The sequence below is a fragment of the Heloderma suspectum genome, chromosome 4 (genome assembly GCF_057233095.1).
Source record: "Heloderma suspectum isolate Gila_16-S chromosome 4, 16-S_ref, whole genome shotgun sequence".
Classification (NCBI taxonomy): Eukaryota; Metazoa; Chordata; class Lepidosauria; order Squamata; family Helodermatidae; genus Heloderma; species Heloderma suspectum.
The window spans coordinates 281,362,835-281,434,923 of record NC_139461.1 but is presented as its reverse complement, the minus strand read 5'-3'; the positions used below and the strand labels follow the sequence as shown (position 1 = coordinate 281,434,923).

At 45.9% G+C, this 72,089-nt stretch overlaps 1 protein-coding gene across 2 annotated transcripts; it reads right to left on the bottom strand.

Moving 5' to 3' along the window:
• Positions 1–16,521: 16,521 nt before the first annotated feature.
• KCNS1 (potassium voltage-gated channel modifier subfamily S member 1) lies at positions 16,522–61,138 on the bottom strand. Of its 2 annotated transcripts, none has more exons than XM_084853982.1 (3): positions 60,578–61,138; positions 30,121–31,113; positions 16,522–18,020 (listed from the first exon to the last, which is right to left on the bottom strand). In XM_084853982.1, exons 2-3 carry the CDS (start codon positions 31,084–31,086, stop codon positions 17,586–17,588), a joined length of 1,401 nt encoding a protein of 466 aa, XP_084710108.1. In that variant the 5' UTR covers positions 31,087–31,113; positions 60,578–61,138; the 3' UTR covers positions 16,522–17,585. The 2 variants fall into 2 exon arrangements, with proteins under 2 accessions (XP_084710108.1, XP_084710110.1); XM_084853984.1 differs by lacking the exon at positions 60,578–61,138 and adding an exon at positions 32,245–32,457.
• Positions 61,139–72,089: the final 10,951 nt, after the last annotated feature.

Sequence of the window (72,089 nt, the reverse complement as noted above, 5' to 3'; positions counted from 1 at the left end):
ACACATGTCATCCTTGTCCACTGATTCATGCATTTTCCTGTGTGTGGACTGCAGAAGGGCTGCAGAGGCACCTCAGATAGCTCCTTTAGAGTTCTGACTGGTTCTGACTGAAACCTGGACCAGATTCACTGCCTCACTGACATTGAAGCCACCACCCTCCACCACAGAAGGGTGAGCTACGTATGCTTGTTCATAAGAGTGCCACCTTGGAGCTCAAAGCTCTCACACACAAGGAGAGGTACTGAAACACTTCCCATCATTATAAAGAAGAGGAATGGCTTCAGCTTTCCAAACTCCGGTGCTTGCCCTAATCGGTTCTCACTCACTCTGCTTGGACTGGGATGGCTCTGGGATCATTAGATCAGCCCTTGGCCATCAATATTGCAGCTTAATGCAATTTTTGGCAACCCGGGCAAGGGAGCTTAAATTCCTTTTGACTTTTCTCACCTCCTCCCTCTACTTAGCACTCACAGCTCTCGGAGGCAGATGCATTAGTTGCCTGTACATGATGCCTGCTAATTTAAAGAGGATATTGACTGGAATCCACTAGGATCTCCCACCACCACCCACGCCTGCTAAAATTAAAGGGTAGATAGTGATATCTTAAGACTTTGCATTTGCCTGTCTTGCAGGCATCAAAAGCACAGCTAAAGGCCTGACTAGGGCCTCCTTTGTGCCTGTAACCTGTTGGGTTGGACCGAGAAGTCAGGTAACTGCAGCATAGCAGCCTAAAAGAAGCAGGGGATCTGAGCTTCAGCAAAGCAGCCTGAGCTTGAAGATGAAGGAATATTTAATCCTAAATATCTAATTTTGGAAACCATTCCTAAAGGTAAGAATTGGTGAGCAACAGAACAAGTTACTGATGCAAAGTTTTTTGTTTTAAAACGACTGTGAACTCTAATCTAGAGCAGGGATGACTAGCTTCAGCATTCGCAGGAGCTGCTCTATTCTCCAGGCCAGTTTTCCCCAACCTGGTGCCCTCCAGATGTGTTGGGCTACAACTCCCAACCCCCAGCCAGCTGTGTAAAAGAACCATAGCTCAGTGGAAGAGCACCTGCTTGGCATGCAGAAGGTCCCTGGGTCAATTCCCGGCACCTCCAGGTAGGGCTAGGAAGGAATCCTGCCTGAAACCCTGGAGAGCCGCTGCCAGTCAGTGTCGACAACAGATGGGCCAATGGTGTGGCTTACTATGAGGCAGCTTCCAATGATCCTATGCATTGTAGTCCAACACATCTGGAGAGCACCAGGTTGGGGAAGGTTGCTCCAGGCAGTGATCCATGGGTCAGGAGTGCTCAAGCTCTGAAATAAAGCAAGTGCCATTTAGCGGTAAGGGCCTTACAGTTACAAAGCATCCGTGCTCAGGCAAAGCATTATGTACAAATATGGACATTCCCATATAAAATCTCAAAGAGAAAGACAACATCCTAAGTGTGGAATCTCTCACTGGAAAACAATTTTTAGCAGGGATACCAGCAAAGGCCAAATAAAATCGCTTGGGGGACCATGTCCAGCCTGCAGGCTGCTGGTGGGCCATCCTTGGTCTAGAGCTGGGTTGGGCAACATGTGGCCCTGCCGATGTTGTTGGACTGCAACTCCCATCAGCCCTTGCCAGCATATCTGATGGTGAGGGCTGATGGGAGTTGTAGTCAACAACAACTGCCAGGCCTCAAGTTGCTTGCATCTGGTTTACAGAATCCTGCTTTTGCCAATGGATGAGATAAACTGCATGGTTTCCTTCCACCTTTATAGTTCTAAAAATGTCCACACGACCAAAACTGGACACCAGCCCACTCCCTAACCTAAATTACCTGTAATTGCTTATGTCTTGTACGTGAAACTAGGATATCAGGCATATGGGTTGCCAGACTATAGCCCTGTTCAGTCTTTCTGGTCCTCATGTAGTTAGAACTTCGTGAGGGGAGAGTGAGGACATGCTTGCTGGCCCCACCCCCTTCACCACATCCCTACTGCCATGATCTGTCATCTTCCATGTCTTGAAGGGTGAAGGTCTATAGCAGGGAATCTGATGAATGTGACTGTGCAGGTTCCCCCACATCATTAAGAACCCTGAGCAATGAGAGACATGATGGAATGGGGTGGGCCAGTGAGATGTCCCTGTTCTCTCGGTGTGGGGCGTAAAATGCCTGAACAGGGTTTATGTCTAGGCTCAATCAAGTCTCAATTAACAGGGCTTATATCTAGGCTATATAACAGGGCTTATGTCTAGGCTCAATCAAGGCTCAATCAACAGGGCTTATGTCTAGGCTCAGTCAACAGGGCCTATGTCTAGACTCTATCAAAAGCACTTATGTCTCGTCTCTATCAACAGGGTTGATGTCTAGGCTCAATCATGGCTCAATTAACAGCGCGTATGTCTAGGCTCAATAACAGGGCTTATGTCTAGGCTCAATCACGGCTCAATCACCGAGGCTTATGTCTAGGCTCAATCAAGGAACAACAGTGGAAAGAGGCCAGAAGAGAGGAGGAGCATCATAGCTCCTCTGGTAACTGTCTGCAGGTTCTCAGGGCCATCCACATTAGGACAAAATAAGGAGAGATCCTTGGGATTGTCAGGCCCAAAGGATCCAGCTTCAAGGCCAAACAAGGTGTTTGGTGACAGAATCAGGTCTAGGATCCCAGGTGACCAGCAAACAACCAATAAGTGGCATGGTAGGGAAGGTCCGGTTTGCAGCGGGGTAGAGGTGGGCAGGTTGAATAATCTTCTCCTGCTCCCAGCTGGCATGCTGGATACAGTTCTGCTGCATTGCAAGAAAAGCAGCTGGCAAGATAGCTGCACGGAGAAATTGGCAGATGGGGCGAGGTTAAGCATCCCCCACCCCCTGGCCTGCTGCTTTTCTCCTGCATATTGCTTTGCTTTGCTTTCTGGCAACACAAGTTTCAAGATCCAAATGTGCTACTGACCATGTAAGCTCATCTGCTAGCACCTGGTTTTATGTTAGATGGTCCTTCTATTATAGATCAAGTTCACAACCAGTCATGCTAAGGAGCTGATCTGTCCCCAAGGTGTCTTAGGGAGCAATCCTATGCAGATAGGCGGCTGCCTCCAAACTCTGAGGCGACCGCCTATCCAATGCAGGGCAGGAGAAGCATGGAGGGGATCATTTCCTCCACCCTCCTCCTGCCCTGCATTTTTGGCTAGACAGCTGCTTTTGGCTGTCTAGCTGCGGGATGGCAGACCAGGGGAGGAGGCTGCCGGACGACACATTGGATATGTCGTACCGGCATTTCCACCCTCCCCACCCCGGAACACCCCATTTCAGCCACTCTGTGCTCCTCTTGTAAGTGCAGAGCACAGGGCTTCTCCGCACTGCCTGCAAAGCAGTGTGGAAGTGGGGGAAGGTCAGTTCCCAGAAAACAAGATATCCTATGGCCATCTAGTAGTCACTAAAGGTGCAATCCTATGCATGTTTAGACAGAAAAAAAGTCCTACAAATCCCAGCGTCCATCCATCCATGATGGCTGGACATGCTGGGAATTGTAGGACTTTTTTTCTGTCTAAACACACATAAGATTGCACCCTAAAAGATATTCAGGCTCCTTCTGTGACACGCATAAGCCCCACTTGCTTGGATAAAGTGTTCCAAGGGAAGCCGTTGCCTGTGATTACAAACCCTCTAAATGCTCTAGAGCCTTTGTCCACTTCTGTGTTTTGCTGCCACTTCTTCAAAGAAAATTAGCCATTTACTCTGCCCATTTCCCACTTCGTCACTTTCCCATTTCTAGGTTCTGTCAAAGGTAATGCCAGTGACGCAACATTGCCACTGAATGAGAGATTGCACATAAGAAGAGATCAGATCAGACCAAAGGCTTATGTAGTCCAACATTTTGTTCTTCTCACAGTGGCCAAGCAGGTACATCTGGGAAGCTCATAAGCAGGACCTAAGGGCAATAGCTGTCCTCTGCTGTAGCAGGCCACCAACTGGTATTCAGAGGCATACTTATCATCACCATAAGTAGAAAGTATCACTTGGTGTGCTTGTATGTGTGGAATACTTGGGAAGTATTGGGAGTATAAGGGGGCCAATAACTTAAGGCACTTTTATTAAGGGAACGAAAGCTACCTGTTTTTTCCAGGATTTACTAAAGGTGCAAAACAATGCATACTATCTATACTGTCCACAGATAATCTAGTCAATGACTTTTAAGAATCCACCCCAACATGTTTATACCCATTTGCCCCGATTTAGGGAACTGGGAGTAAAAGCAGGAGGCAGGGTGCCTGCTGTTTTGCCTGGGGGCAACCCTCTTTCCCCTAACCATGCCCTACACTGTTAACATCTTCTGCACACACCCCCACAACACTTTTTTTGAGAAGGCTTTCAAGTATGTTCACAACTTATTATCCCAGAAAAACTACTGCTACCTGGACATGCCTATTTTAGTAATTTCTAGCACATCAACAGCTGGAGAGAGAGAGAGAGAGAATAAACTATTTTCCATTTTATAAAAGCATCTCTGCCCAGTTGCCTAGAGACAATTCTTAATTACTATGGGCAACAAGACAAGTGGCTATTTTATAACCCAGCTTTTGTACAGGTAATGGAGGAGATTGATAAGCGTACCATTCTCCTACCATGGATCTCTGTTGATAAATTGGCGCAAATGGCACAAGATTCTAATTAAAACTCTCTTAGTTATTCAAAGTCACCTCACTGCCATTTACTTTTTGATACTGAAAGGCAATTGACTCTGACTTGCTTGCAAGGAGTTTGTTTACACGATTTTAAACCAATCAGAACCAGGGAGAGCTCTGGTTACACTGAAGGCAAGCAGTATAGATGTGATGCTCTAAGGAGACACTGGTACTAACACAATAAGGACTCAACTGGACATGATGCAGGAGATACGTAATGAGCACCCCCCACTTCTAAAAAAAGCTGCCAGAAGGGTCCCTGAATCAGACTGGGCTGTGGTGTAAAAATCAGCCCTCCCCCTTAGTGATTACGTGCCCCATGAGGGAAGATACACAGGTACCATGAGGTACCCACATTATTAGAGTGAACTGACAGTGGACAAGATTTGTTTTAGTCTCATTAGGGCTATGTTAATTGGGTAATTTAAAAAAGGCATCCACTGTATTGCCTGCTTTGGTATCACTGAGCAAAGGCTTTTATGGCGCCATTGCTCTGCTTCAGTCATGGGCATTTATGGGAGGGAGGCCCAGATGACATCTTCTAGTCATGACCCTCCCATGTGCTTTCATCACTTACTCCATCTTTTTCCTTAATACAGAAAATTCATTAAGGAGAACAAGATAGAACAGCTGCACAATACCTTCCAATTGCTGGCAGGTGATGCCCTCCAACTGGAACCACCCTATGTAACCACTCCAGATCAATCAGTCTTGCCCAGCCTGGCGCCCTCCAGATGTGTTGGACTACAACTCCCAGCATCCCCAGCCAGCCATACTTCCTGGGGGATGCTTGGTGTTGTAGTCCAGTACATCTGGAGGGGCCCAGACTGGGCAAAGCGGATCTAGATACTTTATGGCTATCCCTCATCTTTTTTGTTTTCACTGGGAAAGATGCACATCATGATTACAGCCATTTGCTTCTCTGCAAGAGGACAGCACCATGGAGGGAGAGAGAACGGGAACACACCCTTTACATAATGTCTGTATTGGCAAGGGATGTAGGGTTACTTCCAAAAAGCAGACCAATAGGTTGGCCTTAGAAATGGGCTCTGTAAGCCACTGCGTAGTGATTTCTGTGCCTTTATAAATAAAAGCAGCCCAGGACTCTAGCAAATAAGGATATAGTTCAGCCAGGCTCACACAGGTACTCGAGCCAGATGTAATTAAAAAGAAACCCTTTTTCTCTCTCACGCTAACAAGCTGACTGCTTTCATTCAGAGCCTGAGCAATCAAAGACAGAAGCCCAAGGCAAGCAAAGTCTGTGGACTTCTCAGGTGAAAAGAGGCGTCTCTTCCCCCACCCCACCCGGACGACAAGTTGGCTTGATCTACCAATCCTTCGGTGGAAGATTCTGAGCATTTGTCACAGAGACATCACTTAGGTTGAAACCTGATAAGACTACAATAACATCACAGAATAATAATCAAACTCCTGCTTTGTTTGATAAACGGGAGGCTTTGTTTGATAACAGGTTTAGCCATGAGAAGTCTGCTTAATAGAAAGTGGGATTTTAAAAAAAATCTTGCCCCAAACATATGCTGAAGAGCTGGACAGGTTACATCAGACTTGCAAATAATTTTTAAGAAGCCTGCTATCCACCTCCTACTCGTGTTGCTCGTCTCCCCCTCTTGCTTTTCCATGTTGTTTCCATGGTCAATTGAAAGTGCTGTTTTTCACCTTTAAAGCCCTAAATGGCCTGATACCAGACTACTTTAAGAATCACATCCCCCTGACCTTGAGTGTGCCCAAACAGTACATTCCGCTTCTAAGCTCTTCTTTGAGACACTCCACCATCTGATGTATGGTAAGTGGGGTACAAGCGATAGAGCATTTTTGGTGGTGGCACCCATAATTTGGAACAGCCTCCCAAGAGAGGTCTGCCTGAACCCACCGTTGCTTGGCTTTCAACAGACAGCAAGGACCTTCCCTGGATCTACTGCTTTTAAGTTAGAGATCTATCTGTTTTTGTCATTTAACTTCTCATAGTTTTAGTGATTTTGGTTTTTTATTGCTTGCTTCTTTATTGATCTAGGTTCTTGTTTGCTGCCTAAATTATATTCTTATAGAATGGCAGTAGATAATCATTTCAAAGAAATGATTACTGCTGCTGCAACCATGTTTGGAAGGACGGGGAAAATGAGATCAGAAATGTAGCACTGTACTCAACTTCCACTATCAACAAAGCGTCAATTGATGGGAAAGCGGTAGGGGGCAGGAACATTGCTACGTACTTAAAAGATTCACAGCCCAGGCCCATAGGACACAAATCTGCATATGCTAATTTGTATCTAGATATGCAAATTTAGAAATAATTATTAGGATTTACTTAAATTTTGCAGGAGGCACAGCCAATTTCTCATCCAAATAATCTCAAATAAAATAAATTCTTCAACTGCAGGGGAAGATTTTTTGGGGGTGGGGGAGGGAATATTACAGAATGTGGGAAGGGAAGAGTTAACCCTTCCCTCTCCAACTGCAAGTGCCCTTGAAAATCACCATCTGCATGGCTATTAAGTGGAGAAATGAAACCTTCAATTGGCACCAATGGAAATTCACAGCTCTGTGGAATAGATCTGGGGCCCTGAGAAATAGATTTGAGGCCCAACACTCCTAGGTTGGGGGAAAAAGAGGTTGTTCTCCCAGAGCAGCATGGTGCTTTACTCTGTTGGGGAATTAGTTTCGGGCCATTTCACACATACAGCTAGAAACCTGTGTTTCTCAGCTAAAATGCACTAAACAAGGGCCTGAATCCAATTCTGGCACTTGTGACACATGGACCTGTATGATATGCATGTGTTCGAATACTCTATTGTTATAGCCACACTTAAGAACATAAGAGGAGCCATGCTGGATCAGACCGAGGGTCCAATCTAGTTCAGCATTCTGTTCACAGTGGCCAACCAGCTGCCCACAGGAAACCCACAAGCAAGACCTGAGTGCAACAGCAACCTCCCACCCATGTTCCAGAGCAACTGGTGTACATAGGCATACTGCCTCTGGTACTGGACATAGCATGGAGCCATCAGGACTAGTAGCCACTGATAGCCTTCATGAATTTGTCTAACTCCCTTTTAAAGCCATCCAAATTGCTGACCATCACTACGTCTTATGGTAGCAAATTCCAGAGTTTAACTATGCACTGTGTGAAGCCCTTCCTTTTATCTGTCCTGATTCTCCCACCAATCAGTTTCGTGGGATGAGCCCATTGGGTTCTAGTAGTATGAGGGAGAAAAATGTCTCCCTATCTACTTTTTCCCAACCATGCTTAATGCATAACACCTCTATCATGTCTCCTCTTACGTTTTTAGGTGTGCACATGAATATGTTATGCAGAGATGAGAACATGTGGACCTCCAGATGCTGTTGGGACTGCAACTCTCATAATTCCTCACCACTATGTTGGCTAGGGCTGATGGGGATCGTAATCCAACAATATCTGGAAGCTCACACATTCCCCACCCCTGATGTAATGTTTGACTATTGGTAAGAAAAATAAAACTAATATATACCACAGAGAGACGTAATACTCAATAGAGGGTTTTGTTTTTGTTTGAAGATATGGTGATGTAACAACATGCAAGCCTTTTTTGGGGGGGCGATATTATAAATAATAAAAGATATTACAGGAAGCACTCTTTGTTTTATGCCACATCCCAGAAAGACTTGCCTAGTGCCTACATTGTGCTCTTTCTAGCGCCAGGTGAAGACCTTTTTATTTTCCCAGGCATTTTAGTCTTTTATTTCTGTTGGTTTAACTCTCTTAAATCTCTGCATTGCTTCTAGATTTTATTTTGGTCTTTATTTTAGACTGTAGTTTTAAACTTGACAATGTTTATAACGTATCTTATGCTGCATTTTGTGGGTTTGTTATGGACAGCCCAGAGAGCTTTGGCTATTGGGCAGTATAGAAACGTAATAAATCAGTAAGTCAGGAAAGTAAATAGAAATTTGGTCAGTTGTATTTTAGTGGGTGCTAAAATAATAACTGAAAAATAATAGTACAGCAAAATGTGCAAATGAACTGCATTAATTAAGAGGAGATCTCGTAATACTAATCCTTTGGTGAAGTTTTTATAACACTGGAAGAATGTAAGTTTAATTGGAATGAAAAACATCCAAGAGTGAATGTACATATATGGGTTCTATTAGTGTTGGAAAGCTAGTGTTTATGTATAGGACAGCTGGTGTGTGTGTGTGTGTGTGTGTGTGTTTATATACTGTATGTTTTACTTACATTTATTTGAAACATTTATCAAGTCAAACCATTGGTCTACCTCACTCAGTAGGTGCATGGACTGGAAAACGCTCTCCAGTGTTTCAGACAGGTATCTTTCCCAGCTCTACCTGGAGATAGCAGGGACTGAACCTGGAACTTCTGTATGCATAGAGATGCTTTATCACTACGCTACATATTCCCCTAAAGACCTCCCTGGCTTCCTCAAATAAAGTACATTAATATCTACTCAGTGTGTACATGTCTACTCAGAAGTAAGCCCCATTGTTTGGGGCGGCTGCATTGCCCCCACCCTCTAGAACCCATTGTGGGCTGCACCCCTCCCCCACTGCTACTGGCGAGTGTGACTGCAGAATCCCTGGGAATCTGGTGGTGCCGCGATGGTGGCCATGATTGCAGGGGACCTAGCAGGGTCCATATAAAACCTCATGGACAACACATGTGGTCCACAAGCCGCCCACCCTTAGGCAGATGCAGCTTATTATTCCCTGGGCAAATTGCTTTGCCTAGTTGAGAAGAAGCCTGTGTTCTCAGGAGATTGTGAGCTGTTTACAAGCAGAAAATCTTGAAATAAAGTTCCTTCTGTTGCTTAGCATGGAGGGAGCCTCCTTATTCATCATTCACAGACTATTCGGTTGTGTTGAATCAGCATTCCCAAGGGTTCTCGTGGAATGTTGTACTTTCTGTCGCCTAGAGTATGCCTTGAGCTCCACAGTCTGTTAATCCCATAGTAGTTAGTTTTCATTAACATCACATGCTCATGCCAGCAGAAAGAATTCCCACATGGTTGGCACAAAGCACATCACTGAAGGGGAAAAGCCACTGAATAAATTTGAGTTTACCAGGCAAAATGCTTATGGAAACCCAGTTCAGAGCCTGTTAAAGAAGGCAGAAAGGATCCTAATGCCTTTGCATAGGGTTCTGCATGGGAAGGCCAATTAGAAAGGATGCTAGGATTCCTCAACATCCCCTGTGCCTAGATTTGGCATCACTCTGGGTGGTCTGTCAGTTCCACTTTTAAAGCTTCACTGTAAAAGAGAGTTAGTTAAGGATAAACTCTATACTGACCTTTGAAATCTCTGTTTGGAAGTTAAGTGTGAATAATAGGGGAGAAACAGTCTATAATTTCATATACTGTAATATATTTTCAGTGTGTGAGGGGTGGGAGGAGTCTCTCCCGCCCGACATAACCAGTTGGAAAACCCGAGAGCCATTTCACATATTACACAGCAGGAAACCTGGGTTTAATCTCACCTGTGCAACCATAATACTTGTGTTGTCAAAGATATCCATCACATTCATACTTTAGATTTTTAGGAGTACGCTTCAAACATGTAATGTTCAAAGTGGCTCTTGGTCACAGGACTCAGAAAGAGGCACAAAGGTACCACTGGGTTCAAAAGAGGAAGATATAAGTTCAGCAAGGACAGGGATTTCAAGTACTGTCATCCAAGGTGGTCTAGATAATCTTGCTGGAAGCTGGAATGGCAGTCCGACCATTGTTGGGAGACCCATTGTAGAACTCACAATTCTAATTCAGTGACAACTGGTGAAGCCCTTCCTTGTACATGGCCAATGCACTGTGGTTGCTGCTTCTCTGTGGCTGTATCCCATGTGACTCTGGTAATGGCTGGAGGAATGAGTTACATGCCTGATCATGTGGCACCACCCATGTTAGCATGCCCTCCTCGCCCCCAACCCAGACTGGTATGGGCAGCGGTATTCATGTCAACTTGGTAATCTCAGGAGATTCTGCTTTGTTCGAACATTAGCAAGGCAATGCAAGATCCAGCCACTGGGAAAAGGCTGCCGTGACATTCCAGTAACGTGAGGTATTGGTAGCCTGGTATTTTAAAGACGTGGGAGACTGAAGGGCCAATTCCATGAGGAAACCAATGTATTAAAAGCATGCTTTTATCTGAGCCATTTTGTATTTTAGCTGTCATGGCACAGCTACCAGAACCTGCTGCGGCACGGTAGATGCGGTTGAATTGCAAGCCTGGGGTATGATCAAGCAATTATATTATGGGGCTGCATACAGACTTCAGTCATGCTTGGAGCAGACTCCTTGAAAACAATGGGACTTAGGTTAGTCATGACTAATCTAAGTCCCACTGATTTCAATGGGTCTCTCCAAGCATGCCTAAGTCAGGAGCCAACCCATCGTTCCACAACATGCTGAATTGGGCTCAGAATTCTTCTGACCCACATTCCCAACATTCTGCCCTAGTTCCAGTTCATATGCACAGTGGAAGCCATCACTTGCATGGTGGCGCTTCTCTCCATCTCCTCCATTATAAAGATGTCTAGCATGAGCCGGATACTCCAAATGAACACTCAAGCATGCAGAGGTCCAGTTCATCCTATCTTTGTGCCCCCACCCCCTTTTCTTTTGGAAAGGGAAGAAACATATGGACCAGGACTCTGTGGCATTTGCATGGGGCGCCTAGTTCATACTAAATTGTTGCGAACCGCCCAGAGCGCTTTGGCTATTGGGCAGTATAGAAAAGCAATAAATAAATAAATAAATAAATAAATAAATAAATCTGCTTTGTGCAGGAAGGAAAGCAAGGATGTGCTACTCCCACGAGAGTGATGGTGCTGCTCTGTATATCAGTATATGAACCAGGGATCTGTCTCAGAAAGTAAACAGGTGTGCTTGAATCATGGGCAAGACCATTAGAAACATAGCTCTGAAAACCAACATCCATTTTGGTGGGCATAACATCTTGGACGCAAGCCCTGCCTGATGAAAAGTTTGGTGGAGCTGGAAAACTTACTCACAGTCCCCAACAGAATCTAGCTCACCCAAGCATGTATCAACTTGTCTATATTCTCTCATATTCTCCGAGGCCAGCACAGCAGTAACCCAATTCCTAAATAAAAAGGTAACTCTTGCTGGTTCACTTACATGAGGAGCTCAGCACCCCCCAAAACAAATTTCAAGCACACAAATGAACTATGTGAATATACAAAGGACTGCCCACAGCAGGGGTGGGCAGACTGTGGCCTTCCAGATGTTTTGGGCTACAGCTCTCATGATTCCTCACCCTGGGCTATGCTGGCTAGGGCTGATGGGAGTTGTAGGCCAAAACATCTGGAGGGCCACAAGTTGCCTATCCCTGGCCTACACCCATATAAACCTGCCTGGACCCTCAGATCAACCTCAGAGGCTGTTCTCTCTGATCCACCCCTAAGTCAATCAGGTTGCTGGGTACTAGAGAAAGGGCCTTTCCATGGGTGGCCCCACACTTGTGGAATTCCCTCCCCTGAGAACTTGACTTGGCCCTTTCTCTTGTGTCCTTTAAGCAGTTTTTGTAAAACCCTGCCAAGCCTTTTCTTCATTTTATTGCTGGTTTTTAAGTGAATGTTGTTTTTATTATGTTGTTCTTTTAAAAAAACAAAAAACATTTTTTATTGTAAGCTGCCTTGTGAGTTGCCCTCAAAGGTGGGGAAGAAATATCTACGTAAATAAATATTCCAAGACCAAAAACTTTTAGATGAATAAAGGTGCAATCCTATGCATGTTTAAACTGAAAAAAGTCCTACAACTCCCAGTATTCCCCAGCCAGCACTGGAAAAAACCCTACAACTTCCAGCATTCCCCAGCCAGCATGGCTAGCTGGAGAATGCTGGGATTTGTAGGACTTCTTCAGTCTAAACATACATAGGACTGCACCCTAATTCTCCTTCTTCAAACAAAACAAAACAGAGACCACACCGGTAGAATCACACAATGGCCTCTTGAATGGATTGCAAGTGCAACTCCACTTATTTGGGTATCACTAGCAACACAACAGACAGCCACAACAGAGGGTTACCATAAAACCTAGAAGCAGAGATGTCATTCTTAACTAAGACTCCTAGCCTCCACTGCAATGAGCCACAAGTGAAGGCTGTCTCTGAAAAGCAAGTATCTTTGTACGGGCCTGAGCAAACCTCTTCTCTCAAGCTGCAAATGCCATACGCATCCCACGACTGAATGGCCCAGACAAGCAGAAGACCTGTCTGCTTGCATGAAAGTGTCATGGCTTAAATCATGGCATGCATGAACAACTGTCTGACCCCTTTCAAAGCTGTCAAGAGAATGTGCCCAAATAGTTATCCAAATTCACCCCCCCCAGACACACACACACATTACCCCTGCATGATACAGGATATGGACCATGGGACAAGTCCTCATGCATATAACCTTCCCATGCATACCCAGTCACAGTTATCCCGCATTCTCTGACGAGATCTTCTGCCACCATGCTGCTATAGTAGTTGCACTTGTTTAACCCCTCTCAGTGATGAAAGGCGAAAACTAACTCCCCCCACCCGCTCTGTTGACTGCCACCAGGGCCAGTCCTACCATTATGTGGGGACAAGCGCCCGCATCAGGCGGCGGAGCAGAAAAGAGTGGCACACTGCACTTCTCTCCCCACCCCATCCCTGCCAGGAAGGCCTGCCGCTTCTTCCTGTCGCAGGCAGCCACGGGTGGAGCTGCCGCCACTGCCCACCCGCTTGCTTGGCCAGCCGCTCCCTCACGTGCTCAGGCAGCCAGTGGGCTGCTTGCTCCTGCCTGCCTGGTCGCACCTGCCTTGTGCCCCAGCCACCCTGCCAGCTATCATGAGAGGCTGGCCCTGGCCGACCTCCCCCAGGAGTTCGCTGGTCCTCTCGCGACACTTGGTGCACATGGCGGGAGCAGCGGCCACTCTGGCAGGAGCAAGCGACCAGCTGAGCTGGCCAGCCAAGGAAGTGAGGGAGAGGCCAGCCGGTGGGGAGGAAGGCCCACGCACAGGAGGGCCGCCACCACCGCCGCCAAGAACAGCAGCAAGCTGGCCAGCTGGATGGGGAGCAGCAGCGCCGCCTCGCTTGAGGCAGCAAGAGGGCTTGGTCCAGGCCTGAGTGCCACACTGGAAAACCCAGCCCGATACAATCTGCTGTTAACCAAGAGGGCTTTGTCTGGTCCTCTGCCAGTCCAAAGAACAAGAGTGTCACTAGCTGGAAGGCAGCCCCCAAAAGGAAAAGCGCCTTTTTGTACGTCTGAACCTCATGTCAAAGAGGCAAATGTGTATTAAGGCTTCATAATGCAACTCTCTCTCTCCACAGGAACTAGCACACTTCTGATGTTACATTAGACAGTATGAGCTCTTCTGGGGAGTGTGCAGGCCCAACCACGTCAGCTACTTTGGTGCATAGGAGAATGCTATGCCACTGGTGCGAAGGGAGCACCTTAGCCCATAGCGTCATATACAATAGAGGAGGGGAGGGCAACCACTTGGGGCCCGGGGTCCAGATTACATCCTCGGACCAAGCTGGCAAGCCAGATGACGCTGAGGGGGCAGGCCCCCACCCCAAAGGCCCTCCCTCTCCCATGACATCATCCACCCCACCCACTCCCCTCCACAGTCAGGTTCCTGCTTTCCATGCCACTCGTGTCCCGATGGGGCACAAGCAGCAACAGAAGGACGCAGCTGCCCAGCCAAGCCATGCTGCTCCTTCCGGCGCCACCCGTGTCCCTATCGGGGAGTGACCAGCAGGGAAAAGGATTTGACTTGTGCCTCCAGGAGTAGCTTCTGCAAGCCCAGGCTGAGTGGTGCAGGGGAATCTCCAGTTTATCTCTCATCTCTGGAGATAAGAAAGGAATTCCCCTCTGTGCAGCTTGTCTTCTGATGGGGATTCCTCTTCCCCAGGGATGCGGCTTGGGAAGGGGCAGGGCCTGTGGAGGGTGTTCAACCCTCCGCGTGCCGGATTGGGCTTCAGCGCAGACTGCATTAAGCCTGCAGGCCGGAGATCACCCTCCCCTGTACTAAAGCAACATCATCATCATGCCATCATATCACTTCTCTTTTAATCTCCTGCAAGCGATCGTCTGCTTTGCAAGGAACCTGTCTGTTCCAATGAGTGCTAAGGACAGACCCGAATAACTGCTGGCACTCATCTTTTCAAAGGGAGAGCAACCGTGGCTTCTTTCCTCCAGTAGCTCAGTCTCTCTCAACCTGCTGCACTCCAGATATGTTGGACTACAGCTCCTTCAGCCCCAGTCGGCTGGGGATGATGGGAGCTGTAGTCCAACACATTTGGAGGGCATCAGGTTGGGGAAGGCTGCAGTAACCTTTGGTGAAGCATGAGATTTTGTGTGTTTGCACCCAGCACAATCTAAGCCAATCAAGTCGGCACAACCCCTCTTCCAGTCCATCTTAAGATGATTATAAATGGCAGAGAGTGGGGCTTTTCATAACGCCCAGCGATATATCCCCATCAAGCATCTTCTTGCTTAACAATGCCCCCCATGCTGCAAACTCGAAAGCTTGCTCACTGGGTTGTGCCTAATGATGGCATTACGATACTGTTGCTGGTAGGGGTCTTATTTCTGTGTGTCAGGTGGTTATAACTCCTCGTCTCCAATGAGGATGAAACCCACGGCTATTCCCTTGCCACCAGCTGGAGCTGCTTGTGTGTTTGGAGCCTCCATTGGAAATCTTTCCACCACCGCTCAGTGAGACAGGGGATTCCTAGTATGAACAAAGACTGGGAGATGAAGCATCTTCAGTAATGAGGCAAACGTATGTGCTGACACTAAGACACCTCCGAAGATACCTCCTGCATATTGCAGCCTTCTCTACGCACCAAGATCAGTGTGGAATAATCATTGAGCAGGGGGTTGGACTTGATGGCCTCGTAGCCCCCTTCTATTAGTAGTAGGCTCCTACTGTTCTATGATTTTGTGATCTAATTAGCTGCTTGAGCACGTGTTGCTACTGCCATGGAAATGCCATAGAAAATGTAACAAGGGTGGGTAAACTGGTGGCTCTCCCGACGATGTTGCGCTACAACTCCAATCATTCCTGACCATTGGCCATGCTGGCTGGGAACGGTGAGCTGGGGTCCTACATCAGCTGGAAATCCACAAGTTCCCCAGCCCTAACTTAAAAGATCTTACTGCAGAGATGGTCACATGGAGAGTCTCTATACCATCACCAGTAGCCGCCAGGAACATAAAACATGGACTCTCTCGTTCTCCCCACATGATGGTAACCAGGGAAGATATAACACACCTGCTGGGGGCAGAGGCAAAGCTCTGTGGTAGATAACATGTTTTGCATGCAGAAGGTCTCAGGTCCCCAGCATCTCCAGGTAGGGCTGGTAAAAACAACAACAACAACCCTGCAGAGCTGCTGCCAGTCAGTGTCAACAGTACTGGCCTAGATGAACCAATGGTCCAACTCAGCATAAGGCAACTTCCTGTGTCTGTAAATGGAAGGTCCATTTAGTCCAGCATCTTTTCCCACAGTGGCTGGCCAGATGCATCCAAGAAACTCAACAGCAGGGTATAAAGGCAACAGCCTTTCTCCACTGTTGCCCCTCAGCAGCTGGTACCCAGAGGCATACCAGTTGCTGAATATGAACACTCCCATTTAGCCATCATGGCTGTTGATAAACCTATCCTTGTCTAATCTCCTTTTAAAGCTATCTACACCAATGGCTACCACTGCATCTTGCGGCAGTGAATGCCATAAGCTAATTCTGCATTGTGTGAAAAAGTACTTCCTTTGCTCTACCCTTGAGCCTATTCTCCATCAATTACACCGAGTGGCTACTAGTATTAGTGTTGAGAGGGAAAGAAAAAAACCTCTCTATCCACATTCTCTGTGCCACACATAGTTTTATAACATCACCCATTTCATCCTAATCATTAAGAGATGGGAGGTGGAAAATTGACCGTGGAGAACCAAATGGCACCCCCCAGTGATTGTAACATCACAATTCCCCCCATATTTCTTCAGCAGCTTTGGATCCATTTAGAATTGTTCTAGGCTACATCAGCTAGGATGCCAAGATCCTCCATGATCTCTGTCAGACAGACATTTATAAGGCAAGTCAGGAGATTCCTTCTATCATTTCAGCTATGTGGAAGCTATAAACAAGAATTTGTCACAGCACCCAGGATAATCTTGACAACCAGTACCCAGTCTCTTTGGCAACAGTTAAAGATAAATCATAAATCGGGATATAGAAATGGGCTGGAAGCAAAATAATGTTGAGTATCAATCAGATGATAGATGGTGGAACTGTGTTTGGCTGCATTTGGACAGAGGACATGTGGCCAAGAGGATGTGTGGTAATTTTGGGGATGGCAGTTGAACACAAAAAAAGGCCATCTTTTAAAAACATACAGATTTGGTTGCGCAATATGCCTGTTCGCGAGACTCCAGTCTTGCATTTCCAATTCAAATTGGTTACCTTGACACCTGCCTGTAGGTCATACCTGAGGGATGCCAGTAGCATTGCCCCCAGTAAGGAACTGGCATCATTAAAAGGAGTGTATAATAGCAAAGCTGCCCTCTTTTTGCTGCTTTGGAGGGCTGAGCTACAGGCTGTATTGAGAAGCATAGTATTTGGGCCGTTTGGCCCAAGTGTTCCTTGATGGGTAGAGTGTTGAGTTGAAATCAAGTGTTCCTTGATGGGTAGAGGGTTGAGTTAGTCACAGTGTACAGCGTCCTAGTGGAATACTGGAAATCCAGATGCATAAGGTCAATGGGTATTCTGCATTGGCTCAGCAGGAAGTTACTGCACAAGTGCTTCTGGGGCAGGTCATTGATGATGAATGAGTCCACGATGGCAAAGATAATGGTCCTGCTACCATCTCACTAGCAACATGCCTGCTGTCTGATGCCAGAATAGAACTACAGTCCCTGATGCACAGTCCATTCAATGGACTGGAAGGATGTTTCTGGTGAGGTCATCATCCCTCTGGAAGACTTCACTTAGAACCTCTGACTCTTGGCTTGGGTCATTCTCAGAGTGCTCTGGTTCCTTCTTGTCGCTGTTTCGCACGGCAGCCTCAAGGGCCTTCTGCCTGCGGTAGAAGTGGGAGAACTTGTTGAAGATGATAGTGATGGGCAGCGCCACAACCAAAATCCCACCCAGGATGCAACCAGAGGCTGCCAGCTTGCCAGCCACAGTCACTGGCACAACGTCTCCATAGCCTACGGTCGTCATGCTAACCGTCCCCCACCACCAGCAGGCAGGGATAGTGTCAAAACCAACATCTTCCTCCTTTTCTGCAGTGTAGGCCACTCCAGAGAAAACAGACACCCCAACAGCCAAGTACAGGAGAAGAATTCCCACTTCTCTGTAGCTGTGCTGAAAAGGAAAACAGAGAAAAGATCATGGATGGCAGCAGTTAGGCCTCAGGACCAATACATGAGAGATGCTTTGTGTGAAAGGAAGTCACAGGCCCATCTTGGCTTTTCTACTCCATGAGAATCTGGTTTGTTCCCTTCCCCCTCCTAACAGGGACCTTTCTGATTAAATCATGTGGGGAGGTAGGTGGCAAATCCACTTAGGGTGGAACAACACAGTGCCTCACTGTACTTCCTATCCTGCATTTGCTAAGGTATTGGGAACATAGGAAGCTGACTTCTACCGAGTCACGCCATTGGTCCATCTAGCCCCGTAGTGTCTACGCTGGGGGTGCTGAACCTCTTCCAGCCTCAGGGCTGAATTCAATTTTGGGAGAAGCTCTTGGGCCCACATTCAAGTAGTGGGAGGGGCTGAAGGCAAAAGGGATGTGGCCAAAATACTAGCAAATTTTGGCTTACAGTTCTTCCTGCCAGTAACTAAGCTTTAGCAGAGCCATTTCAACCTTTTAGAATGGGTGGGAAACTGCACAAAAGCCAGAAAACCACCACACAATTGCTGGTTGGGAGAAAGGTGCATGGCAACTGGGGAACCCCGGAGGACCGGCTTGGGACCCCAGGTGGGCTGGATTTCGCCCTTTGGTTTTGCACCTCTGGTTTACGTTGACTGGCAGCAGCTCTCCAGGGTTCCAGACAGGAGTATTTCCTATCTGGAACTATCTGGAGATGGACCTGGAACCTTTTGCACACAAATATGTAGTCTTCCACTGAGCTACGGCCTTTCTTCCAATGTGGAGGCAGAAAGGTAGACAAAAGGGGTGTGTGTGTGTGTGTGTGTGTGTGTGTGTGTTTAGCCATTCCTATGCCCACCAATTCTGTCCTGCAAATTCCTCCTCCTAAGGTTGTTCCCCGCCCAAGCTGGGCTTGGTCATAGTCTCGGAGCTCAACTGCAAAGAAAAGCAAATGGACTACAAATGGCTGGAAAGGTATTTGCGGGGGAGAATCAGCAGGCAAAGTAAAGGCTCAGCACCTCCCCCACCAATTCTTCCCCTGCATGTCTCCCCACCCTCCACACTAGTGTTGAGGGAAACACAGTCCAGTGTTTGCCTTGGAGCATGTAGTTCTGCCCTTCAGCTGCGTGCTGCGTCTCCATTTGCTGCATGTTGAAAAATAATGTTTAACTCTTTCCTGGAAGATTTTTAGACTAAACACAGTTCACAATTCAGCTCCAGCAAGCAGGTATTGAGCAGTTCTGAAACAGAGAGCAACCATCTATGCCACACTCATCCCTCCTGCTTTGAGCCTCAGTGACCTCTTGCAGTGCAAACACACCATTACACGAGTTCACATCACACCCAATTTGCAATCTCTTAATATTTTACAGCTGCAATCTTTGGAATTGCTCGTTACAGATTTCTTTTCTGGCCATAGAATTGCACAGTTGAAAATCAGTATCATAACATAATTCACATTTCTTCCCTCTTTTATTTGGGCGGGAATGACAGGGAGCCATTTGTACTGCAGGGAAGTTAATAATAATAATTAACTACAAGTGGGTGACTTTCTGCTGTCATCTAAATGGCTTGTAAAACGCTGCCTGCAGTCACAGGCAGTGATCCTGCACATGGTTACTCTGTTGAAGGCTGCAGTCCCATACCCACTAACTCAGGAGTAAGCCCCACTGAACTCAATGGGACTGTCTTCTGGGTAAGGTTTAGACTGTACGCCTCTAGGCAGGAGCTGTCTTGTTTTACTGACTGAGCGTAAGTTGCCCCGGGGAGCCTTGTTTGGCTGAGGAGCACAGTAAAAATAGCTTTAAATAAACAAATAATATTGCCCCGTGAATTTCACTGACTTCAGTGGGATTCACATCCCCTAAGCTGTATGCAGGATTGCAGCCTTAGGCCAGGGGCTAAGAAACCTGGCTGCACCCTCCCATCACCAGCTCGGTATCTGCCAGTCTAGGGCCCAGGCTCCTTCCCAGATCAGTACGCTTCTTAACAGCTCTCGGAATGTAAATCAAAATGCTTTGCTGACCAACACCCTCTGCGACTAATGTCAGCTGAGCCTCAAGGATCAGGCAGCTGCAGCCATCACGTCCCTTGGCACTTCTCTGACTCCCAGTGTTGTGTCTGTGAAGGACAAGGCACAGGAACAGCAGTAAGCTACGTGGTGCTGCCAGGCTGGTTCTCAGGACAAAGCCCGGCTCCAGACTGGAACCACTGCCAGCCCACTAGGTTGAGCCAGTCCTCGGTTTGCATTCCGCCAAGACGAACACTCGCCTGGTGTCTGCAACGTTTGGCAACTATCAGGTTGATTTCTGGGTGGCAAATAAATATCTGTCACTTGCTTCCCTTGCACAGATTGTAAAGCAGGCACTGGAAAGACAAGGGGGAGGCCCACACAATGCCTAGAGCTATGCCATGCATGGATGAAGCCAACTCAGCCACAGGGAAGATCAAGAAGGTGGCTGATGCAAGGGCGCTTGGGGGAACAGGGCTTGTGCAATTTTGCAGGAGGATGAATGGACGAGACGCAAAGTGTCTCCTGCCACTGTCGTGCTGTGACAAGAAAAGTTGTGTCCAGCTAAACTCCCCCTTTTGCTGGTCCTTTGGGAAGGGCCAAAGCTCAGTGGTAGAACATCTGCTTTGCTTGCAGAAGGTCCCAGGTTCAATCCCCAGGATCTTCAGGTAGGGTTAGGAAAGAATTCTGCCTGAAAACCTGGACAGCCATTGCTGCCAGTCAGTGTTGACAATACCAGCCTAGATGGACCAAATGGTCTGACTCAGTATAAGGCAGCTTCCTATGTTCCTATGGATTGAATCTGGCAATCCTATTGGATGGCCATATTGGTGTTAACAGAGATAGGCAAATATCCAGTGCCAGTTCTCAAGACAGGGGTCAGAATGGAGTGTTTCCAGTTCCAGAGCCAAGAAGACAAGACAAGCTTCCTCCACCTTCTGGGCAGGTCTCTTATGCCTTGAACTTGCAGAAATATTCCTTGTTATGAATGTGAAAGGAGGTTTACTATCTAGCAAACCTACTCTCTAGGGTTGCAAAAGACATTCCAGGATGGCACTTCCATATTTGCCGATACAAAGTGGTCCATCTTATGGCTTAGAGTTCCGTCTGGTGGACCATTTCCACAAGCCCTTCGCACCCCAAGGCTTCAGTCTCAACATGGACCTGAAACTGCCGCGGTACCAGATTTTGAACACATGTAGGTATCTTGCCACTGCTAAAATAAATTTACTTTGATGGTAGAACATCAGTGCCATATTAATAAATACTTAGCATAGACGTAGAGGGTTTCCAGTGATCAATGCATTACCTCACTAAGACCTGGAAGACAGGAAAGTGAAGAGGTGGGATAGGAAAGCGGCCAAGAAAGGCATCTGTGGCTTAGAGGTGAGATCTGAACCAGGAATTTCCCAGTTCACAGCACACATGCTGAGCTGCCATGCTACACTTGTTCTCTGTTAAGAAACATAGCTGAGAAATACATGAAACTACAACAGGTACAGCTATATCCTATGCAAGTTTGCTCAGGAGCTTGCCCCGCTGACTTTGATGGCGCTTACTCCCAAGTAAGGAGAAGAGCCATAGCTCAATGGCTTTGCACAGAGAAGGCCCCAGGTTCAATTTCCAGCATCTCCAGGTAGGGCTGGGAGTCTCTGGAGAACCACTGAGAGTCAGTGTAACAGAGCTGAATGGCCCAATGGTCATTAATAAAGCAGCTTCCGATGTTCTTAAGCATGCATAGTACGGCAACCTTTAAAGAAGCTTCTGGGGAAACACAGGATTCCACTTGCCTCCCCTCCAACTCCTCAGGCTGAACTCAAAGTCCTTTGTGACAGACCTCTGCATCTTTATAGCTTGGCAAACCTCCTTGAACACGGCCCTGTTATTTCTTAAAAACTGACCCGCAAACAATAGATCATTCTACTCCGTAACTCTGCTCTGAGGCACAGCAAAGGATCAAAACTATCTGGCTGATTGCTGCTGGAACTGACACAATGAACGACCCATGCCGCTGTCAAAAGATGACGAATCCATCCATCAGTGTCATGGGTGCATGTTTGCTCAGGCATGTCAGGTGAGGGAGTGGAAGTCCCTCTAAGCAGCAGAAGTGGGGCGGGGGGCGGGTGGTTAACACAGAGTCACATGACATGAGCAGAACAAGCTCCGTCAGAGCCGATTATTTATAGGCAGGGCACAAGTGACAGACCGGAAGGGACAACAGCATAGTGACAGTCAGACACAAAAAGAAGCTGTCAAATAAGAGAGGGACAGCTTCTAGAAGCGCAAATCCAGCCATGAATGTGGAACAGGCCAAGATGCTTTCCCCCTACCAATAGCAGAAAGCATGATAATGCTGGAGGGGAAGCTAGCTAAGGTCTAGGAACTACAGTGCTACGAGCAAGGAGAAGGTGGTTTCCCATACAAAGGAACCACTACACAAAGATCCCACTATGCAGTTTACACCTGAAAATAATGGGTCCCTGGCTCCTGGATCAATAACACATTTTCATCTTTTTATAGCAGCCATTATTTCACTTTCAGCCTCTCACTGCACTGGCTGCATGAGTGGGCTGGGTGGGGAGGGAAGCCATGAAACAAAACATGCTTACAGCACAGAGCAGTACCGAGAAAGGCACTTCCGAAGAGAACAGAAGTTCTGCGCAGGCGACCTGCCCCCTACCACAGAACCTTCGAAGATGTGCTTGCCACCCACCCCTCGGTCCTCAGGTCCCGATATAATTGTTGCCATGACCCTGGCACTTCCAGCGTTGCTACTTGAGCTGCATGAATTCAACTACTCCATGAAGCTAAGCCTCCCCAGCACCACCCAGGCTCAAGCACGCCTCGTCCCCGAAGCCGCCTTCAGCTTAACCCTCTAGTCCTTACCCCCGACTGAAATGAGGCTTGGCTATGTTTATCTGCATCTGCATGGTTTGCAAAATGTATATGCTTCAGTATAAAATGTCCCCAGGTCAGTTAACAACAAGGAACAAGATGCCACCCACACAAGAATGCAGTGAAAATACAGCTAAAACACGGAATAAAACCAGCAGCCATAAATCTCTTAAAATAATGAGAAGTACTTCCTTTTGTCTATCCTGGATCTTCTGCCAATCAATTTCTTTCGGTCAGCCTTCTCTAACTGGATGCCCTCCAAATGTGTTGGACTACAGCTCCCACCATTCTCAGCCAAGACCCTGCTCTGTCCACTACACCACAATGGCTCTCAAACAAACATAGGGGGCTTCCAGACAACCATTCTATGTGTGCGAATACTGTTCCAGTGCTAGCCCTATTAAGAAGCAACAGAGCATTTTCTACTCTCCCCATGGGAAGAAATGGGCATCAGAGTTTATGGAGAAGGGGGATGTCCACTTTGCACTGCTAGGGAGACCTGGAGCATGAGAATGGCACTAGCACTACCAAGAGGCACAGAGCTGCATCGAATCTTAGCCTAACTTTGTTGCTGTTCAGTCGTTAAGTCGTGTCCGACTCTTTGTGACCCCATGGACCATAGCACGCCAGGCCTTCCTGTCCTCCGCTCTCTCCTGGAGTGTGCTCAAATCCCATTAATTTCAGTGGTTCTACTCTTAAGTAGGACTAGCACTGGATATAACACACAGTCTACTCTCCTGAACCACACTCAAATGGTGGTGGACACGCACCCTATTATCACTTCAGGTAAGCAGCCCGGAAGCAGGAGGAGTCCCACAGACACAGGAGCAAAGTATCCAAGTCAGTGTTCAGGATGAGATCACATGCTCACTAGTTCTGCACTTTGCAGAGTTGAGACGAGGGTTGGATTGCCTTTTCTTGCTCACCCATCAGCAGCATGCCTGCTTACCTCCCTCCAGGCTATAAAGGGACCCACGCTACTTTCGGTACCACATGGCATGAAGATTTCCTTCTGTTGCATCTCCAAGGGGAGGGGCTTCTTAAAATGGCATGCGCATGCAGGAATAGTCATTTTTCTTTTATTTATTTTTTTTAAAGCTGGGTGAAACTGACCAGGCTTTCTCTTGCCAGAAACCTTGCCAGTTTCACCAGAGATCAGCCAGTGGGTGAGGATAATAGCTGAGGGGCAGACAGGGGTAGAAGAGAAATAGGGTTCCACACCATAACTAACCACATCAGAAGTCACACCTCCAAACCATGAGAGACAGAAGTGCTAGTCAGTTCATGCTGTGAAACTTCATGCTTCAATTGTGTTAGACATTTTAAAAAATGGTGATAGTCACCCACTTGAAGAAACAGGCAACTATATAGGGAGAAATATGGGAATGCAACAGTTTGAGATAAACTTCGTCTGGATTCTGTAGAATGAATAAGCAAATGCTTCTCGTAGGAGCGGGGCGGGGGGGTGGGAGGGAGAGGAGGCTAGTTTGGAAGTACCTACAAGTTGGCATTCCTGCTGTCTTTATTCTAATCCATGGTCTTTGCAAAGAAGTTGACCCCTCTTCTCCTTTCCATTTTTGGAGTCCTGTTGACACAACTAGAACTTCAGTCCAAGCTGCATTAGTTCAGTGGCAGTGCCTTCAATGATTTGAAAAGGATTCTATAGATTAGAGCAGGTGGAGGCGACCTGATGCCTTCCAGATGTTTTAGACTACAAAGCCCTCATAATCCCTGATCATTGGCCATGCTGGCTGGGAATGATGGAAGTTGTAGTCTAAAACATCTGGAGGGCACCAGTTTGTCTACTCCTGGATTAAAGAAGGTCCACAATGTCTCTTGGAAGTAGAATGTGTGTGCGAAAGAGAGATGTCTTCATATTAACCATAACCTGTGCCCAAGCAACCTGCTTCATACTTTCCCTACAGTCCTCATGACTTATTTCTCTGACAGTGTTGTGAGTGCCCACAGTGGGAGGCAAATTATGACGAGTATTACTCTGTAATTTGCACACATGGAACATTAAGAATCTAAATCTGAAGCAGCAGCAGATGTTCTCAGGAAAGATGCTTTCTTCATCAAAATTTCAGTTGTGCTGAAAGTATCTGAGACTTGGTGGGATGACTCCCATGACTGGAATACAGCAATTGAAGGGTATAACTTGTTCAGAAAGAACAGGAGGAACAGAAAGGGAGGTGGGGTTGCACTATATGTGAAAAATCCGTATCTTTGCACAGAAATACAGGAGGATGAGCTTGGCAGCCCCATCAAGAGCATCTGGATCAAAATAAATGGAGCAAAGAAAAAAAGAAACCTGGTGGTCACAGTCTACTACCGGCCACTCAATCAAGAAGAAGACAAGGAAGAAACTTTTGAAAAGCAAATTGCCAATGTTTCAAGGAAGTATGATGTAGTAGTAATGGGAGACTTCAATTTCCCCGATATTTGTTGGGAGACAAATTCTGCAAAACATGGCCCCTCCAGGAAATTCCTGACTTGTGTGGTGGATAACTTCCTCCTACAGAAAGTAGAGGAAGGAACTAGAGGATTGGCTATCTTTGGCTTGATCCTAACCCACAGAGATAACTTAGAGGATAAAGTAGCAGTTACAGGAACTCTGGGGGAAAGCGACCATGTTATGCTTGAGTTCTTGGTTCTAAAGGAAGCAAAAGCCACGTGTGGCCAAATGTAGATTTTAGGAAAGCTGATTTTAATGAACCCAGAACAATGATCAGTAAGGTCCCACGCTAACGAAAAATGGAGTCCAAGATGGGTGGGAGTTTTTAAAAAAGGAAATTCTCAAGGCACAATTACAAACAATTCCAACAAGGAAGAAAGGTGGAAGACAACAGAAGAAGCCCATGTGGCTTTACAAAAAGCTTAGAGATGACCTGAAAACAAAAAAGGACACATATAGGAAGTGGAGAGAAGGCCAAGCAACAAAGGAAGAGTACAGGCAGGTAGCACAGAATTGCAGGGATGGTGTCAGGAAGGCTAAAGGTGAGAACGAGCTGAGGTTAGCAAGGGATGCTAAAAGCAGCAAAAAAGCTTTCTTCAGCTATGTGCATAGTAAAAGACAGAGGAAAGAAATGGTGGTTCAGCTATTAAATAAGGATGGCAAAATGAAAACAGATGACAAAGTAGAGGCAGAAGTGCTCAGTTCCTACTTTGGCTCAGTCTTCTCCTGAAAGAGGGTCTATGACCCCCCTGGCAAAGGCGAAATACAGGCTGAAGGGGCAGGATTGCATCTTGAGATTGATAGGCATATGGTCAAGGGAACACCTAATTACTTTGAATGAGTTCAAATCTCCAGGGCCAGATGAACTGCATCCTAGAGTAATAAAGGAACTAGCAGAAGAACTCTCAGAACCACTGTCTATTCTCTTTGAGAAATCATGGAGGACGGGGGAAGTGCCAGATGACTGGAAGAGGGCTAATGTTGTCCCTCTCTTCAAAAAGGGTAAAAAGGAGAAACCTGGGAACTACAGACCAGTCAGTCTGACATCAATCCCTGGGAAAATTCTGGAGCAGATGATAAAGCAATCCATCTGTAGCACCTTGAAAACAATGCAGTGATTACTCAAAGCCAACATGGATTTGTTAAGAAAAAATCCTGCCAGACTCACCTGATCTCATGTTTTGATCAAGTAACCTCTCTTGTGGACTGTGGGAATGCTGTGGACATCATATACCTCGACTTCAGCAAAGCTTTCGACAAAGTGCCCCACGATATCCTGATGAGCAAACTAGTTGAAAGTGGGCTAGATGAGACAACTATCAGGCGGATCCACAGCTGGCTGCAGAATCGGACTCAAAGAGTGCTTATCAATGGGATCTCCTCAAGCTGGGGAGAGGTAACGAGTGGGGTACCGCAGGGCTCAGTCCTGGGCCCACTGCTCTTCAACATTTTCATTAATGACTTGGAGGAGGAGGTGCAGGGAATGCTGATCAGATCTGCAGGTGACACAAAATTGGGCAGGATAGCTAATACTTTGGAAGATAGAAACAAAATTCAAAGTGATCTTGATAGACTGCAGTGCTGGGCAGAAAACAACAGAATGACATTTAATAGGGATAAATGCCAAGTTCTGCACCTAGGAAAAAGGAGCCAAATGCACAATTACAAGATGGGTGATATGTGGCTCAATAACGCTACAAGCGAGAAAGATCTTGGAATTGTTCTCGATCACAAGCTGAATATGAGCCAACAATGTCATGTGGCTGCAAAAAAGGCAAATGCCATTTGGGGCTGCATTAATAGAAGCATCGCTTCCAAATCCCGGGAAGTAGTAGTTCCCCTCGACTCAGCACTGGTTAGGCCTCATCTGGAGTACTGTGTCCAGTTCTAGGCACTGTTCTTGAAGAAGGATGCAGACAAGCTGGAGAGGGTTCAGAGGAGGGCAACAAAGATGATCACAGGACTGGAAACAAAGCCCTATGAGGAGAGACTGAAAGAACTGGGCATGTTTTGCCTTGAGAAGAGAAGACTCAGGGGAGATATGATAGCGCTCTTCAAGTATTTGAAAGGTTGTCACAGACAGGAAGGCCAGGATCTCTTCTCGATCATCCCAGAATGCAGGACACGGAATCATGGGCTCAAGTTACAGGAAGGCAGATTCTGGCTGAACATCGGGAAAAACGTCCTGACTGTTAGAGCAATACGACTATGGAACCAATTAGCTAGGGTGGTGGTGGGCTCTCCCACGCTGGAAGCATTCAAGATGGTGCTGGACAGCCATCTGTCGGGGATGCTCTGATTTACATTTAGAGAGCCAGTGTGGTGTAGTGGCAAGAGTGTTGGACTAGGAGCTGGGAGATCCGGGTTCTAGTCCCCACTCGGCCATGGAAGCTCACTGGGTGACTTTGGGCCAGTCACATACTCTCAGCCCAACCCACCTCACAGGGTTGTTGTTGTGAGGATAAAATGGAGAAGAGGAGGATAATGTAAGCCGCCTTGGGTTCCTTGCAAGAGGAAAAAAGGTGGGGTATAAATGTAATAAATAAATAAAGATTCCTGCACTGAGCAGGGGGTTGGACTCGATGGTCTTATAGGCCCCTTCCAACCCTACTATTCTATGATTCTATCTAAGTTGGGTGGTAGAGTGTTGGCTGGTAGAGCTAAAGTCCAAGGCTAAGCTATCCTTCCCCAACCTGGTGCCCTCCAGATGGTTTGGACTACAACTTCCATCAGCCCCAGTCATAAGAACATAGGAAGAGCCATGATGGATCAGACCAAGGGTCCATCTTGTCCAGCACTCTGTTCACACATTGGCCAGCCAGCTGCCCATGGGAAACCCACAAGCAAGACATGAATGCAACAGCACCCTCCCGCCCATGTTCCCCAGCAACGGGTGTACATAGGCATACAGCCTCTGATACTGGACATAGCACATAGCCATCAGGATGAGTAACCATTGACTGCCTTATCCTCCATGAATTTGTCTAACCCCTTTTTAAAACCATCCAAATTGGTGGCCATCACTACATCTTGTGGTAGCAAATTCTACACCTTAACTATGGGCTGTGTGAAGAAGTACTTCCTTTTACCTGTCATCATTGGCAATGGTCAGAGATGATGGGAGTTGTGGTACAAAACCTCTGGAGAGCACACGGTTGGGGAAGGCTGGGCTAAGAAATGTATAGCCAACATTTTCAACCATTTGTCCAAGTGCTGGATGCTCACAGACAGATCCTGACAACCCCTTCAGCATCACCTCATCAGGACCTTTCCGTGTGCCAAAGACACTGTAGTAACATGCTCCCTGCTATCCCTTGGTCCTATGCTTGGCACAGTTCCCTTCAGGCCACTGAATCCGAAGAATTCAATCCAGCTTCTTGCAGGCTGAGTCTTTCCTGAGCTTGTTTATTGTTACAAAACCCCGGCCCTTTAAGAAGAACAAAAACAGCAGAACAAACTTCAGTCCCCCAGACACTCTTTGCACTGCAGGAGATCCCCCATCTCAGCCAGTCATGCACACACATCCAGCTGGCCCTAGAACTCCTTCTGGTGTCGGTTGAATGCCAGCTCTTGCAGGTTAGCCTTAGGCTGCCTGGCAGCAGGCTCATAGATAAATCAGCTATGGTCAACCGAGCTGGGAAAATGTCCTAAGTCATAGGCACCAGCCTTGAAATTTCAAGGTGCTCAAGGTCCCCCCCGCCCCCGGCAGAGCTGATGATTAGGATAGCATATGCAGCATTTCCCTCCCTCCAACTCTAAACTTTTAGTCTAAAAAACAAAACAGAAGCCTGAACTTAAAGAGTGAAATCATGAAAAGTGATACTTGAATATCTAGTACTTGGAAGTTTCATAGAATCTGGAAACACCTGCCAATTAGCTTCAGGGAAGAACTGTGCGGGGGAGGCATCTGTGGAGGAGCGGGGCACATCGGAGGGTTCTATAGGACACAGGAGCTTAGGCTGTGTACACACCGCCCTTATAGCAGGTTCCACGTTCTGCCCAAACTAACCCGTAATTTGTGCCAATAGCCAAATTCTGCGATTTACAAAAATCATGCAACGCAGCTCTTGGGAGACTAGAAATGCCATGAGGGCAATTCACAGCTGTTCCATACAGGACTGGCATGAACGAAATGCAACTCTTTACCCATGTCTTTCTTTTCAGGGTCCTCGGTCCTTGAGAACGGGTAGTTTCAAAGGGCAGAGGGGTTAGAGAGGGGTGTGTCACTAGAAAGACAAAAGCCAAGGTTGGGGAAAATGGGCATGGTGAAGGTGGGTGGGTGGTACTGGTAGGAATAAAATACACTACAGCAGCCTTCCCCAGTCTGGTGCCCTCCAGATGTGTTGGACTACCAACTCCCAGCATCCCCCAGTCAGCATGGCTGGCTGGGGGCATGCTGAGAGTTGGTAATCCAACACATTTGGAGGGTACTAGGTTGCAGAAAACTGCAGCACAGCAATATCATATGACAGTATCTACTTGGGGGGAGTTGAATCTCAATTCATTTGGGTTTTACACCCCTGCATTATGGTATTCTAGCTTGAAAAAGTACCAAGGCATGAATAATTTTCATTAGGTTTGAATCAGACACAAAACCTTCCCACTAAATTGAGTTGGTGAAAAGTGCTCCTGGCTACTGCTCTGATTCGGATTTCTGAGGCATCATGAGTGCTCCAAGCCTGAGAACCTGAGACACAAGAGGTGCCTGCAACATCAGCTACTCCAGGTTTACCTTCAAGGTGGCTCCTAAAGACCTCAAGCCCGTCGAATGCCTCGCCAGCTTCAGCACCCGGAATATCCTCATGAGTCGAAACACCTGCACCACCTTGCCCAGGTTCCCCAGCTCCGAGTCACTCCCCATGGCCACGTCGACCAAAAGGGTGATGTAGAAAGGCAAGACTGAGACAATATCAATCAGGTTCAAAGGATGCTTGAAGAACTTCTGCAGGTTTGGAGCCAACAGCAAGCGGGCGGTCACTTCAAAGGTGAACCAGGAGATGCAAAAGTACTCCAGGCTTTGCAACACAGAGTCATCCTTCAAACTGCCATCCTCATCAAACTCCTGGTAGTCCGGCATGCTGTGGATGCACATAATGGCAATGGAAACCAGCACGACACTGATCGAAACAAAGCTGAAGAGTTTGCTCGGGATGGAGTAGCCCGGGTTCTCCATGGTAAGCCACAGGCGCTTCCGCAGATTGCCGCAGCGCAGACTGCTGTAGCGGAGCAAATCGTGACTGAAATCCAAGATCTCATCAAGGGAGGTGTCCACGCTGCTGACCTCACTCTCTTCATCCCAGTTGTGATGGCGGCTCTCCAGTTTCCGCTCGTGGTAGCGGTAGCTGCAGCACGAGTCCAGGAAGAACTCGTTAATGCCCCAGTACTCTATCTCCTGGCAGAAGGAGAAGACGCACAGCTCCTCCATCACATGCAGCTTGCCAGTCTGGTAGAAATGGAGCACATATAGGAAGAAGCCGGGGTTGCGGTCAAAGTAGAACTCCCTGGCACTGACATCGTAGTCATCACACAGCTGCAGGATAGACTCCTCGGAGTCGCAGGACAGCAAGCGTGCGAGGCGGGTGTCTGGGAACTTGGAAAGAGCACTAGAGCTAAGTCTTCTTCTCAGGCCTCCAACGTTGATGTTGATGACCTCATCCTCAAAATCGGGATCCCAATAATTTAAAGTCTTGTTGACCATGATCAGTAGAGCTGGGGCTAAAGTGACCTGCAGACAACACATAGCCAGAATATGGGAGGGAGGGAAAGAGAGAGAGAGATTTTTCATTTCAGACACTTAGTTGCTTCTGGAGAAAAGTGGTAATCCAAGCACCTAAAGACAATATTTTGCTTGCGAGTCACATAGCTGGTTAGAATACCTAAACTTTGTTTGATATTGCCATTTGTCTAGTTAATTAGTCTTCCAGCTAAGAACGGCCATGCACTACCACCCACAGAATTGAGGAACCACTGATACGCTCTCTTATTAGCAGAGCTTTAATAGAGGGGCAAACTACACATTAAAATACATGCGATTGCATGCAAACCTCAACAGCTAAAGCAGATTTGCAGCAGGAAAATTCATGGCTGGGTGAAAGATTATACGCACCATCCCCCTTCCTGCAGAAAGAGTATCTGTGGCTGGGATCCAAAGAGCTGCTGTTAAGCTCACTCAAGGGCTTTGAGCTAGCCCAGTGGTATTTCGCTTTATTTTGTTTTCCCAGCTGACGCCCCACCACAAGTCAAACTGTTTTTGAAACTTCCCTAAATGTTCCACCACCACCCCTGCCCCACAAGAGTTTTCTCTGCTGCATGCGGGAAGTGCTGATGTTCAAGAAAGACACACCTACAGCCCTACTGGGATCATGGAAACAATTTCAGGATTTGTTAGATCCTGGCCAGTGCTCAGCCAAATAGCAGGGGTCCCAACAAAAAACCCAATCCCCAAATCACGTAGTAAGCATTCTGCAGAGGGTAGCTGTGGTAGCCTATTGCAAGGAAAAACAGCAAAGAGTCCTGTGGCACCTTAAAGACGAACACATTTATTCTGGCATAAGCTAGACAACTTTGTTCAAGAAGGGATGTCTGAGGAAGCTGGCAATAATTATGATCCCGAACAAGGACTGATAGGAAGCCAGGATGGAGACAGGTTCTAGCTCATATAATCAAGCACACCTGTGTCATCGTTGGGCAATACTAAATGAAACTGGTCCAAATATGCAGGTCAAACCTGAGCTACGCATCCCTCAAACTCTAGCTCTGCATTCAAAATGGAAGCTCCTAAGTTGAGCAAAATTCAAGCCATTTTGTCAACAAAGTAGGTGGCAAAACCTCCCACAGCAGGCAAAGGATGACTCACCCACTATGTAAGCGACAACCCAGAATTACCACACACCATTTACTGCTCTGAACAATCCCTCCAGATGGTACTTTGCGGAGTCAATGGTAGCAGGGAAGAAAATTTTCCTTCTGTGATGCCACTCCTCTTGCACAGTCTTTTAAAAAACACCTATAAATCAGTCAGTACCATCTGCGATATAGTCAGTCTCCCAATTAATTTGGGTCAGGTTTTCTGTAAAAAGAAAAAGGGGAAAAAGAGGCCTTTGCTGACGGATGTGGTTGTCTACCATCATCCCAAGGACAACCTTGATTCATTAAAATAAATTGTGCTGCTCTATAAGAAAAAATCCAAAATCCACAGTCAAAATTCCAAAATCCACCTTTATTAGAACCAACGAAATATGCACAAAATTGTGGGGAAGCTTTTGAGACCCCCAGATCTTTTCATCAAGTTCGGGTGGGCATGAGGGTGAGGAGGGAAGAATAGGGGAGAAAAAGTCTGAGCTGATGTTGAAGTCATGAAGTCTGCATGATCAGTCTTAAGAGGCAATGAAGAATGAGTTACAGACTAAAATAGATATTAGGCTCTACTAGATACCATGCAGGTCTCAAGTTACACCTAGGACTGTTAGAGCAAACACAGACTGGCTGATTCCCCCAACAGTCCTATGTGTAACCTGAAACCTACATGACACCTAGTAGAGACTAATATCTATTTAAGTCTACTATTCATCCTCCATTGCCTCTTAAGTCTCTGACCATGAGGACTTAATGACTTCAGCATCAACTGAGCCATTTTTCCCCTCCTCTCCTTCCTCCCAGTGCACTTTTTGTAACGTCTTGCCTAATGAAGGGATCTGGAGATATCAAAAGCTTGTCCACCATTCTGTGCCTATTTGGTTGGTCCTAATAAAGGTATTGCCTGACTGTGAAGTTTGGACTGATTCATCAAGGGACTGATTCATCAAGAAAAGTGGGCAAGGGTAGACCTGTATACATTTATTTATTTAGGACATTTCTAGTCTGCTTTGCAAGGCGTGTATAATTCTCAGAAGTGGGCAATGATCAAACAAAATACATTCAAGAGTAACAAAACTATTGGCTCATAAAAGCTGCAGGATAAATCAATAAAAAGATTAAAGGGTACAAAGATTGCGTGAAACCAACACCAGATAAAACCAGTGGATTAAAACCATCCATCATAAAAACAAAGCTATCATTGTCCAATAAAAGCTATAGCTAAAATGCTCTCAGAAACGTTTTGAAAGGCAAAACAGAACTCCAGGAAAATAAAATAAAATAATATAAAATGCCTGGGCAAGCAAAGAATGACTGAACCTGGCAACTAAAAAAATAATAAGGCATCTGGCAAGTCTGAAAGCAACCACCCTCTGCAGGTGTTATGCCGCAACAGGGTACAGCAATGTGCGTATGGGACACGGGGCAGTACAAAATATCTTGCCAGCTCAGTCCCTGACCTTCCTGTGCTGAGCAGGATTGAATCCTTCATGCAATCAGGAAGCCTGCTTTATTAAGGTTCCCAATCGCACAGAGACTTTTACTCCCATTCAGGGGAAGGCATGCAGAAGCCCTCTTCAGGCCATCCCACTCAATACGGGAAGGGCAGGGACTGAGAGAGTGGGATTGGCACACATGGGGACATAGGGGGTGGGTGAGGTGCACACAGCCCCATGCCTCTTATGCATGTTAAGAACATAAGAGGAGCCATACTGGATCAGACCAAGGGCCCATGTAGTCCAGCATTCTGTTCACACAGTGGCCAACCAGCTGCCCACGGGGAACCCACACACAGGACATGAGTGCATCAGCACCCTCCCACCCATGTTCTCCAGCAACTGGTGTCCATAGGCATACTGCCTCTGATACTGGGGGCAGCATATAATCATCAGGACTAGTAGCCATTGATAGCTTTATCCTCCATAAATTTGTCCATTCCCCTTTTAAAGCCATCCAAAGTGGTGGAAATGAATGTTGTGGAAGTGAATTCCATTGCTTTACTATGCGTTGTGAGAATAAGTACTTCCTTTTATTTGTCCTGAATCTCCTCACTAATCAGCTTCATGGGATGCCCCCAGGTTCTAGTATTATGAGAGAGGGAGAAAAATGTCTCCCTATCCACATTCTCTGTCCCATGCATCATTTTGTAGACCTTTATCATGTCTCCCATTACCTGCCTCTTTTCCACACTAAACAATCCCAGCTGTTGTAACCTTCCCTCATAGGGGAGTTGCTCCAGCCCCTTGATCACGTTGCTGTATCCTGTTCAGGCATAAGCCTTGTTCAAATCTAAAGAAGGCCTAGATCCCTATCTTAATTCTCTGCCAGGTTCATGCAGGAGAAGGCACTCCTCCAGTTACTTCAGACTTTACAAACATTATGCCAAATAGTATATAAAGTCACTGTATTGGTTCTGTCACATCTGAGTAAGCCCATCAATCATATGTATCAGAAACTGCAATTCCCAAAACACTTGTGCCAGAAAAGCAATTTTGTCTCTATAGACCTATGCTCTTCTCTTTCAACTGCAGGAGAGAAGAGTGTCCATGAATCAACAAAAAAATAAAACCGAAATACAATAAAAATCAATAAAGACTGTTAGCGTCCTCAATTAATTACAGGGAAGATTTTACTCTAGATTGTGGATTGGTCCCAATTTTATACTCTCTGCTCTTTCCAGAGTTATCTGCTTCTTTCAAGGTTGTGGTTGTTCTGTGCTCTGTGTTCGCTCCAAAGCTCCAAGCTCTACAGGAGACCTGTCCACACAATCCCAAGAAAACTGTGTCTTTTCAACAACCGGCATGTTGCTGGGAAGCAACCATAGTTCAGTGATACGTCACATGTTTTGCCTTGTCACTAAACTACGATTCATACTCCAGGATCTCCAGTTATGGGTGCAATCCTATGCATGTTGAGACAAAAAAAAGTCCTACAACTCTCAACATGCCCCAGCCAGCCACACTGGCTGGGGCATGCCAGGAGCTGCAGGACTTTTTTCTTCTTCTGTTGAAACATGCATAGGCTTGAGCACGAAAAGGATCAAGTAGAAGGTCATGGGAAAGACCTCTGTCTGAGACCATGGAGAGTCACTGCCAATACAGGACTAGATGGCCAAACAGTCTAACAGCTTGCTATGTTGCATTCCTATTATCTCATAGAACCCGTTTCTATTATGTGATAAAAAGCCAACAGTCTTGCTTAAAGCCTTACACAGTCTAGGTCCAAGGTACCTTAGGGAGCGCCTTCTCCCCTACGTCCCAGTCTGCCACCTGAGGTCCTCTGACGGCTCTCTGCTGTGGCCGCCTAACGTGAGACTGGCAGCCACACGCAAGAGGACCTTTTCCTTTGCTGCCTCTCGGCTGTGGAATGACCTGCAGGTTGAAATGCACCTGCTGACCTCTTTGAAGGTTTTTAACCAGGAATGAAAGACTCTGTTATTCCAGCAGGTCTTCCCTTTTTAGAAACCTCCTTCCTTTTGCTGACTCTTGTATACTGTTTTTAAGCTGTGTTGTTTTATTGCTGGATTTTAAAAAAAATGTTTTTAGTTCAAAGTTGTTTTTAGTTACATGTTGTTTGTATATAGTGTTTGTATGCTTTTATGTAAATAGTTTTTAAACGTCGTATATTGTATTTTAATGTTTTTGTAAACCGCACAGAGAGCTCGGGCTATGTGGCAGTATAGAAATGTAAATAATAATAATAATAATAATAATAATAATAAAGGTGACATGGCCTGCAGAGATTTAACCAGGAAAAGAGAGCTGGGATAGTTCTGTAGCTGTTCTAGCCTGGTAGAAGACACAGCTTTTTCCGTAGCCAAGAAAATGCACTGTAAACATAACCCAAGTGCCTCTTCAGGAGACGGTGATGAAATCCAGCTCAGATAATGTTGCAGCTCTCTACCTGGGCCAAGGGTCTGTTCATACACACAGAGCTTTTCTTCACAATGCTGTTAATCTGCTGTATCTACTTTTGGTTTCATCACAGAATTGAGAGCCGAGCACTACACGAGGAGTGTTTCCTTTCTTGATTTTCTGCTATATAACCTTTGGGTGGCACTGTGGTATAGCAGAATAGTGCAAATACCCTAGAGGAAATCAGCTTTCTTTCGCTTTCACAATTAAGAGAGCAATCCTGTGGCTGCTAGAAAGTGTCTAGACGGTCACAGGAATTTTTTGGTTTCCCAAAAACCACGCTCCCCACCCTCTCCCCTGCCACCTTGCAGGTGGCATGGTTCTTCCCTGTTTCTGCGCTAGTAACCACAGCACGGAGCAGGTGAAATGGGGGCATGGAGGAGACTGTGGAAGCGTCATTACGACACTTCCTATGCACCATCCAGCCTCCCCCCCCACTACAGTGCCCCCAACTAGACAGCCAAAATCAGCTGTCTAGCCACAAATGCAGGGCAGCTGGAGCACAGAGAGGAGGATCCCCTCCGTGCTCCGCCCGCCCTGCACTGGATAGTCAGCCGCCTCCGAGGTCAGAGGCAGGTGACTATCCCCATTTATTTATTTATTTAAAACATTTGCATCCCGTCCTATATCATTAAGATCTCAGAGCGGTGCACTGATAAAATCAATTTAAGCAGTATAAAAAAAAATAATTTAAACAGCTAAAAACATATTAAACCATTAAACACGATAAGACCAATTAAAATCTCAAACAATAAAACAGTCAAAACAGCGTGCTACTTTAGGGAATGCATTTTAGCCCTCAAAGCCTTTGGTAAAAAGCTATGTTTTTACTTGGCGCCGATTTGAAACCAATGGCTGTGCCAACCGGGCCTCCAAGGGGAAGGCATTCCACAACCGGGGTGCCACAGCAGAGAAGGCCCTCCCCCAAGTCCCACCATGGTGTATGTGGGAGATAGGATTACGCCCTAAATGCCACATTTTTCCCACTCCAAAAAACTCGCCAAAGTGCTGGTTAGACACAGAAACGAAACTGGAGGATCATGCCGTTGTCTAAAGAACCTGTAAACAACCGTGAGTAGAGAATGATGAGCGCACGATAAATGTCTCATGTAGAAAAGTCCATGAACTGGGACCTACCACAAAATGTTTAAGATTGCTCCCGTGCAGGGTTCCAACCACACCTTCCTCAAGGATAAACAGCTGAAAGGAGCTCAAGAAGGCTGTTTCAACCTCACCCCAACCCCATTCTCTGTTTGTTCTTCCAACCAACAAATATTCCATGGTTACTAAGCATGCTTAGTCCTCCTTGGACTGCTGGGGGGGGGGGGTGGCATCCTTTGGTTGTTGTTGCTGTTGTTTTAAAGAGATTTTTGTGTACTTCTGCAAACTTCAGGTTTCCCCAAGTATGCCAAATCTTCCCTTTTGTTTGCCGACATAAATGGAGCCACTCACTGCCTGAGCTTGCTATTGGAGGGAATGATTTTTAAGTATACAGCTAAAATTGCAGTGTAACTGTGGCAAACATCTTCGAAGACATATTTAACATACAGGTACAAGGAGATGGGGACGGCAGAGGATGAGATGGCTAGATAGCATCACTGATGCAATGTATATGGACTTGAGCATGCTCTGGGAGAGAGCGCAGGACAGGAAGGCCTGGCGTGCTATGGTCCATGGGGTCACGAAGAGTCGGACACGACTGAACGACTGAACAACAACAACAACACTTGGTAGAAAGCTGGAACTGGCCGTGACTCCCTGATGAGCATATATTTGGCAATAAATGCCAATTAGGTGGTGCAAAGGGGCCTTTTTAAAAAACAGGAAGAGAGAAAGCGATTACTTGCAAGATTATCCTAGTATGCACACATCCTTGGAAGTACCCACCAGCCTACAATTATGCATTTTTTACTCTTTATTCAGTGGGCCTTACTTCCAGTAGGATTCTACCCATTTTACATTTTGGAATGTGTGTATACATGAGAAGGTCATGCCTTGACCATCACTATATTCCCTTTTCTCCCACAAATATGTCTCCTTGTTTGGACCAACCTGGAGAGTTCCACCATTGATTTCATGATGAATAAACAGTAAACCTAATATTCAACAGCGACAGGAACCAAGATCTAAGAGTTCTCTTACAGTGGGATATTTCTGTGCTCTAAAATTCTTTCACAAACATCCACTTTAATATTGCACAGCACAGTGGCATCAAAGCAAAGTTGCTGATGCATTGAGGGTCATGTTCAGCATTACTGTCCCATCCAGTTCTGTGTGAAGTGTATCAAGAGAGATCAAATAATATTTGTTAATTATTATACATCTGGGGGTAGCCCCTTTCCCACAACTGGGAAGACAGTGGCTAGAATTGTTATATGTATTATTATTATTATTGTATTGAATTTAACACACACACTCTCACCGTGACATATACAGCCATGCTACCTCACCAAGTTACAGGAACGTGCCTTTTACAACACTGAAAAACATTCTACATTTTTAGATTTCCAACAGGTTCATTGGTCTGTGAGCACAACATGTACAGAAAGAAGTTATATTTGGCTGCTTTCTGCATGCTCTGGAATTTCACAAGAATTTGATCTGGAGGAGATGGCATTCTGCTGATCCTTAATTGTAGAGTTAAAGCTTATCTAGGCAGGCATGCTTGCACAGCTATTTTGCAGATGGATGGGTGACTTCCACATCTCATCACGTCCACACATGCATGGCTAAATGGGTTGGATCCATTTCAGACTTAGTTATACTCTGAGTAGAACCATTTAAATCAATGGGACATAAGTTAGTTAATTTCAGTGAGTCTACTATAAGTTATTTATTTATTTACTTCAAACATTTCTAGGCCACCTTTCAGCATAGAAGACCTTCCAAGGCGGCTTATAATATTCTAATTCTAAATCTAATAATAATAATCTGATACAATAATAAGGCAGCAAACATTTATAATGCAATAGACACCAGTAATAAAATATTACTAAAAACATACAGCATAACTGCAGCTACAGAGCAGAACAGTCCAGTAAAATATAGTCCAGGGAAGGCCAGAGTAAACAAATAGGTCTTCATGGACTTCCTAAAAGCCTGCAATGATGGAGCCTAATGGAGCGTGGATGGCAACTCATTCCAGAGATGTGGGGCCACTGCAGAAAAGGCCCTCTCTTGTATACTTGCCCACCTAAATGCCCTTAAAGGTGGGCTGGGCCTTTCTTGCTGATCTTAAAGTGTGGGCAGGCTGGTATGGGTGAAGGCTTCAAGTAATTTGATCCCAAATTAAGGCTTTAAAGGTCAAAAACAGTACTTTATAGTGGGCACAGAAACACATTGGTAACCAGTGTAGTATAGGTGTTACATGATCTGATCGCCTTGTCCCCACCAACATTTGGGCAGCCGCATTCTGTACCAGCTGAAGTTTCCGGACTGTCTTCAAAGGCAGCCCCACATACAGCACATTACAGTAATCCAGACTGGATGTCACTAGTGTACTGATAACTGAGGAAAGGTCTACCTCTCCAGATAGGCTGGTATGCCAGCTGCAGCCACATGGGTTTCCCCAGTTAGTGAAGAGTCCAGGAGCACTCCCAGTATGACTAAGTCCAGATCCAACCCATTGGGTTTTATGTACATAAACACCTAGATGACTCTCCAATGAATCCAGCTGTGATGGAGTCTCTTTCCACAATTTTACCAGGATCATGTCTCATTTTATTTTGCCAATGTTTCCCCACTTTTGTCACCTGCTTTAGTGTTCAGGATAGAGTAGCCATCAATTTAAGTGGACATTAGTCCCAGCTTTTGCATGGGTTCAACACCCCAGCTGTACATGCACAGGAATCACTTTTCATATTTCCCAAGGGATTTGTGAAAAGGGCACCTGTGAAATGTGAAGAAAATCCCAGGAGTTGAGAGAGAGACAGACACTGATTTCATATTCTGACCAGTTACAAAGATGTCCAACATGCGCCTTCAGCCATGCCCCTACACAATAATTCAACATGCTAAGTACAGAAATAATATTTTAAGAGCAGCTTAGGGAATTCTAGTCCACATCCCTGCTCAATACGTAACTGACAGTGCAGGATGCAACTACAGCATCCTCAACAGGTGGCTGTCCAGCCTCTGCTTAAATAGTTCCAAAGCCCACCACCTCCTGGGGCAGTCTATTTCCCAGGAGAACATCTCTTACCATTAAGAAGTTCCTAAGTTTAGCCAATATCTGCTTTCCTGCAATTTGAACCATTGGCTCTAGACAGTCCTATTCATAATTTCCTCAGCAAAAGAGTTAGAGACACCGAACCGAGCCAAATTTTCCCCTCCCATGGCTTCTAAGCATTAAGAGACACCGAGATTACTCCTTTCCCACATCACATACTTTGCGCCTTGGCCACTAATAAGCTACACCAATTCTGGTGAAAGCAGCCGTCATTCACACAAAGCTTTTGGAGTGACTGCACACAGACTTGAAATAGTGGCCTGGTTCGCATGTAATGACAACGCAAGATACGGACTGTCATTGAATCATGGGTTGTTCTTGAATCATGGGTTGTTGTTACATGTGAACCCTGCACTATGGTTTAACTATGGGTTGTTAACCACAAACAACCCAGGAACAGAATCTATGGTTTGCTGTTGGGTTGTGAACTCTAGGTTGTTCATGGTTAACAACCCATAATTAAACTATAGTGCAGGTTTCACATGCAATGACAACCCCACAATTCAATGACAGCCCACAATTCAACGACAACCCATGATTCAACCCATTCAACATTCACTATGCGCAAACCAGGTCACTATCTTCCCAACTGGATAATAGTAGCTGGCTGGGGATGAGGTATGGGAGTAGCCTTGATTTTTAAAAAAGTCTAGGAAGAACATGCTGTGATGGCGCTATCCAATAAGGGAAAGCCAAATCTTGCAAGCATTAAAACAACAAGATTAAGAGATCACAGAATGATGTGGACATGAGAAGAGCTGTCCTCTTAACTGTCACTAGCTATATCACAGGAGATGTGCATAAGAGGGCCTCCAAAAGCCACACTGCACGCAGCAATATCAATATAAATGGATGCGCTCTCTGGGAAACAACAGTGTCTTCCCAGAAACAAAGTGTTGCAGTCTGGAGTGCTGGGAAATCATTGTCTCCCTCCAGAAGATTTCTGCTTTTGAGAAAGATGTCTGGCTCCCAGGCAAATAAGCAACACATATTGCACAGAAGCCTTTTTGAGAAGGCTTTTTAGCAGTAGCCAAAAAATAAAAATAAAAGTTTCTCCTCTCCTGCATCTGAATCTGCAAAATGCCATTTGGTAAGGCTAATTCTGCCTTCTAAAAGGGCTATTTGAGCCTTCAACTGTTCCCCTGGAAATGGAACTCTGAGACACACTGCAAAACTCAGAGCACAATCCTATACATTTGTACTTCGAATTACCCTATTTAGTTCAATGGGGCTTACTTCTAGGTAAATGAGTAAACGATTGCACTTAGTTGCAAAATATCTGGCTCACAAGCATTGCTAGAATCCAGCTTGAGTTGGATATTGGAATTGTAAAAAATAATTTAAAAAAAGGATCTCAGCTCAAGGGTGCTTCCAGAGGAGGTTTTTATTGTACAATTGCACTGCCTTATTGACAGAACTTTACAGAGGGCCTAGAAAACATCATCTTCATCTTCTAACCCTTCCCTGTTTTCCCATTGCTTCTAGTATCTTTTTTTTACCCACCCACCACCAAAAGGAAGAAAAGATGGAATAACTGCATTATGCCTGTAGATTGTTAGTGCTAGGAGCCTTCCGTCTGGAAGGAGCCCAAGAAGACCACTGTGCCTTCTTGCCACATTGGTTTGGATCACTTTCCATTCACTCCTTCCTCAGTCTGAACAGAATGTATAACCAGATACTCAGTGAATCCCTCCTCATCCTGGGTAGCAAAATCCAGGAAGAATCTGGGCTAGTAACTTCTGAAAGAGACAGGTGCTATACCTGGAAGACATTCATGAGCTTCTGTGGGACACTTTTGATCAGGGTTGGCATCAAAGGTAGGAATGGCTGGGCACCTGCCCAGCAGGGGCCCACGGACTAGAGCTCCCTGGTGTTGCTCCTCCTCTTCACCACGGCAACATGCTTGCTCACCTGCCTCTCACTCTGGTCCAGACAAGGGTGGTGGTGAGGAAGAGAAGCCACGGATGCCACCGCCCACTTGCTCTCTGCCTGTCAAGCAAGCAAGTGGTACCTATGGTGAGAAAGAAAAGGAGTCGCAATAGCAGCTGGTGACAATGGCGGTGAGAAGGTAGACTGACTGGGGGGGGGCATTGAGGGTGTCTTGCCCAAGGGCCCTCAAAAACCTAGAGCCAGCATTGCTTCTGCAACAGTTGATTATCCATTCCTTTCCTTGAGAGCTGTGTGGCAGAGTGCTGATGAACCAGGAAACTACTCTCTAGTGCCTAACTTTTATTCTGGGGAAACGTGACCAAGTGTCCAGGCATCTGCAATTTGGATCATTTTTCCTCCCTCTTTTACTAGGGGGGTTGGGAGTTCCCATTGCAACCTCAAATGTTCTATATCAGGGGTGGGTGACTTCTGGCCCTCCAATGTTTGGGCCTACATGTCCTATCATTCCTCACCATTGGCCATGCTGGCTAAGGATGATGAGAGTTGTAGGCTAAAACATTTGGAAGACCAGAAGTTGCCACCTGTTCTATGTGAAGCTGCTTCTAATATCATGGATGATGTCTAAAGCAGTTCTGTGGGCTGTGGTTGGGCAATCTGTAATCCATTGATTGCATTTAGGGATTAAGTTGAATGGGAATATAGTACCTATATGGGTTCAATCCTTCCTTCATTCAAGGATATATTGAAAATCAACTGCAATGGTCAGAACAGCAGCCTATATGCCACTAGATTCCTTGGTTGAAGCAGAGATGCTGAAATCACAATTGCAATGACAACAGCAGCAGCAACTAACTCTGAAACTACCTATTTTTAAAAAAACGTTCACCACATGTAAAACACAAGCTTCTATGATCTGTGCATGTCCACCAACACTACTGACATTTGTGATAAACTTCTGAACATTAATTGCAACACTGACTTTCCTCTTTGTGCATACCCTTTATGGGGGGGGGGGGGCTGCCCTGAGTCTCACACACAGAAAAGGTCGTATCACCACTCAAAGCACTGCCACACTGTTGCCAACTTTTTTTTGTTCAGAATCCCATTAATTTGAGCTCCATAAAGTTAAAGGGAAAAATGGGGGGGGGGAATCATAAAACAAACTCCACTACGGGTTTGTAATGCCTCTTCGCTTTGAATTAACTAAATTAAGCACACCTTAGAAACACCCATTGTAGTTGGTTGGTAGTGCATCACCGACTAGACTTGTTTCATAAGTGGAATCAGCTACCCTCACACCTTGTCAACAAAAAATAGCAACCATTCCTCTCTCTGTCCCAATTTCTGCCTTTGCTGGGAGGAGTCAAGTAGCCAGGTCAGAAAGATAAGATTGTCTGAGAGAGCGCTTTCCAAATCGACTCTGGCATCAATGGCTTCCAATGGACTCTGATCATGCTTGGGTTCTTCTTGGCCAGAAGCAGCAGCTACCTTACCTAGCTTCAGAGTCGCTGAAGAGAAGCAACTGAGGCCTACACAGTGTCAGTCTGCATCCAGCCTGGCTCTGGTACACAGAAGAACAGTAAATGGAGCAGGCAATAGCCTGGGATTGACCTTCCTCAGCCTTCACCAACCTGGTGCCTTCCAGATGTGTTGGATTACAACTCCATCATCCCTAGCCAATCAGTCTGGCTGAGGTTGATAAGCGTTGTAGTCCAACATGGCTGGAAGGCACCAGATTGGTGAAGGCTGATCTTCTCTAACAGGCCTGCCTTATAGTGTGGCAAAGTTACCTCTGCCCTCTTCTCTAGACACTACATTTCCCATATTCTCATTGGCAGATAGCAGAGGGTCTCCACAATGTCTTTACAACCCTTTGAAAATGGAGCTCAGCACGGCATCTAGGCCTGGTTTTTGTTGAGAAAAGGCTTCCAAAATAATAGAGGGCAAGAACTTACGTGGCATCTTGGGCCAGATGAGCTGCATCCTAGAGTAATAAAGGAACTGGCAGAAGAACTCTCAGAACCATGGATTTGTCGAGAACAAATCCTGCCAGACAAATCTGATCTCATGTTTTGATCAAGTAACCTCCCTTGTGGACTGTGAGAATGCTGTGGACATCATATACCTTGACTTCAGCAAAGTTTTCAACGAAGTGCCCCATGATATCCTGATGAGCAAACTAGCTCAAAGAGGGCTAGATGAAACAATGATCAGGTGGATCCACCATTGGCTACAGAATCGGACTCCAAGAGTGCTTATCAATGGGATCTTCTCAAACTGGGGAGAGGTAACAAGCAGAGTACTGCAGGGCTCAGTCCTGGGCCCAGTGCTCTTCAACATTTTTATGAATGACTTGGAGGAGGAGGAGGTGCAGGGAACGCTGATCAAATCCGCAGATGACACAAAATTGAGCGGGACAGCTAATACCTTGGAAGACAGAAACAAAATTCAAAGTGATCTTGATAGACTGCAGTGCTGGGCAGAAAACAACAGAATGACATTTAATAGGGATAAATGCCAAGTTCTGCACCTAGGAAAAAGGAACCAAATGCACAGTTACAAGATGGGGGATACGTGGCTCAACAACACTACAAGCGAGAAGGATCTTGGAATTCTTGTAGATCACAAGCTGAATATGAGCCAACAACGTGATGTGGTTGCAAAAAAGGCAAATGCTATTTGGGGCTGCATTAATAGAAGCATAGCTTCCAAATCCCTGGAAGTACTAGTTCCCCACTACTCAGCACTGGTTAGGCCTCATCTGGAGTACTGTGTCCAGTTCTGGGCACGGCTCTTGAAGAAGGATGCAGACAAGCTGAAGAGGGTTCAGAGGAGGGCAACAAAGATGATCACGGGACTGGAAACAAAGCCCTATGAGGAGAGACTGAAAGAACTGGGCATGTTTATCCTTGAGAAGAGAAGACTCAGAGGAGATATGATAGAGCTCTTCAAGTACTTGAAAGGTTGTCACAGAGAAGGTGGCCAGGATCTCTTCTCAATCATCCCAGAATGCAGGACACAGAATCATGGGCTCAAGTGACAGGAAGTCAGATTCCGGGTGAACATCGGGAAAAACGTCCTGACTGTTAGAGCAATACGACAGTCGAGCCAATTCCCTAGGGAGGGAGTGGGCTCTCCCACACTGGAGGCATTCAAGATGAGGCTGGATAGCCATCTGTCAGGGATGCTCTGACTTGGATTTCTGCATTGGGCAGGGGGTTGGACTCGATGGTCTTATAGGCCCCTTCCAACCCTACTATTCTATGATTCTATGATCTTCTCTGCAGGACCATCATGTTAGAGAAAGGTTTTTTTTTAATGAGCTGAGGGGGAAAATGACACTGCTACACAATGCCGTGAGAAGGAGGCCCCTCAAATGAACATTCAGACCCCCGGGCCTCTTGGAGTTTTCAAAAGGGCCTCTGTATATGTGTGTTCATGTGCTTTAAGGAAGAAGTATGAAGAACATTTCTGCAAGAGCAAATAAAATAACAATATTGCTCTTTGATTAACTTCTGTATGTACCATATTCTTGTTGAAACAACACTAATTCAGGCTTCTTCCTGAGAAGAATTCTAGTTTCAAGCTTACAGGCACAGGAATTTGCCTGTGGGACAATCTCACAGCGATTTGTATCCACTGGTGTCATTCCAACAGAGGAAGGGAATAGCTGGCGGAACAGATTTCCCCATTCCCCCTACAGCTCCTTGTGTGCACTCAACTCCGCTCTGCTGGTGCAGATTTTCAACATGAGCATGGGGCTGCAGGGGAGAGGAGAGGACAGGGAAGTCTTGGCCTGTGAGGACTGTCACAACCCAACGAAATCAACTTAAGCATCAAAGGCATTAATTGTCAAAAGAACAATTTATTACCTTCTATGCGGCTAAATATGCATGAAGGGGCTATGCGACCCCTTCATGGATCACTGCCTTGTTGTGGCGAAGGGGCTTGCGTAACTCAGTGAAGCCATAAGCTATGCCGTGCAGGGCCACCCAAGACGGACAGGTCATGGCAGAGAGTTCTGACAAAATGTGGTCCACTGGAGAAGGAAATGGCAACCCACTCCAGTATTCTTGCCAAGAAAACCCCATGGAACGTATCACAAGGCTAAAAGATATGACGCCGGAAGATGAGCCCCTCAGGTCGGAAGGTGTCCAATATGCTACTGGGGAAGAGCAGAGGGTATTTCCAAGTAGCGCCAGAAAGAGTGAAGCGGCTGGGCCAAACCCGAAAGGACACTCAGCTGTGGATGTGTCTGGTGGTGAAAAGAAAATCCGATGCTGTAAAGAACAATATTGTTTAGGAACCTGGAATGTCAGATCAATGAATCAAGGTAAGCTGGAGGTGGTCAAACATGAGATGGCAAGATTGAACATCGACATCTTGGGCATCAGCGAACTAAAATGGACAGGCATGGGCGAATTTAATTCAGGTGACTTTCATATCTACTATTGTGGGCAAGAATCCCTTAGAAGAAATGGAGTAGCACTCATAGTCAACAAAAGGGTGGGAAAAGCAGTACTGGGGTACAATCTTAAAAATGATAGAATGATCTCAGTACGAATCCAAGGCAAACCATTCAACATCACAGTAATTCAAGCCTATGCCCCAACCACGGAGGCCGAAGAAGCTGAGGTTGATCGGTTCTATGAAGACCTACAACACCTTCTAGAACTAACACCAAAAAAAGATGTCCTCTTCATCATAGGGGATTGGAATGCTAAAGTAGGAAGTCAAGAAATCACCGGGATAACAGGCAGGCATGGCCTTGGTGTACAAAATGAAGCAGGACAAAAGCTAATAGAGTTTTGCCAAGAGAACATGCTGATCATAGCAAACACTCTTTTCCAACAGCACAAGAGGCGACTCTACACATGGACATCACCAGATGGTCAATATCGAAATCAGATTGATTATGTCCTTTGCAGCCAAAGATGGAGAAGCTCCATACAGTCAGTCAAAACAAGACCTGGAGCTGACTGTGGCTCAGATCATGAGCTGCTTCTTGCAAAATTTCGGCTTAAATTGAAGAACGTCGGGAAAACCACTAAACCGTTCAGGTATGACCTAAATCATATCCCTTCTGAATATACAGTGGAGGTGAGGAATAGATTTCAGGGATTAGACCTGATAGACAGAGTGCCTGAGGAACTATGGACGGAGGTCCGTAACATTGTTCAGGAGGCAGCAACTCAATCCATCCCAAAGAAAAAGAAATGCAAGAAAGCCAAGTGGCTGTCTGAGGAGGCTTTACAAGTAGCTGAGGAAAGAAGGGAAGCGAAAAGCAAGGGAGAAAAGGGAAGACATACCCAACTGAATGCAGAGTTCCAGAGAATAGCAAGGAGAGACAAGAAGGCCTTCTTAAATGAACAATGCAAAGAAATCGAGGAAAACAACAGAATGGGAAAGACTAGAGATCTCTTCAAGAAAATTGGAGATCTCAAGGGAACGTTTTGTGCAAAGACGGGCACGATAAAGGACAAAGAAGGCAGGGACCTAACAGAAGCAGATGAGATTAAGAAGAGGTGGCAAGAATACACAGAAGAACTATACAGGAAAGATCTGAATGTCCCTGATAGCCATGATAGTGCGGTCACTGAACTTGAGCCGGACATCCCCGAGAGTGAAGTCAAGTGGGCCTTAGGAAGCATTAGTAACAACAAAGCTAGCGGAGATGACAGTATTCCAGCCGAGCTATTTAAAATCCTAAAAGATGATGCTGTTAAAGTGCTGCATTCAATATGCCAACAAATCTGGAACACTCAACAGTGGCCACAAGACTGGAAAAGGTCAGTTTACATTCCAATTCCAAAGAAGGGCAACGGCAAAGAGTGTTCAAACTACCGCACAATTGCGCTCATTTCACATGCCAGCAAGGTGATGCTCAAAATCCTACAAGCTAGGCTTCAGCAGTATGCGAACCGAGAACTACCGGAAGTACAAGCTGGGTTTAGAAGAGGCAGAGGAACTAGAGATCAAATCGCCAACATTCGCTGCATCATGGAGAAAGCAAGAGAATTCCAGAAAAACGTCTATTTCTGCTTCATTGACTACACTAAAGCCTTTGATTGTGTGGATCACAACAAACTGTGGCAAATTCTTAAAGTGATGGGAGTACCAGACCACCTTACCTGTCTCCTGAGAAACCTGTACGAGGGTCAAGAAGCAACAGTAAGAACCAGACATGGAACAACCGATTGGTTCAAAATTGGGAAAGGAGTACGACAAGGCTGCATATTGTCACCCTGCTTATTTAACTTATATGCAGAGTACATCATGAGAAATGCCGGGTTGGATGAATCAGAGGTCGGAATTAAGATTGCTGGGAGAATTATCAACAACCTCCGATATGCAGACGATACCACCCTAATGGCAGAAAGCGAAGAGGATCTCAAGAGCCTCTTGTTGAGGGTGAAAGAGGAGAGTGCAAAAGCTGGTTTGAAACTCAACATTAAAAAAACGAAGATCATGGCATCTGGCCCCATCACTTCCTGGCATATAGAAGGGGAAGAAATGGAAGCAGTGACAGATTTTACTTTCTTGGGCTCCAAGATCACCGCAGACGGTGACTGTAGCCATGAAATTAAAAGACGCTTGCTCCTTGGGAGGAAAGCTATGGCCAACCTAGACAGCATAGTAAGAAGCAGAGACATCACCTTGCCGACAAAGGTCCGTCTAATCAAAGCTATGGTTTTCCCAGTAGTAATGTATGGCTGTGAGAGCTGGACTATAAGGAAGGCTGAGCGCCGAAGAATTGATGCTTTCGAACTGTGGTGCTGGAGAAGACTCTTACGAGTCCCCTGGACTGCAAGGAGGTCAAATCAGTCCATCCTAAAGGAAATCAACCCTGAGTGCTCATTGGAAGGACAGATAATGAAGCTGAAGCTCCAATATTTTGGCCACCTAATGCGAAGAGAAAACTCTCTGGAAAAGACCCTGATGCTGGGAAAGACTGAAGGCAAAAGGAGAAGGGGACGGCAGAGGATGAGATGGCTAGATAGCATCACGGATGCAATGAATATGAACTTGAGCACGCTCCGGGAGAGAGCGCAGGACAGGAAGGCCTGGCGTGCTATGGTCCATGGGGTCACGAAGAGTCGGACACGACTGAACGACTGAACAACAATGCGGCTAAATGCCATTTACGTAGAGTCATCCACTGTACATGGAATGTTACAGGGAAGTGTAACCAAAAGGGTAAAAAGGTAAAGGTAAAGGTGTCCCCAACCAGTCGTGTCCGACTCTAGGGTGCGGTGCTCATCCCTGTTTCTAAGCCGAAGAGCCAGCGCTGTCCGAAGACGCTTCCGTGGTCATGTGGCCAGCATGACTGAACACCGAGGTGCACGGAACGCTGTTACCTTTCCCGCCGAGGCAGTACCTATTTATCTACTTGCAATTTCTTGCTTTCAAACTGCTAGGTTGGCAGGATAACCAAAAGCCCCCCCCCCCCAACCAGCACCAAAGAGCTGGCAATCTTAAATTAGACATGAAAAAGCAGAGGACGATAACAGAGAAGACGAAAGAAAGGGTCAAGGAATGGAAGTGGGCAAATATTGTTATATCCACTTAGGGTGTGTTTCAGTTGAAGACTAAGTAGTTGAGCCAAAAGCTTCACAAAACAGGTGGGCTTGAGTTTGAAATTAAAGATACAGGTAGGAGGCCTAAAGGGGAGCAAGTGTGAATGGGCAGAGTATTTTAGGAGAATGTCAAGTTAGTTGGAGAAGTTCTAGGCACAGCTAACTTGGTTCCAAGGTTGATAAAAATCAATGATTATTTTTAATCCCCCCAAATCATTTTTTTTGGCTAAAATTGGATTTTTGAAATTTAAATCAGATTTTGAAATTTTCTTAAAACAGTTAGTAAAAAAAGGAGCCTAGGTCAAAGATATCATCAAGAATACTAATTATTTGTTGTTGTTGTTCAGTCGTTCAGCCGTGTCCGACTCTTTGTGACCCCATGGACCATAGCACGCCAGGCCTAATACTAATTATACAACCTGCTTATATTCTATGAATGCGCTAACAGCAGGTTATGGAGATGGGAGATAATCTCATCAGTCCGATTCTGGACTGCAGGTGGTGTACATGCTCTGTCTCTCTCCCAAGGCCTTGCCTCTCTCTAAGTGCAAAGACAGAGAAGGTCAATGAACAGAAAATTTGGGGAGATGGGAGTAGATCTGAACGAGGAGGAGGAGTCTGGATATAAATGCAAGGAATAGGGGAGGGGAATAGAAAGTGAAACCAAATGGGTGGACCAATATCCACAATGATCTTGAGTTAACTGTACCACCCAATGTTTTAAGTTTCTCATGTTGACTTGGTTGAAATTGCCTAGATTTTTTTTTTAAGAACTTTACTTTTATCTAAAAACTGAAATAGTTAACCATTCTAAAATCCATGTGTGTGTTTTGCTAATGTTGTTTGTTGATGAAGAAAACTAACCAGAAGAATAAACAGCCTTATTAGTACAATTTAAAGGCATGTTTGGTGGTGGTGCTTCTGGCACGCCGTGACAAAAATATCATGATTAATTGAACAGTTGGAGCTGGTTCATCCCCTGAATGGCTTCACAAGTTCATTCTGCTTTAGTGCTAAAATGACCACATTTTTTTGATGAAAATTAATCTGAAAACAATTCAGAATAATTGTGCAATGTGTACCTACCTTCTAATGAAACCTACATCTCTGATTATGTATTAATTATGTATTATGTTAGAACATAAGAAGAGCCCTGCTGGATCAGACCAAGGGTCCATCTAGTCCAGCATTCTGTTCACACAGTGGCCGACCAGCAGCCGACCAGAAACCCACAAGCAGGGCACGAGTGCAACAGCACCCTCTCACCCATGTTCCCCAGCAAGTGGTGTACACAGGCATACCGCCTCTGGTACTGGAGGTAGCACATAGCCCTCAAGCTTAGTAGCCACTGATAGCCTTTTCCTCCAGGAATTTGTCTCATCCCCTTTTAAAGCCATCCACGTTGGCGGCCATCACTACATCTTGAGGTAGCAAATTCCATAGTGTAACTATGCGCTGTGTGAAGGAGTACTTCCTTTTATCTGTCCTGCATCTCCCACCAATCAGCTTCATAGGCTGACCCGAGGTTCGAGTATTTTGAGAGAGGATCATAGGTTATATTCAGCAATAATGTACATCTACTAAAAATGATGAATAAAATAGAATATTCCTCACTAGTGATTTGAACTATGATTTAAATAATTAAAATTGAGTCCTTCAGAGAAGTGATTTAAATCATGATTTAAATCAATTTGATTTAAATCAAATCAACCCTGCTTAGCTCCCCATTGAAGACTGTCTAGAACACAGAATGTGCTGTGGATCATCTGAGAACTCCCGTTTGGGTGGAGACAGAGGAGGTAGCCTGACAAGGGGTGTGGCTGCCTCAGTTTCAAAGCACCCTCAGCTCTGAAAAATGATCACCCCTCTCCAGCCTTTGAAGACAAGTATCTCAAGTTTCCAGGCAAAAATATACTTTTTATGTGACAAGGCCTAAAGACCTGTCTACGTTCCTCCCTGGAAAAGAGTGTGAGAGAGGGGAGAGAAAGACAAATACTCTAGGGTGCAATCCTATACACGTTTAGACAGAAAAAAATCCTATAACTTCCTGCATTCCCCAGCCAGCTTAGCTGGGCTGTAGGACTTTCCCCCCTCTCAACATGCATAGGATTGCACCCTTACGGTGCTTACTGTTACCCATTCTCTGAAATACAACCGATATATTTATGGCTTTATCCAGAGATACATAGATGAGATTTATAATGTATAAACAAAAACCCTGTATTTCATTTCAGCACTTATTTCCAGAGCTGGCTGTTTTGCATATTTTGTTTCTGCTATTCAAATGATCATTTCTCTTATTAGGAAGTAGATATATAAATCAATTGACAGTAATGTATACCACCTTTCTACAAAATATTCAAGGCAGCTTACAAAATAAAAATTAAGAAACTAACAGCACAGTACAAAAATATAAGCAAAACCCCCAGCAGAAATGAAACAGTTGCAGTTATTTTAATTCTGGTCAGTGAGACAGATATCAAAGAAGCTCATTAAAATAAAGTAGTCCTGGCTGCCCATCTAGAAGGAGGCAGAGAAGGGGCCAGGTGCAAAACCTGGGAAGCTGTTCTACGCATTAGGTACCACTACTGAAAAGGATTTCTCCCATGTCCCCATCTGTTGTACCTTTAACAACAGGGGGATGCAAAGGCGAGCCTTTGACAGTGAGCGAAGTTTTCAGTCAGGCTCATAGAGTGGGAGGAAATTTGAGATTTTGGTCCCCAGACCACTGAGTGTTTTCAGAGTCGAAACCAGCCCCTTGAATTGAGTCTGGAAGCAGACTGGTAACCAGAGAAGCAATAGAGTAATATGATTCAATTGAACAACCCGAGTCAGAACCCTGGCATCTCCCTTCTGAGCCAAATGAAACTTCTGGACAGTTTTCAAGGGCAGCTCCACATACAGAGCATTGTAGTAATCTAGACTGGAGGTTACAAGTGTATGAATGACTGGGACACAGTCTGTTTTCTCCAGGAAAAGAGGCAGCTGGCATATAAGATGAAATTGGTAAAAAGCACTCCTGGCCACCACTCAAAAACTGAGCGACTCAGTACAGATCCAGACCCAGGAGCACTCCCGAATTGAACTCCTACTGTTAGTTAGTTAGTTAGTTGTTTGTTTGTTTGTTGCCTGATAGCCAAAGCTCTCTGAGCAGTTCAAAAAAATTAAAACCACAGAGTGCAGCATAAAACAATATAAAATATGAAAGCTTAAAACCACAATATAACAGTACAACCAGAATAAAACCTAGCAGCAATGCAGAGGTTTAAAATACGGATTTTAAACACCAGAGCTAAAAGACTAGGAAGCTAAAATCTTAAAATACTGGGAGAATAAAAAGGTCTTCACCTGGCACTGGAAAGAGTACAACATAGGCACCAGGCGAATCTCTCTAGGGAGCTCATTCCACAGCCGGGGTGCCAAAGCAGAAAAGGCCCTCTTCCTGGTAGCCACCTACCTCACTTCCTTTGGAGGAGGCTCCCAGGGAAGGATCCCTGAGGATGATCTTAGGGTCGGGTCAGGGCGGGCACATATAGGAGGAGGCAATCCTTCAGATAACCTGGCCCCAGCCATTTAGGGCTTTGAATGTTAATACCAGCACTTTGAATCGGGCCCGGAAATGCACTGGCAGCCAGTACAGCTGGAAAAGTACTGGCGTAATGTGATCTCATTAGCCAGTCCCTGTTAACAATCTTGCTGCCCTATTTTGGACTAGCTGAAGTTTCCAGACCATTTTCAAAGGCAACTCCACATATAACACATTGCGGTAATCCAGACAAGAGGTTATCAGAGCATGGATAACTGTAGCTAGGCTACCTCTGTCCAGATAAGGGCGTAGTTGGTATCTCAGCCTAAGATGATCACCAGAACTTACAATCAGCAGTACCTATGTCTTGTCTGGATTAATCTTCTGTTTGTTTACCCTCATCCAATCCAAAACTGACTCCAGGCACTGTTTCAAGACTTCCACTGCTTCGCTAGGATCAGAAGATGGAAATGAGATAGTGTCATCTCTGGACTGGTGATACCATAGCTCAAGTCTATGGATGACCTCTACCAGCAGTTTCATGAAGATATTGAAAAACATGGGAGAGACAAGATGGAACCTTGCAGAATTCCATATGCTAAAGGCTATGGGGTAGAGCAGCAGTTTCCCACAAGGAGCTTCTGGAACTTTCCCACCAAGACAAACTGAGCCCACTGCAAAATGGAGCTCTCCATTCCCATCCCATCTAGCTGGCCAAACAGGATACTCTCTAGTTGATGGTATTAAAAGCCACAGAGAAGTCCACTTGTCCATCTCCTGGTGGAGATCATCCATCAGGGCAATCAAAGCAGTTTCAGTTCCAAGACTAGGCTGGAAACCAGATCGGAAAGGATCCAAATAATCAGTTTCAAGAAACCATGGAGCTGCTTTACCACCACATACTCTGGCACAGTAGATTTGAAACAGGGTGCCAGCTGTTCAAATCACTAGGTCCAATTATCACTGTTTTACAGAAGGGGTATCACTCCTTTGGAGTTGCCAGGACCAACTTCACCTTCCCCCAATGAGGCATTTACTAGTTCTGCAACTCAGCTGCCCAGCCCTGACCTGGCTGTCTTAATAAGGCAGGACTTAGTGGATTTTACCACTGAGTGATTTGTCCACATCCTTGAGTTGCACAAATGGAAAAGTATCCAAGGAAAACTGACCAGACAAAGCACTAGCAATCACTGGTTCTGATTGTGGAATAATGATAGCATCCAACCAGAACAGATACAAGCAAATTTATCCAAAAAGTGTCTAGCAAACTGTGAACGTGTATAAGGTAGAGTCACGATTTCCCAGCAACTTGGAGTGTCTCCCTAAAGACACCCCTGTCCCCATAAAATGTACTGGAAAGGTCATCCCAAAGCTGTTCTTATCTTCCTGATAAAATACACATATTTAAACTGTTTCATGGTGGCAAATTTGAGGATCACTCAAAAATTATTATAAATGGATCCAAATTAAATTATGCTTGGTTTTTCCTAACCTACCACACCCTGACCTGGCTCAGACGACACAACGTGGCTCGCCAGGGGTTATTTAACAATGTGGGATATGCAACCCTGCATATCCAACCCCCATTTGGGGGTTGTTGTGTCATGCAAACCTGGCGAGAATGGGTTATGTGAGGGTTAAACAACTCTCGCATAATCCATAGTCTGTTCTAGGGTTATGAGATTATAACTCACGCTCACCAGATTCGCACAACATGACAACACCTGAGGGGGTCTTGGATATGCAGAATAGCCTCACGCACCCCACAGCCTCACCATGAGTTAAATAAATAACCCACGGTGGGCTGTCCTGTCGTGTGGACCAGCCCATTATTACACATTACCTTCAGACTTAGATGACAGAGACTGTTTAAAGCTTTAAGAAACTTTGAGGTTCTTCTATTAATTCTTTTTCTTCCTGAAAACCAGCATGGCATCATGGAGTGATTCAGAAGACATGCCACTTACCAAGTGGCCTTGTAGCCTTACCTACACACAGTGTCGCTGTGAGGCTAAAAAAAAGCGGGGAGGGAACCAGGGATCCAGTCCTGAGCTCATAGATAAAGGTAAACATAAAAGTGCGATAAATGACTGCTTCTGAAAAGCTATGGAATATATATTTTTGAAGCACACACATGCTCCCCAGGTTCTTGCAGAGGGCGGGGGGAGAGGAATGGAGGGATGAAACATGGAGGCAACATGGGAGTCAGGAATGCCTTGGCTAGTGATGGGCAAGCTCTCCTCAGCTCAATTCCGAACTGGATCAGCAATTATGATTCATAATGCATCCAATCATTACAAGTTGGGCAAATTTATATTCTTAACTAGGTAATTCTGTGGTTTGTCAACATCTCTTTAGCGATGACATTGAAAGAGAAGGGAAGGGAATGTAGTCAGAAGTAGAAAGGGCCATGGCTCAGTGTGACAGAGCACCTGCTTTGCATGCCGAAGGTCCCAGGTTCGATCCCTAGCATCTCCAGGTAGGGCTGGAGAAATTCCTGCCTGAAACCCTGGAGAGCTGCTGCCAGTCAGTGTCAACAATACTGGGCTAGATGGACCAAGGGCCTGACTCAGTATAAGGCAGCTTCCTGTGTTTTTGTGTAGACCAAAACTGAAGTTTTTCCCTAGCTAACAACATGCTGGGGAGGTCATACACATCCTGTAGTTGTGGTATTTCATAGGTCTCCCCAAATCTGACAAGATATCAAGGTCTGTCAACAGTATTTTCAACAGAGCTGAAAATAACATTCCTTATGCTAGGGGCGGGGGAGGATGACGACAACAACTGCATTGTCATCATGGTCACACTTTTCAACCTTTGCCTTGCTTCCCAAACTTGGGGCTGCAAGATTTCTGCTAACTCTGTTGGAGCAAACTCCCAAGACACTCACAACCATGACCAATCATCCCCAGCCTCCTCTTTGAGCACTGATCATAAAAAAGGAAATAGTATCTCTCTGAATAATAAGAATTACACCCACGGCATTTTATCAGGGAGATACTGATTGCACTTGAAGAGCTCCAAGACTGCACATTCAAATGGGTTGGAGGGCTAAACTCTATCTAGCATCAGCCTTAACTGTATAACCCCCCAACACTAGCTGTGATGGGGAGTGGGGCAGAAGTCCTGTCGTCTTCTTTAAAATGAAATACCCCTCATCATCCAAAGCCAGCATGCCACCCTTCTATATCTTGCATGCCCAAATCCCTTCACCAGCTCCCCACCTCCAACACACGAGCCCTGAGCACCTACCTCCAGCTCATATCTCATATAAGCCTCCTTCCTGCAGGCCACTGTTTGAAATCCTTTCCAATACTAGAAAGAGAACCATCCAACCCTGCCAGACAGCCCTGTTACCCAACTCTCACTTTCTACTGATCAAGGCCGCGGCTGCTACTGATCGTACACTCTTCTCTGTGCTTGCACACACTGGCAAATTGCAGACGGCACTCACCACAATCCTTCACCCCTGAACTGAAGTGGAACACAGGAAAGGATTAGTAGGACCCCCTGCCCCTTTTGGCCTCATTTCCTAGCCATGAAGCTCGATACAGGAGTCCCCAAGCATGCATTTGGGATTTTTTTTCTTAAGGCCAACATGGCGGCAATATTGCAGCCGAAACTCTCCCCACAACCTGAGTTCGATCCCAGCGGAAGCCGGGTCTCAGGTAGCCGGCTCAGGTTGACTCAGCCTTCCATCCTTTCGAGGTCAGTAAAATGAGTGCCCAGCTTTCTGGGGGAAAGGTAGTCACGACTGGGGAAGGCAATGGCAAACCACCCCGCTATAGTCTGCCATGAAAACGCCAGCGCAAGCGGCGTCCCTCTAGGGGTCAGTAATGACCTGGTGCTTGCACAGGAGGAACCTTTCCTTTTCCTTTCATTCTGGAGATCAAGGGCAGTATCCAACGTCACCCTCCCGCTAATGTAAATTACACTGCACTGGCATAAACGAGCTCTTGTGCAATGCCAATAGCGGACTGGGGAAACCCATTGCACCACAAAGCACTACTGGTGTTGCAATAGGAGTAGCTTATGCTGGCACAACATAATTTACTTTAGCGGTAATGTTGCACTGGATGCTGCCCCAACAGGGAAAGCTTCTTCTACCCTCCACCTTAGAAATAACAGGTTTCCAACTAACCGCCAACAGCACGGGGAGGCCGAGTGTGCCTCTCGCAAAATAAGGTTGATAAGAATTGGTTGCCGCAAGTACACGCAATCCACTTACCGTTCCCCCTTTAAACGTCCACTTTTCACTGGGCAGCAGGTACAAGAGGGATGCACTTAATTTACTTCTGTGGATCAGGAAGCAGAAAGAGACTCTCCCAGGCTACTAGAAGCAATGACTGGCTACCAAGCTCAGCCGAATTGTACCACTAGGTCAATAATATGTGTGGTAGGAGTACTGTGGGTCACATCAGTGTCCCCCCTGCAAAAAAATGGGCTTTATAAAGACTTCACCATCAGTAGCCCTGAGGTAGGATGATCAGGCTATACTTTATGGAGCAGATTGGAGGAGGCCAGGAGGAATGGAGCCTAGAAAAATATATTTCTTGCATTTAATTTCATTCCAAAGGACAGGTCAGGCTCCTACCAGATACCACCTGGTGGTCCAGAGATTTTTACACCAAAGACAGCTCGCACAGCTGTATTCCAGATATTTAAAGGGTTGGAACTAGTTTCACAATTCTTTTTTTTTACTATTATTATTTTTAAATACACACACACACACAATTCGACGACTGAAGCTGCAGTTTGAAGTGGAAGATCATCATGGAGGTAGGACTGGGACTGATTAATCCTTGCATGCTATTTTTCTCTTAAAAAGTCCCCCTAGGCTGCTTTTCTCCCCACAAGGGAAAAACAATAGAAACTGGAAGAAAACGTGTTCTGGCTTTATGCTTTTGAAAAATAAGCAATCGAGTATAAGCATTGTGTAAAATACACCCACTATCCCTTCAGCTTTCTGCTTCTCCACACCACAGATGAGCTGTCTTTATCTCTCACCTCACCACACTTGTAGCCACTCAGCATGATATTTGCAAACAGGTACTGGAACATCTACAAGACGTGTCGGTATAATGTCCATAAACATTCTGCAACCATTATCTCATTTGAGACTCAGGGGAAAACCCCTTTTTGCAGGTTAGGCTAATTGCACAGGATGTTTTCATGCTCTTACTTCAGTGACAAAACTGAGCATGGGAACTGGCACCTGAAAACAAAACAAAACAAAACTCTGCATGAGATTTTGTGGCATATCCTTCCCCTGTGTGGTCTGTGCTGAACCTACAAAAACCACAGTCTGCCTTATAAACCCTAGGGGAATCTGTGTGGGTTGAGCAACAACACCCACGAGATTAGGATGCATCAGATCAAAATGTAAGAGCCCCCAAAGCCACACAGGCACCAACAGACCACTTTGACTTGCCCAAAATCCTCATCAGCGAAAGCCCCGGCTGAGTAAGAATTTGACCCTTCACTTTCCAGAGCTGAACCAATGTTCCTTCCATTGCACTCCTTCTCACAGCAATCTCATGCAGAACCCTTTTGCAGAGCAAGTCTTCCAGCTAGCAAGCGCTAGCTAGATCTTCCTTCCCTGCGTCGGATTTCATTTCGACATCTAGGGGACATTGGTCAAGGGGGTGGGATGGAAGGAAGGAAGAGCTCCAGATACAGGAAGAAACAGCTTCTCTATCATAGCATCCAACAGATCTGAACCCTTGAGGCCTAGAGGGGCTTTCAGGGACATTTGAATCGGACTGCCTGGAGCCCAGCAACAAAAGGGCCTTATGACATTGATGACCCACCTTTCCTTTAAGAAGATAAGAGCAGCGCACACACATGGTTCTCTCCCCACATTTGATCCTCACAGCAACCCTGTGAGGTAGGTTAGGCTGAGAGATGGCGACTGGCACAAGGTCACCCGCTGAGCTTCATGGGGATTTTATTTAAAATTATTTTGGGGTCACGTTTAACAGTAGTCCAGATCAGACTAGAAATAGAGAGATTCACATTTGAACCTGGGTCTCCCCATTCCTAGTCTAACCACACTTGCTCTCCGCTGGGAATCCTGCTTTTCCCAACTGGCAGTGCAACAATGCCTCTAAATGCCATTTAGGGGAGAAAGGGCAGTACGCAGTAGAATGCCAGTCCTGATTATGTGCCTGCTCTTTGACATGTTTAGGCTTCCACCAATTAGGCATGACGGTCTAAGCCAGCTTTCCTCATCGCGGCGCCCTCCAAATGTGTTGGCCTGCATCCCAGCATCCCCCAGCCAGCATGCTGCGAGTTGCAGTCCAACACATCTGGAGGGCGCCAGGTTGGAGAAAGCTGGTCTAAGTTGCACTGGGCTCCCGTCCCATGGCTGGGTGATTCCTTCTCTCATCAGCCTTGATGATGCCTGGCTTGATCAATGCCCACAGTCTCTCCCTCCGGCTCTCAAGAGACTCCAGAGACTCCAGGAGAAAACAGCAACAACAAGGAAGCCTAGGACTGGAGAACACCGTGCATTTTTACACCAGAGAGGTCGATCCTTGAAGGGGAGGTAATCAATGTCCAAAATCAAGTCTGCAAGGGATCCAGTCTGCCAGCAAAGTTCGCCGACCCAGAAACTCTGTCCCATAATACCAGGTGGGGGTGGCTACGGTGGTAAAAAGCACCCTGCACATGCTCAGCGAGGCACTCGCTTTCGTTAGCATTTCCCCTCTTACTGCCGTGTGAAGTCTCTGGCACCCAGAAGCAGTCCTGGGGCAAAGCCCTGACACAATTTAAGCCCCCAGTCGGGAGCACACGGCTACCTGCCAAAACCATGCCTTAGGATGCCAAATCGGTGCTCTTCTTCCGCCAACGTGGGGGATGGCGCCCGGGGCGACACGGGACGGGCACTCTGCACACGCTTAACGGCACTCTTATTTAGTCTCACTTCAACTTGCCCCGGAGGCTGGGCGTTAAAAGTGGGTTAGCGGACCGGGGGGCGGGGGGAGGAAGGCGAATTAAGCACGGAGCGGGGGGAGGAAGGCGAAATCTGGCCCGGGCGACCTCCTTCGCGTCCCCTCCGGATGGGCGAGGTTCACCTGAGCGTGCGTCACGATCGCAGCCTCGAGGGCGCCGCGCCCAGCAGCAGCCAGACTCCGGCTGCAGCAGTCCTTGCCCCGTTCACCTCGCCGCCCTCGGCGGACCGCGATCGGCGGACCTACCTCTCTGCACAGCAGGTGCCACGCGGAGCCGCAGCTGCGTGCCCGTCCCGAGCACGGCCGTTTAGCCGCTGCGTCCTGGCCAAGGATTCCGGGCACAGTTTGGCGCGCACATCCCCGGCGGCGCCAAGCTAGCTCGGCACGAACCGCGCGCCGCCCGAGCCATGTGCGGCTCAGCGGGGCGGCGCCCCGACGGCTCGGCTCTTCCCCTCCTCTGGGATCCGGACCGGAGGACCCGCGACTCAGCGCCGCAGCTGCCCGGCGCCCTCTTCTTGACCCCGGGGGCGCCCCCAGCCGCTCCGCGGCGCCCCGCGCCGGCCAGTCAAAAGGCGCCCGGCCGGCCGCTGTGGCTCTACGCCGACCGTTGCCATTCTCCGCCTTTTGAAGCTCCGATCGCCACGCCACCGACCGCCGCCGGCGAGACGGCCCCCCCGCTAGGCACCGTCTACAAATTCGTGCTCTGTTACTCGCCAGAAAAAAGAGAGAAGCGAGCAAACCAACACACAAGCAGCGGCGAAAGGATCAGGGGTCGCGCTGAGCCTGCTCTTGGGAATGTTCCTCTCCAAGTCGTAGAAGGCTGGGCTCTCGGGCGGCTTCTCTCCCCGAAACCCCAAAGAGGCGATCTGGCAGAGAGCCAGCCACAAGCCCCTCAGGAGAGCGAAGAGTTCTCCACGGTCCCAGGGAGCTTTGGATGCTCCTTGGAGCGCTGCCTCCTCCTGTGCGCATTGGCACTGGGGCCATTTGGAAGGCAATTAATTAAGAGAGAGGCACGGACTCCGAGCCAGGGGGAAAGAAATGCAAGGGACTCGCGGGAAAGCCTCCGAGCAAATTATTATTGGATGTGTGTCTTGTTTTCTGGAACGACAGGAGAGAGAGAGAGAAAGCGGTTTCTGGAAATCTAAAGACAGACGCAGTTTAATTGCAAGGCAGGGAAAGGTCAGGAACCGTGTAGAACAGGAGATGCTGCGTGCTACGAAGCAGGCATCTGAGGGGAGTCCCCCGCCGCTGGTTCTCCGGGGGAAGACAAAAGCGAGCAGACAAAGCCGAAAAGGAGGGAAAAGAACTTCACGCCCTTTAAGGTTTGCTCCTGGCTGCGCTGGGATGCGGTGCAGAAAAAAGACGCTTGCTCGCCAACTTTTATTATGTTAAATTCCGGAATCAGTACCCTAGCTAGGCATTTCTGTGCCTGCGGAGGCAGTTTCCCAACTGTACGCTCACCACCACTGGGGATCCGGATACAACACCATTTTAAAAAAAGTTACTCAGTGGTTGCATGTGCTTTCCTTCATTAGATTGCAGAAATATGCCCAAAGAATAGGTAGAGCAGTGATACTACCCAGCCTGCTGCCCTCACCAAGTCTCTGAGCAAGTGGCTATCTGGATTTTCATTTACCATCTTGGAAAAATAAGTATTTATTCTATATCAAAAAGAAAATGTTTCATAAGTTAATGTTATTTTAAAATCAGAGGTTCAGTGTTAGAAAGTGTGAGTTGGTGTGCATTGGGGACTGAATGGTTCTAAAGCTGGGGTGGGCAACTTGTGTCCCTCCAGATGTTTTGGCCTACAGCTTTCATCATCCCTCACCATTGGCTGTACCAGTAGGACTGATGGACCTTGTAGGCCAAAACATCTGGAGGGATACAAGTTGCCCACCCTGATCTAAAGTGATGCACTGATGGGGTCTGAACTGATTGTATCTGTGACTGACCAGGAAAAAGATCTTGGGACCATAGTGGATAGCTCAAGGAAAACTTGGAGTGTGATGGCAATTTTATATTTATTTATTTATTTATTTATTTTCTATACCGCCCAATAGCTGAAGCTCTTTGGGCGGTTCACAAAAATTAAAACCAAACACACAATAAAACAATTTAAAATATATAGAACATTAAAACCACAATATAACAATACAACCACAATAAAATCTAGCAGCACTGCAGGAGTTTAAAATACAGATTTAAAACAGCAAAGATAAAAATTTAGAAAGCTAAAATGCCTGGGAAAATAAAAAGGACTTCACCTGGCGCCGAAAGGAATACAATGTAGGCGCCAGGCGAACCTCACTAGGGAGCTCATTCCAGAGCTGGGGTGCCACAGCAGAAAAAGACCTCCTCCTAGTAGCCACCTGCCTCGCTTCCTTTGGCAGGGGCTCACGGAGAAGGGCCTCTGATGGTGATCTTAAGGTCCAGGCAGGCACATATGGGAGGAGGCGATCCTTCAGGTAACCTGGCCCCAAGCCGTTAAGGGCTTTAAATGTTAATACCAGCACTTTGAATCGGGCCCGGAAATGGACTGGCAGCCAGTGCAGCTGGAAAAGTACTGGCATAATATGAGCTCGCACGCCAGTCCCTGTTAACAATCTTGCTGCCCTATTTTGGACCAGCTGAAGTTTCCGGACCGTTTTCAAAGGCAGCCCCACGTATAACGCATTGCAGTAATCCAGACGAGAAGTTATCAGAGCATGGATAACTGTAGCTACGCTATCTCCGTCCAGATAAGGGTGTAGTTGGTATACCAGCCTAAGCTGATAAAAAGTGCTTCGTGCCACTGAGTTCACCTGTGCCTCAAGTGACAGTTTTGGATCCAAGAGCACCCCCAAACTATGAACCTGATCCTTTAGGGGGAGTGCAACCCCCTCCAGAACAGGTTGAATATCACCTAGCCAGGCAGACGAACCACCCACTAACAGTACCTCCGTCTTGTCTGGATTGAGTTTCAGTTTATTGGCCCTCATCCAGTCCATTACTGTGCCCAGGCACTGATTCAGAACAGCCACTGCCTCACCTGGTTTTGATGAGAAAGAGAGGTAGAGCTGGGTGTCATCTGCATATTGATATGCACCTCAGCCCACATATGGCACCTCAGCCCACACCTCCGGATAACCTCCCCCAGCAGTTTCATGTAGATGTTAAACAGCATGGGGGATAAAATAGAGCCCTGTGGAACCCCATGGCACAATTGCCATGGCACAGAGCAATAATCCCCCAGCACCACCTTCTGGAATCGGCCATCCAAGTAGGAGCGGAACCACTGTAGTGCAGTGCCTCCAACTCCTAACCCAGACAACCTATCCAGAAGGATACCATGGTCGATGGTATCGAAAGCCGCTGAGAGGTCCAGGAGAATCAACAGGGTCGCACTCCCCCTGTCCCTCTCCCGGCAGAGGTCATCCCACAGGGCGACCAAGGCAGTTTCCGTTCCAAAACCAGGCCTGAAGCCCGATTGAAATGGATCTAGATTATATATATGTATATATAGAGAGAGAGAGAGAATTCCATGCTACCGATTATTAGCAAAGAGACTGAAAATAAGATGGACAGTGTTGGAATGCCATAACATAAAACTATGGTGCAGCCATGTTGGGAATACTGTACACAATTCTGGTTGTCCCAGCTAGAAAATAATATCATTGAGCTGGAAGAAGGTGGAGAAAAGGACAACCAAGCAGCCTTCCCCAACCTGGTGTCCTCCAGATGTGTCAGAGTACAACTCCTGGCATCTCCAGTCAGACGATACATCTGAAGAGCACCAGGCTGGGGGAGGCTGGAACTTAGAGGGCAGAGGATTTGTCTTATAGGAAAAAGCTAAAGTGTTTGGGACTCTTTGGGGGAGGGGGGAAAGGATAAGAGGTTTCAAAAATTATGCATCGCATGGAGAAGGTGGATACGCTTTTCTCTCATAATATTTACACTCAGGATCATCCTATGAAACTGGCAGTAGTTCAGGAGGAAGTACTTCTTCATAAAACATGCAGTTAATTCATGAGTTTGCTGCCACAAGAAGTGTGGATGGTCACTAGCTTAGGTGGCTTCAACAAGGTAATGAGTAAATATGTGGAGGATAAGTCTGTCAATGACTAGAAGCCATGCTAGCTCAGTAGCCACGTTCACAGGCATTAGACCACTGAATAAGAGTTGCTGAGAACCAGCAGTATGGAAGGGCTATTGCCTTCATGCCCTGCTTGTGCATTTTCCAGAGGCATCTGGCTGGCAGATGTGGGAAACAGGATGTTTGCCTAGAATCTAGGTTTTAGATGGACCTTTAGTCTGAGCCAGGAAAGCTCTTATTCTCTCATCTACATGACTTTTTCATGGCGTTTTTGAGTCCAGGTTTATTTTAATTTTTTTACAGTGTTTTTACCCTGCTCTTCAGCCAGAAAAGGTTCCCAGAACGGCCTACATAGATTAATAATAAGACAGTCCCTTAGGCTTACAATCTAAAAGACATGACACAAAAGGAAAATGGATGGGGAGGGAGGAGGAAAAAAGCAAAACTCAAGCAGTAGTTCTATAGTTTCAAAGTTCTTTCTGTCAGGGAAGGGCGAAACAAGTTCTCTGCTATTATTCCTTCTCCAGCTGATGTATGGGGCTAGGTTGGTCTCTCCCTTGCCATGATGTTTATAATGGGAAGCAGTATTTGGAGTCTCCCAGTGGTCCTTGGTTTTCTGGCTGATGGATGAGGCCAGACTCTGCGGGCAGGTGCCTCTATCACCCCACCTAGTTAGATTACTGCCTAGAATACTGTTTTGTCACCCAAACTTCACCTATGTCTATTGGATCTTCCCTGTTCAGCTTTCCTGGATAGAAGTGAGTGGTAGACTTCGAATAGCGCAGAATTAATGTAATAAGCAGGTACTTCTCTGTCCCCCCACTGTAACTTGCTTTCTTGTCTATGTTTGGTGAATTTTCATAGAATCATAGTCCACCCCCCACAGATGTAATGCCAACTGATATGATGCTCTGTTTCACATCAAGATTGGGCTGGATTCAGTTTATACTCACACTTAAAACAACATCAAAAATGCAACATGAACTTTGGAACAGCTTTTTAATTAGTACACATAAATGAACAGAGTTAAATGTTTAGTAATGAAAGCAAAACAAAAACAACTCCTATATACCATTGACATATAGGAACATGTAAAATATAGGAACACTCAAAGAAAGGAGAAGTTAAAAGTACCCCTGAAAGAATAAATAAAGGAAAATAAATGCATAAACGATAAATCCACAAATGAAGGAATCCGAGTGTAGCCAAACGCATACCCTGGGTTTTAAGAAAGCCAATTTTAATGAACCCAGAACAATGATAAGTAAGGTCCCATGGCAAGTGACTCTAATAGGAAAAGCAGTCCAAGATGGGTGGGAGCTTTTAAAAAAGGAAATTCTAAAGGCACAATTACAAACAAGTCCAAAAGAAAAAAAGTGGAAGACAACTGGAGAAGCCAGTGTGGCTTCACAAAAAGCTTAGAGATGATCTGAAAACAAAACAGTACACATATAGGAAGTGGAGAGAAGGCCAAGCAACAAAGGAAGAGTACAGGCAGGTAGCACAGAATTGCAGGGATGGTGTCAGGAAGGCTAAAGCTGAAAACGAGCTGAGGTTAGCAAGGGATGCTAAAAACAACAAAAAAGGCTTTCTTCAGCTATGTGCATAGTAAAAGACAGAGGAAAGAAATGGTGGTTCAGCTATTAAATAAGGATAGCAAAATGATAACAGATGACAAAGAAAAGGCAAAGGTGCTCAATTCCTACTTTGGCTCAGTCTTCTCCCAAAAGAGGGTCTATGACCCCCCCCCCCCGGCAAAGGCGAAGTACAGGCTGAAGGGGCAGGATTGCAGCTTGAGATCAATAGGCATATGGTCAAGGAACACCTAATTACACTGAATTAGTTCAAATCTCCAGGGCCAGATGAACTGCATCCTAGAGTAATAAAGGAACTAGCAGAAGAACTCTCAGAACCACTGTCTATTCTCTTTGAGAAATCATGGAGGACGGGTGAAGTGCCAGATGACTGGAGGAGGGCTAATGTTGTCCCTCTCTTCAAAAAGGGTAAAAAGGAGGAACCTGGGAACTGCAGACCAGTCAGTCTGACATCAATCCCTGGGAAAATTCTGGAGCAGATGATAAAGCAATCCATCTGTAAGCACCTTGACAACAGTGCAGTGATTACTCGAAGCCAACATGGATTTGTTAAGAAGAAATCCTGCCAGACTAATCTGATCTCATGTTTTGATCAAGTAACCTCCCTTGTGGACTGTGAGAATGCTGTGGACATCATATAACTTGACTTCAGCAAAGCTTTCAACAAAGTGCCCCATGATATCCTGATGAGCAAACTAGTTGAAAGTGGGCTAGATGAGACAACTATCAGGTGGATCCACTGTTGGCTACAGAACTGGACTCAAAGAGTGCCTATCAATGGGATCTTCTCAACCTGGGGAGAGGTAACGAGTGGGGTACCGCAGGGCTCAGTCCTGGGCCCAGTGCTCTTCAACATTTTTATTAATGACTTGGATGAGGACGTGCAGGGAATGCTGATCAGATCTGCAGATGACACAAAATTGGGCAGGATAGCTAATACCATGGAAGACAGAAACAAAATTCAAAGGGATCTTGATAGACTGGAGCATTGGCAGAAAACAACAGAATGAAATTTAGTAGGGATAAATGCCAAGTTTTGCATCTATGAAAAAGAAAACAAATGTACAGTTACAAGATGGGAGATACTTGGCTCAACAATACTACAAGCGAGAAGGATCTTGGAATTGTGGTAGATCACAAACTGAATATGAGCCAACAATGTGATGTGGCTGCAAAAAAGGCAAATGCTATTTTGGGCTGCATTAATAAAAGTATAGCTTCCAAATCATGTGAAGTACTAGTACTAGAGTGCAGGACACAGAATAATGGGCTCGAGTTACAGGAAGCCAGATTCTGACTGAACAACAGGAGAAACTTCCTGACAGTTAGAGCAATGCGACAATGGAACCAATTACCTAGGGAGGTGGGGAGCTCTCCCAGACTGGACGCATTCAAGACAAGGCTGGACAGCCATCTGTCAGGGATGCTTTGACTTGGATTCCTGCACTGAGCAGGGGGTTGGACTCAGTGGTCTTATAGGCCCCTTCCAACCCTATGATTCTATGAGATTCTGCACCCCTGGTGTAAAACAACTCATACTGCTTAATGTCACACTCATGATTATTCCCCTGCCTCCAAGTCTAATTGAAAATCAATTGAAATGGTTTTGAATATTGGATCAGTCAAGCACAATGGGAAGCTTTTTAGCTATCTTAGGGCAAGGCAGGGAAAAGGACATTGAGAAGAGGTGGGGGGGGGGAGCCCTCAGAGGAGGAAGGGAGATTCTGTTCTGCTGTGACATGATGCAAACATTTATTTTTTATGGTAATTAGGAATGAATGGATCAGCAGCCTGGAAACCAAGAAATGCATGTGAATCCATCTGAGTGGCTGTATTACGTGGAACTAATTATGGGCACAGATTTCAGGATTTCTCTGCCTGGGTGGGGGGACGTGAGGAAAAGGGGCTGCATTTTAAATGCATTTTAGTCAATGTCCTTTTCTAAAAGGCTCATGTGGGATTCACTTAATTATCTGGATTTTTTTTCCTCCGCAGTAATTTAATTGGAAAAAAGGGCTTGCTTAAGGGGGAACCGCTGAATGGCATTTAAAGGAATCCTCTCAGATTAGGTATTTTTTTATTCATAGGAGATTCTTTGTGATGATTAAATTTGTGTGTGGGGGGGGGAGAGAGAGAAGAAATTATTCTTCCACAAAATAGGATATATAGGTGTTTCATATAGGTGAGAACTGAAGATCTATGTGGCTGTAATCTAGCTTTGGAGTTCTGTATTTCTGGGGAGTTTATATATTTTCTTTGGAGTCTGGAGAATCTTAGCTTTGATTTCATACATAATTAAATGCTATATGAAGGGTACAATCCAGTGGGAAGTTCATCTGGGCAAGCACTATTCTAATGAATGGGAGGTGTTCAAGAACAATGTTGCTGGATTGTGCCCTTGCTCTTTAGCTGAGAATATATATTCAACTCTTATATATACTGTTCCACCATAAGGGCTAGAAACTTTTATTTTGAATATATATTATATATAATGTTTTGGTCCTTAAAGTTGAAGAGTTAGTGGTATCAACAGTTCACATAATCCTTCTCCCCGCACCCCCAGCCTTCTGTATATGCAGCTCTATGTTCTCATGCTTTGTGGGAGTAGCCTCTACACCACAGCCCCAGAGAGGAGTGAATGGGAGTAAGGATGCTTCCAGAATAGATGAGGCTTTTATGCACCATCACCCTACCCATTAACGGAATTTTATGGGGAGTCCAATCATCATTGGACTTATCTACATTAGGCTTTTAACCCGCAACTTTAATAAGGCTTCTGCTTCTTTGCAGGATTAAGATCGGCTCCTTTACATGTTTTTTTCTGGGGTGTGTGTGTGTGTGTGTGTGTGTGTTCTTTCTCTGCCTTTCAATATGTTCCATTACACAACCACTAAGGGGTGCCGTGGAATACTGGAATTGCACAAATTGACAAGGATTCTATAATGCCGTTCAGAAAAATACCAGACTTCCCTTTTTGGGGGAAAAAAACCCCATGACAATGGGAGAAGCTCTGGAAGATGACAACGATGTGTAAAGGACCCACAAACTACTGTGAGGAATCACGAGCGCACAATGAAAGCCTCATGTAGAAAGGCTCGTCTTCAACTCGTAACCCTCTCATGTTTTCCCACTACGTCTTCCGTCTTTTCTCTTACTGCAATTCGTTAAGAACGAAAAGACGGAATAGCTACACAATGCCTTCTCACTGGTAGCACTAGGGGCCCTCCATCTGGAAGCACCTTCAGTGAGGTGTAGGAGGGTCACATGTTATCAGGAGTGGCTGAGTATCTTAAGTAGGACCCAATGAAAATTCCCTGTGTGTACAGAAAGTTATATGTGTGGAGAATTCTATCTGCATGGTGGGTGAAAGATGTATTATGAGTTTTTATGTCAGCTATCTGTTGTAACAATCCAGCACAGTTTAAGTGCACAGTATGTTAACAATGCTTTTCTTGTATGTACATGTGTTTGCACAGAAACATCACAGACTAACTTTTTGTATTTCCCAGCCTTTCAGCTCCATTGTTTAATCCTCTCCCCCCATCTGTTTTTATATCTATACCTATAAGATGTTCAGTAATATAAAACAAAACCTCTTAGGCAGAAATCCGGTATTCACGCCTGGGAGGAAGCCCCTTTGAACTTAATGGGGTTTACTTCCATGTAGACATAGCACTCTTCAAGTACTTGAAAGGTTGTCACAGAGAGGAAGGCCAGGATCTCTTCTTGTTCATCCCAGAGTGCAGGACACGGAATAATGGGCTCAAGTTACAGGAAGCCAGATTCCGGCTGAACATCAGGAAAAACTTCCTGACTGTTAGAGCAATGCGACAATGGAACCAATTACCTAGGGAGGTGGTGGGCTCTCCCACACTGGAGGCATTCAAGACGAGGCTGGACAGCCATCTGTCAGGGATGCTCTGACTTGGATTCCTGCATTGAGCAGGGAGTTAGACTCGATGGCCTTGTAGGCCCCTTCCAACCCTACTATTCTATGATTCTATGATCCTATGACATGCACAGGATTGCACACTTAGTCTTTAAGGTGCCACAGGGCTCTTTTCTTATGTTTGCTGTACCAGGCTAACACAGATACTCTTCTGGAATTTGGCAGCCTGGACATATACATAATAATTATCATTTGTTTTCGACTTCACATTAAGCTGCTGTTAGGCACATCTACCTCAGTCAGTTCATAAGCTGGCGAACTTAAATGGTTTCTTGCTAGTTTTCATAAAGTTTAAGAAAATTGTCCCAGATATCAGTGAACTTGTTTTTTTGAATGTGGTGTAAAGTAAAATGCTATTCATTTAGAAATTGGCACATATTAATTCAGATCCAGGGAATATTTAATAGGGACACCACTGTAATACAATGTACTTTTTTGTTAGACATAAGCCTTTTTCCTTTTTACACCTTAGCATAATATATTAAAAGAAAATAGTTTTTGCACACGTGTGCTAATCACTCGGAAAGAGGGAGCCAAGTTAACAGATAACAAAGATAAATGTGGTCCAGGGACGAGGGGGTGTTAATGGGCCAGAGGATCACAAAGAAAAACCAAAACGTTTTGAGGCTACACTAAAAAGGAGGAAGAATATACATGCAAATCAGACATGCCCTCTGTTACTTCAAAACTCTTTGCTTTCTTCATATTCGATTACTTCTGATGACACTTTTGCGTACTGCAAAGGAACATGGTTATGTATATTAAACATGACGTCTGAACTAACTCATAATGATGCTGCGATAAAAACAAGTATGAAAGAAGGTCAGATGAAAATGTCTTGCCATTTCTTTATCTTGAGCCCCCCCCCCCCCGGTGTCTCCCCCTCCCTCCTTCCAGTGCCCATTGGAGATTCTATGGGCAACCCACATTCACTGCTAAATTCTCTGCCTGTAGATGAGAGATGAAAGCTCCTCCTGCAGTTTTCTCTCCAGCAGCAAGGCACAGAGGCAGAAGCAAGCAGTCATGGCAAAGAACGAAATGAGTCATCCCGCAGCGCACCTCGCTTTTACCCACTCCATTGCCCCTTCATAGCTGACGATGAGATGGCAGTCAATGACCCAGTTTGTGGAAGATGGCCCTGATCAGTAGATTGCATCTGCACAACTCTGCATCACAAAGGACTGTATTTGGAAACATAAAAACGAAACATATCTTGATACGTTCCACATAAAGAACAACACTGGATCAGCCACAGGCATAGAAAGCTGACACAGGAATCACCACCTTTGTCATGAGGAGATATTTTAACTGCACTCAACTATCATGAACTTGCAACTTGGGGGGGAAATGAATAATTGGCTTTTATTTACAGGAGGCAGGAAATGCTGTAAAACTGAATTTATTACCAGACCACTAGGTTTTAATATGTAGGTTTTAAAATATCTCCTTCCAATAAAATAGCTATTGCCTAAATCATCCTTCCGTGCCAAGGGTTCTAATCCTACAGAAATAGAACCAAAGCCCTTCCTATCTGGAGGCAAAGTTAGCCAAACTGAAAAACATAATAAGCCTTGACTGACGTTGCTGTTATCTTTCATAAAACATCCTAGACCATCATGGGATGTGAGCTGAAACTTGACTGCCTGACCCCCTTCAGCTTATGTCAAGCCTCTGTCCTCAGCATTCTCTTGGTGACTGGCCAGGGTATTGCTCAAATCTTGCTCGAACTGCTTGTCACTGCTGCCTACATCTGCGCTCACGTCGGCAGCTCTAACAAGGAATAAGGAAATCAGCAGATCCAGAGATGAAGGGGCAGAGGAAGTCTCCTGGTCTGCTGAGTTCTTCATTAGGGCTGCTGAGGTGATGTGGAGATAGGTGGGGAGAGGGGGAATCCCAAGCGAGTCCTGAACAGGGATGATGGGAAAGGTGTGCAGGGGCTAAGGGAGGTGGGCGGAGCAAGTGGAGAGGGCATAAGGGGGTCTGGCGGGCACACTTGGGGGTCTTGGTGGGTGGTAGTGCACCCATGGGTGCCATGTTGCTGACCCCTGGCCAAGATATACAGTTGCTGTTTATCCCTTGCAGCACAGGGGAAATGGAGTGGAAAAAACCAAGATTTTTGTGAGACAACACAGAAGAGGGAAC

Bases quoted from the DNA above. Each gene is read 5' to 3' on its own strand.
- KCNS1 (XM_084853982.1), bottom strand. From the start codon at position 31,086: ATGGTCAACAAGACTTTAAATTATTGGGATCCCGATTTTGAGGATGAG. The intron at 18,021-30,120 runs GTAAACCTGGAG...TTTCCTTTTCAG, and splicing joins CTTTAGGAGCCACCTTGAAG to CACAGCTACAGAGAAGTGGG.